Raw genomic sequence first — 71,831 nt, 5'->3', positions numbered from 1 at the left:
CATGTGACAGAGTTCGAGCAGGCAGGGAAAAAATAGAACAGAGAGAGAGATGAGGAACATAAATGTGCCAATCCGTTACTGACCGATGATCCCAGACAAAGGGGCGTTGGATCATATGTGCAGTCTCGTGTCGTGGGTGGATGTGTGGGTGGGGGTGATGGGGGTTGGGTCCGTACATTGAATGGTATACGCTCCATAAACGCCTGCAAACTGTAACGCGTGAGCGCCACGTATGAGTATGGTGTTGTTCGTCTCCCGAAGATCACACGTGTGAGTTGCATTGCGCCGCTGTGCGCGTGGTCCTCTCTGACACCCTCGTTCAACCCGTCCCATTTGACAGCCGGTCGTCATCCCACCCTAACCCTCCGCCGTCTTGCAGCAGCAGCGGCACCAGCAGCAGAGCCTCCCTCTAACAAGGCTGTGAACTGGTTCAACCCCGTCCATATGACACTAAATTATCAATCCTCTCTTTGTGTCAGCTACTGTAATAGATGTTCTCATATCCTTAGGTGGCCTTTGTTAAATTCTGCCCATGTGACTGCAGATCTTTGTAGAGGGAGTGCAGTCTGGGGAAGTTTATAGTCCTCTTGATTAGCATTTTATGGGCTTTTATTTTAAAAAGGGGGGGAATGCTGTATCAGACAGTTGGACGCTTGAATTAATGAAGGTTTTTGCATTCAGAAGGACCCGTTTACTTTGGACAAAAATATCTCTTACGTAAGAAGAGACTATTCCATCTTTTTCCCACATCAGGTTTGTGGTGGATCGCGCAGTGTGGGTGAGACAAGAAAGTTAAGGGTCTACGAGGGTGGAAGAACCGGGATCAGACCCGTGACACACAAGTGCACGGGACCCATATTCTGAACACAAGGAACGATGCATCGAAGTCAAACAGATGGAGGTTTATTAATTGCATGACAGGTGTGGGCTGTCACTCAGTGCTATTCTATACATCGTAAGATCTGAGTCATCCATATCCTCCCCAAAAAATGAAGCTTTCGGTGTCCAAACTGCACAGTCTGCGAGGGAAAATGGTGGTGACAAGAACGAGCTGTACGTTTCTCTTTCAGTGTCCTTTTCTTCTCTCTCCCTCCTTTCAATTTATTCCATTTCTCACTCTTCCATTTCCTCTTTTCTCCGAGCTCATATGCACACACTCATTCCCCCTCCTCCTCCTCCTCATCCTCCATATGTGAGCACTGACAAGCTGTAGGGCGTGCCCCCTCCCCACACACACACACACACACACCCAACACCGTAATGTACGTTTACAGCGAGCCATGCAGCGTACATACATCCACGCCATGTGGAGTTCACACACGGCTGCACACTCAGCTGACACGCCGGCCGTCATACGTGTCGTGGGTTTCCACTGAGAGGCCCCCCACGCAGAGACACACTTCAAAAAAGACGTCGAAGACCCACAATTAAGGCGTCTTCTTATATATTTTGGATAATATGAGGTAAGTGGCACAGCGCGGTTTGTTCGTGTGACGGCTCGAACGCTGCAAAATGACGGCGTAAGCAACAATTACCCTAATTGAAGATTCCAGAACAGTCCTGCAAAATGGCTGCCGAGCCGGCATGTCGTCTGTGATGGCCGACAAGAGTGTGTAGGTTTGAGGCGTGTATAGCTGCGTGTGTGTATTTGTCTGTCTGTATGCCTGATTGTATATAAATGTGTGTGTGTGTGCGATAAGTCTATATGAGAGTAATCCTGCGTTTGCTTTTTTTTTTTTTTTTTCGTTTGCTTTGTGTCAGGGGAAGTCTCCGCTCGCCGGAGAGCTCTGCTAATCCATAATTACCCACCTCAGTATACCTAGACTGTAAGAGCCATTATGTCAAACCATCTTACTGTAACAGTTGATGATTATGTTTCCTGGCTTCGGTAAAAAAGCGCAGACGTTTAGCTTTGAGAAGAAGACTCAACATCTCCGTTTTTTTATTTTTATTTTTTTGGCTTTCGGCTTCACGGCGGCCATCTTCAAAACGTCTGCGTTATCACAAGATCGCCATTAAGGTGCTGAATGTGTTCTGCCGAAAAGCTGACTTTGTTGTTTCTTTACAGCTCTCTGCCTTGGCCAGTCCAGGACCCAAATGCACGGCCAGCACCACGTCCAGCTACCCACCCACCCATCCATCCGCCCAAACAGCCAGCCCAGCCCTGCGCAGAACTGGCAACTCGCAGGAGTCATCAGGGTTAGTGCTCCATTGGCACGCCTCCGTGCCAAAATCATATCGTAAACCTATAGATCTGCACTTAAACCCAAAGGCCAGACAATCAGATAATATGGAGGAAAAGCCGAAGCGGGTGAATGAACAAAGAGCCGCTAATAAAACAAGGCTGCTTCTCGCAGTCACAATCCGAGCGACGAAAAGCGGCGTATCCTTGTCATCTTAAGGGGGGTGGGGGTTTACTGACGGCCATTTTGTTTGTTGACATCCTCGGATCTCTTCATGCGTTTACACAAAGAGCACAGAGTTCATTTTCCTCATCAGTTCTCTTCTGACAGCAGCTCGATACATTATCTAAGAAAGAGCAGCTTCCAGAGGTGGCTGCCTGCTTAAGTACACACGCACACATGTAGTCGCACACGCTTTTGTACAGAGATAAGCAGCATTCTTTCATTTACATACCCACTTTTTTCTGCTCTTATTAGCCTACACACACACACACACACACACACACACACACACAGATTATAAGCATCACTGGATTAAGCTAAAGCTGTGCCGTTTTGCTAATAATTCAAATACTGCAAGTGCTCGCCTTTTCTGCAGTTCATCAGGGAGACGCTCTAAAAAGACAAAGCTGAACTAAATGACTACCAGCGCTCGGGCCTTATCGCGACTGTGTGGGTGTGCGGCTTGTGTGCTCATGTGTAAGAGAGAGCGACGGCGTGTGTGCGCGTGCGCACGCCAAAGGTCGGGCGTACACATATAGATCTCTGCCGCCGCTTCCAGTGCATTTGTCAAGCGATGGCATGGACACAACGTCCTGTCGAATAGCGGTGAGGAAAGACGGAGACGAGTAACGCGCCGCCGTACGTTCACATGAGACGGGCCTGCTGATGGGGTGTGTCTGTGGATGTGTATGTATAGGTGTGTGTGACATAAAGAGAGTATGCGTGTGAACGTGAGATACCTCTGCTATCTGCTATTGATTGAGTGTATAATTGTCTCCCCTACGCTCTCGCTGCCAACTACTGTAATATCAATACAAAGGAGCCATTAGCTTAATGCCTATAAATACAATAGAGGCTCCAGGGGAGAAAAAAAAGGCAGCTTGGCTTTAAAAAAAAAAAAAATAGAAGAATTTAAGAAAACGTCGAATATGATCTCTGAAATTACCTTCTACTCTTAATGGGGACCAGATAACCGTAAACGCACCGTGTTGTTTTCTAAATGAGACAAACGCACATCCTGCGATATTTTATCCGTCATAATATCTGATAATTGTACGTGCTGTTACAGAGCAGTACAAGTAGAGACTCACTTAAAAGAGCTTCTGGTTTTCGGTGCTAACCTAAGGACAATTTAAAAATCGGGCCATACAAGAGGTAAAGTTAAAGAGGCCGAAGTAAAGACATAATCTTGTTTTCTTAAACTGTTTGAATGGAATTATATGGATGCTCACTTTGGACTAAAAGGTAATATGAGGACATGAGTGTGTGTGTGTGTGTACCTGTGTTTGGCAGACGGCCTTTCAGACCTGAGTAAAAAGGAAATGGATGCTTGGCAAATGCTCAGCCAGCATCTTTATCGCTGCTGCTCTCAGAGCTGACCACCACAGCTCCTTAATAACAGACACACAAAACACAGAGTCACGTCTATTTATACTCGCAATAACACCTCGCAGCCTGTCAGTACCTTTCTAGAGATAATATATAAGATGTGCCGCCATACAGCGGACCGCTCGGCTCCATTAACGCAGACAGTTATCATCTGATTTAAAGAGGAAGAGGAAGGAAACGGGAAACTAAAGAAATCATCATTGTGACCATTTTTTTCTTCGTTTTCCCCAGCGTGTGATGATTTGCTAAAAAAAATAAATAAATAAAGAGGAGGAGAGTTTGACAGAAGTGGGTATTGCGGTTAATAATGTGGGTCTAAAATGCAGAGAGGGGAGGATGTTCTCCACAGCAAAGCTTTTTGCCTCCCTGGCTTCCTTCCCAAGACAACAGACATCGTCATTTTCCAACTCAATTTACAGACGCATTAGGAGATGCTGAGACGCGCCCAACTCTCTCAAATGCAATCAGCCCGCCTGTGTGTTTTAAGAGGAAATTGAGGGTGCCTTCTTTATCGACTCCTTTTTGACTTCTCCTCTCGTCTTCTGGAGGCTCGCTGTTTTTCTTTTTCTGCATGCAGACTTTATTCACAGCCAACCTTTCCTAATTCGACTTCCTTTTACATGAAAATCTGAGCACGTGTGTGCTGAAACCATTCTGTCAAAGCTTTAGATGTAGTCATCATTTATGCTGTGGTAGGTTCAAAATATCACTGCTCTTTAGATTTCAAAAAATCAGGTCTGTCTTTAGCTGCTTGGTTAATGTTCATTCATCTGAGCACGTTTTGCAAATTTTTGATTATTTTTAGGTGCCGAAGAACAACAAAGCCCTTTAAGTCCTAAGATTTAAGGCCTCACGTCTCCTGAAAAGAGGTTTTTCAATCAATCTCACAGTTTTATTTCAGTTAATGTTATTTCTAAGCTTCTTTTTTTTTTACAAAGGGCCCATCTAAAATTAAATGCAGGGCTAAATGTTAAATGCAGCCCACCACATACTTACTTAATTACCAAAAATAAGCTAGTTTGACAGTTTTGTTTCTGTTGATCTCAGATCCTGATATAAATAAAGAAGCACTCTTTAAACCTGGCTTCGTGAAACCAGCAGATTCTCTCTGTCTCTGTAATTGATTTCACACGTTTAAGCTTCGCAGTAGTTTTGTGAGTGTGCTTAGTGGAGACACTCAGGACAAAGTCCACTCTATCCACGTAGTTCCAGTTGCAATGCCTACAATCCTGCAACGTGCAACATCCTGTTTGACCCTTAGCTAAACATATGACTAATTGCGAGCTCAAGGTAATAAAAAAAAAAGCAAAAAACTGAAGAGGCAGGAGCAGACAAAGGAGGAGGGCCGGCAGCGGCAGAAATCAGAGGAAGAGATGGAGAAAGCGGCGGTTGAAAGAGAAGAAAGAGACACGTTTGAATAGATCTGCCATTACGCCGCCTTATCTTTCGGTTCCTGCGTTCTCGCACAAATGTCACAGATCATTCAGCCTCTTTTTTCACCCTCCATTTCTCTCAGCATCACCCCATTTCTTGTACCAGCTGTTCACTCATCTGTTTCACTTTTGATCTGCTCATTTTTGCATCACACTCTTTCTCTCTGCCTCCTTAACAATTTTTTTTCCTCCCTCTCTTATAAGCCTTAAACACTCACTTTTCTTCAATAAGCACTTCTCCTGAATCGCCCTCTGAGAACTCGCTCACATGTATAGCGCCAATATTGATTATTTCTCACTCGGCGAGCACACAAAGCGTTATTCGTATATGCTGTTAAATGGCTTTTTTTTTTTTTTTTGTCTGCCGAGCAGCTGTGTAGATCCATAGTGCTCAGGTGGAGGTGGGGAAGTGAGGAGGAGGGGTAGTGGAGGGGGGGTCTCTCTCTCCTAGCTTGTGGACGTTATCTTGAAACGAGGGGCTGGCTGCCATAGCAACCATATGATGAAGCAGGCAGGGCTATTTAAAGGAATTCAGCTGCTGCTCGCGTTCCCGTCAGCTTCAAACCGGTCCAGCGAAAGACAAAGAAATAGATCCCCGTCTTTCCGAGCCCTCCGATCTAATGGCTCGGTGACAAAATGGAGAAAATGTGACAAAGGGAACGTCTAAATGTAGACGTACTCCCCTTAAACAACTTACAATACGTACAATACTGAAATATTCTGTTTTGTTTGGTTTTTTGTTGTTGTCTACAACTCCTCAGGATGTATTCTCCAAGCACCATTTGAAGTGTTTTTAATAAATCAGCTTTAATCGCAGCCTTCCCGGCAAATCTCGCATCCAGCTTCTAACTGCAAAAAAACGAATGCACTTCCTGTTTTCTGTTAAAATATAAAATGTAGTTAAAGCTTGATGTTTGTGGCATTTTCTTTATTTTACATTGATGTGTATATGCTTGAATTATCTGCAGAAGGGGCCACTGTACTGTGTAATGTCTCAAATTATTCATGACAAATAAACCCATACTTTTCCTCCAGAGAGGTATTTCTCAGTGGACAGCAGCAGCACACGAGGAAACAAGTGCGAGACGAAGAACAACTGCTGTGCACACACACACACACACACACACACACACACACACACACACACACACACACACACACACACACACACACACACAGAGGAAAGCAGAGAGCGCGCACAAAGGGAACACACTCCTCGTACACCGCTTTCTCTGTCAGTATAGTCATTTGAAGATGCAGACTTGAAGGAAAGCGTACATATATTTCCTATTGCCCTCTTGAGGAAATTGGATTTTAGCTTAGCCTCCCATGTGTCGCAACATTTAACTGATGAATGAGAGGCAGTGCTTTATTTTTCTTTTACTTCTCCATCTCAGCTTTACACCAAATAAGCCCCCACAGGAAGCTGTTATGAGCACAGTATTCAGGATATAAAAGTTAGTTTTCCCAAGTCAGCAAATTAAGGCAGAGATCAAATAAGCTGCAGCAGCCTGGGCGATCCAGGAGTGAAACAGTGATGTTTATTAATCAAGGGGGAGGAGTCCAGACAGCACTTCATTTTTGACCTTAATTGTAGGTATTTGTGTGACGTTTACACAGTTTCCTAAACTGTTAATGGTTTAATTAAGAAAATAATGGGAAGGTTAATTTATATTAAACATGACAGCTAGTTGCAGACTTACTTTAATGGGTCTGTTCCAGAACAAATTAGCATCAGCTAGAAAAGTGAAAACGTTTAACACTTTGGAGGAATCAGACTCGCTGGTTTGGGATGACTGGGTGGATAGGTGATTCTTCCTCTCTCATTAATGTTCTTTTATCATGCTGATATTCACCACCATTTTAATTTGAAGTGCACAATAACGGATAAAACCACTGGTGTTCTTTATCACTGAGTCGAGCCCAGCGTGCTGTTCCAAAGCCTGTGAGAGCAGTCAGGAAGATTTAAAGTGCTTCATAGAAGCAAAATTATGAGTGACCTCTCTCGTAACACTCCCTCCGCTCGTAATACTCGCTCCGCTCTTCACTCTGCTCTTTATCTCACTCTAATCCCAACTCATTTCATATGCTAAGTAAAAGCTTATATCCCCTCTTCACTGTACGTACACACACGCACTTCATCGCTGTGGCGTGATTATAAAATTTGCATAGAGGATGTTTTCGGAGCTGTGGAGAGCTAAAGCGGGGGTTGTGGGTGGTCTAATGTCTGGCAGGTGTAGAGAGGTGGGACAGAGACTCCCAGAATCTCGCTCACGTCTGGATTTACGATAACCCAACAAGAGGAACCCAGAGAAAGTTCCCTCGTGTCTCGGCGTCTCTCTCTCTGCTCGCCTCAGATGGTTTCCTCGGATTCTAATTTGCATCTTCTTCTTCCTTTTTTTCTTTTTTCACAGCTGCCACAGATGTAGCGAAGATTAGGAGAGAGAAGAAGAGGCATAGCTGACTCTGTGCACCCAGGGAGGATGCAATGAGGTGGAACTGCCTCTCAGTTTCCCACTGGAAAAAAAAACTTTACCCATCAGAGCGCCATCTGCTGACACGGACACGGTGGGGCGGGACAGCTGGTGTTGTGAATCAGGCCGCCACAGTCCAGGGACCGGCTACTTCCCAACACCAGGGTCTCACCATCACCCCTCACATCTCATTCTGCGTGTATTTGTCAGCTAATGTTCTAGTTTGGTTGTTGTTGTAGTCTCTTACATTCGTTCATGTTGTTACTTGTTTGTTTTTTGTAAAAACTACTTCTCACTTGACTGAAAGTAAAATTGCCTGTGTTGTAAATTACACACTATAATACCTGAAAAAATACAGCAAAAAACCCAGTTGAAGTGCCATTGTGAGAGTAAATCTTCCAAAAAATATGGAAAAAATGAGACTATAAATTATCTGTCGTTTTAGTAGGGTAATTAAATAAAGTCGTCAAAATATTTCTGAGAACATTTGTCAGTTTTTTTGTTGTTGTCCCAATTATAATTTGTAATAAAATGTCAGAGTTGCCAATACTCCTCACTAGTTCCATCCATATTAAATAGGAATCAAACAGTAATGGGATCCCACAGGGCTCTATTTTGGGGCCTTTATATTTGACTTTTTGACCTCACGATCTGAAAGTTTCAGTGATGTAAATAAACTTAATTTATGACTGGACATCTGGACATTTATGGTTTTGTGTGATAAGCCCAAGGAAAGGGCTTACTGTGGTGCCAGCGCTCTTGAACTTTAGTGCACACTGACTGAATCACATAAGCCCCAACACATGTGAAACTTAACATTATAAAATGTGATGAATATATGGCACATCAGTTTTACCTCCTTCTTATTAATCTGCATCCATCATTATGCTGCATTCATCTCGTTTCCCCGTTTCAAGAGATGCATGATCTACTTGAAAACTATGCACAAAATACATAGCATACTTTTTTCAGACATCTGCATGAATAGCTGGCACAAGTGTGGTTGATGGAAAGAAGTATATAAAACACCTCTAAAATTAAGCCCCGCTTTCAGGATGCTATAGCCATAATTGGGCATTTTCAGTCAATTCAGAAAAGAACTACGTAGAATGCACTCCACACACACACAGTTTGATGCAGTGCCGGTCTCAGCTTTTTTTAAGCACACCTCTCCCGCCTCACTAAAAAAACGGAAAGAAGACTGTTATCAGTCCAAACGCCACCAGCTGTGTTCTCACCTGCCTCCCCAGCACCGCCCCGTTGAGCCCACTGCACCACTCCACCCCTGCAGCCGAGCCCGGGACCACACCTCCACCACACACTAATATCAAACAATTACAGTTTCGGTTCACTCGCACATCTACACACAGTATTTGCTGCACCACTCTAGTTCATGTCTTAGTTTTAGACCTTGGATAAAAACAGTTTTCTATTTCATCCCATTAATGTATTTATTACACTCACATGAGAATATGCAGCTATATCATCTAAATATGGCCTGAGGGCTGGAATGTGATCCTTGGACTATCTCACTCCAGTCAGTAATATCCTTAAGAGAATTAAAGAACCCTTAAAAATGAAAATGGGAAGGGTTATGCAGGGGAATCTCAAGGTTTATGACTGTTCTAACACTGCACTGCTACTGAACTCTACTCCATCCATCCATCCATCGTCATCTGCTTTGTCCGGGGTCGGGTCGCGGGGGCAGCAGCCTAAGCAAAGAGGCCCAGACCTCCCTCTCCCCAGCCACCTCCTCCAGCTTGTCCGGGGGAATACCAAGGCGTTCCCAGGCCAGCCGAGAGATATAATCTCTCCAGCGTGTCCTGGGTCTGCCCCGGGGCCTCCTCCCGGTGGAACTCTACTCCAGTGACATGTATTTCATCACTCATTCAGGTAGTGGTGCATATCAGACAACCAGCAAAATGCCGGCTAATTTATTTATTATTTACAGTACTGTGCAAAAGTCTCAAGCCACCATTTATTTCTTTATATATTTCTTGGAAATGTGGAAATATGTGAGGTGATTTATTGATATGTGCAAATATAAAAGGAAATACAGTATACAAGGCAAAATCGGAGATTGTACAAATCTAACAAGCTTGAAAGTCAATATTTGGTATGACCACCTTCAACACTACCTGAACTCTCTTAGGCAAGCTTGCTCATAATTTATTTAAAGAGTCAAGGAATAGTTCGAGGCTTCTTAGACAATCAAAGCTCTTTGGATGTTGGCTGCCTTTTCTTCCATTCTCTATTAAGATGATCAAGATGATCCCACACTAATGCTGAGATTCAGGCTCTGGGGAGGCCAGTCCATGACTTATAGTGCTCCATTGTGTGTTTTTATATCCAGGTATGCTTCATTGACAGTCTGTTTGGGATCACTGTCATACTGAAAAATAAATCTGCTGCCAAACCATACATTGCAGATGGTATTGCACAGAGATCAATGTCTGATGGTACTTTTCTCTGTTTATAATTTCATCAGTGATTGAAATTATAAACACATATTATATTTTCAACAAGATCCTCATCGTAACTAGCTCATGTAACCCCAAACCAAGACAAAGTTTCCACCATCTTTTACTGATGACTGTAGAAACTCACTGTTGTGTTTCTCTTCTGTCCTCCTATGTACTTACTGATGACCATCCATTCCATTCAGGGTTGCAGATGTGCTAGGGATAGGGTGAAAAGCAGGGTATAACCTGAACAGCAACCTGTACATTAGTCTGTACATACAGTGATGTGAACCAAAGAATTTTGGGTTCCTTACGTGATCAGAAATGTTGTTCAGTCCACTTCTTTTGTAATTTGGCATACATAAGCCTTTTCTTCCCAGTTCCCTTTATTAGGTACGGCTTCTTTACAGCCAACCTTTCACTTGCAACATTTCTGACGAGGCTTTAGTGAACAGTAGATGGATCATCTGAAGGGCCAGATGCATGTCTCACGTCCTGTGTCAGGTCATTGCTGGGTTTTTTTCCTGTTTCTTACATACATGACTTTCAGTTGCTGTTCGTCTGCTGTGGAGAGTTTTTGGCAGGCTTTTTGGTACCATTTTTCTTAACTCTTCAATGATTCATGGGTCAAGTTTTAGTCATTTAGCACATGAAAATATTCCTCTGAAAATAGTCCAATACAGGGACAAGAATGAAAATGAGTGAAAAAGCAGCCAATGTCCAGAGAAGACTTTGAAAGACCAAAGCCTGGAGAACTAATGCACAATCATTAGAATTAAAATTCTCTTTGAAATAAGTTTGTGTTCACAGCAATTAATATGATTTTATTATATTAACATAGTGCGAGATTCTGTTGGCTTTAGACCAAAATTCCTGGTAGAAGCATACTCAATTGTTACTTTTCCCTTGAGTACATTCCAGAGCCTGTACTTTGTTGCTTTTACTTGAGTGAATAGGTTAAATCATTAACAAGAGTATTACAAGAGTATTTTAATACAAGTATGTGCACTTCTAATTGAGTACAGAATATCTATAGTTGGGCCACCTCTGGTTAAAAGTTAGTATAGTTATAGAAGCTATTTGGCAATGTGCGTAGGACGGCTAAGAAACGCAAAATGATCTGCGCATGCGCAATGATTCGGGCACACCTTAGCTCCCCATGTCAATCTCAAATTAACAGTGAGCGGCAGCAACACGAGTGCGAGGGCCCCGAATAGTAACGTAATGATGGTTTAAGAAGAACAAGTTCCAGCGTTACTCTGAAAAATACTTTTATAGCAGCCTGGTAAATTATTTAATAAGTTTTGGAAGGCACAGTTTTAACTGTTAGCATGTTTCCATCTTCTAGCAGGGTGAAACTCAACAGAGTTGCGCTAAAAGACGTTGTTGGGTTAAAGCTGACCCCGCGGCGGAGACGAGACCCAAAGTTACTGAATAGAATTAAGGCTGAAAGCAAAAAACAAGAGAAAAACTTTGATTCCGTGCAGCTAATTTCAGAGAAAGATATGGTGTCACCTCCGGGCAGCAATGAACCCGACCAAAACTTGACGCACACAATGGGTTCCGAAAAGAAGACACAGCCGCCGAGCACTCACGACGAGGAGGAGCCGGAGGAGAATGGCTCAGGTACGCAGAAAACAAAGAGTAAAGTAGACTCTGAGTCACGAGGCGCTGATAAACAAGACGGGCCGAACACTAGAGGCAAGTATCAACAGAGCAGGGGGGGTCAGAAACACGTGCCTCAGACCGCGGTTTATTTGGTGTGTTTTCAAACGGCTCCACGGTAGGACGAATCCAAGGAGTGAAAGGTCCAAATATCAAATGAAGCTGACAAGCCAGGCGACTCTGGCCAGGAGGAGGAGACAGACCGATTTAACGTCGGGTAGATGTCCTTTCAGACAGTGCGACGTTAATGGTAAAAGTGGTGTGGCACGCCGGGCTAAAAGCGTGAGGGTCGGTGTTAGAGAGGGACGGAGTTCAGTGAAGGCCACGTCCGCCGGGTGTGATCCTCAGCCCGCTGCTGCTTCTGCAAAATCGGGAGGAGTGCGAAGGGAATCCCAAGTAAGGTGCACTTTAGCTGGATTATAAGTTAGAGTTTTTAAGGTTAAAGGTTTTAAGGTTGGTTAAATTGCACTGCCTTTAAATTGATTTTACAATTGGGCGTTTTGTGATAGGTTTATGCTTTTAGCTAACTCTTTGCTAATTTGTGCCAAATTGTGTCAGATGCTAAGCTAACAATGTGGTAAAGTCCTACTGAACACGATCCAGTTTTAGTGGATATCATGCAGTTCATGGTTGAACCTGACATGAAGGATCTTCTTAGCTATTACTTGCCCGGATTGGAGCTGATGGAGTTTAATTATACACTAACTAGCAGCCTGCTAATAGCAGATACATTTCCTGTTCATATAGCTGGCACTCGTCTTACTTGCTGAACATGAGCTAGATTGACTAAATAAATCCCCGGCTGTATATTCCTATTAAGGTTTTTTAATATAATCTATTTATTTTATAAAGTGTATAAAAACAATGTTGTTACAGATTTGTCCCCATATTGGACGTGATAGTACCACCGGTTGCTAGGGAAACATGCCTATTCCCACACTTTTTGGGAGTGGTTCTTATGTTCTTGAACGTTGCTCAAAAAGATGGTGCACTTGCCTGTAGTTTTTCATGTTTGTCTGCAAATACTGCTCTCCCAGCTGAAGTAAAACCTGAAGATGGTCTTGAAAGTAAAAGTTCAGCCTATGCAAGTCATTCGCTATCATTTAAACCAAAATCCCGGTACTATGCCAGTGACCAAAGCAGTCAAAAGTATGTTTCATCCAAATGTTTGGGGAATACACCTTTTTCCCTAGTAGCAGGTGGTTGCCAGGGGGTCTCGCACCGGTTTATCAGCAATCCTTTAGTGAATGCCATTAACCTCTAGCATCCAGTCAAAACTGGCTGGAGTACTCAATTTTCCCTCATTACTGATGGTTGCGGGCCTGTGTGACTGAGGCCTTATTCACTTGCTCGTGATAGTCAAACGTCCAAATGGCAGGCAGTTTAATATCACCTGGTTAGTGCTTCACATATCGACAAAACCTCAGTTGGGTAATTTGGGGATTGTCTCATTCACAGCCTGGGAAGCTGTTCCACATAGCTGCCACTCAAGCTTAGTGAACCTACTCTTTACAGTTCTTTATTAGAAGTGGGAACGTTAACCAAATGTATGTTTTCCAGGCTCAGTCAGTCGTTGTTACTAAATCATAACCAGTTATAAAGTAAGAGCTTTTTTTTTCTTTCTCTAAACCTTAACACACATTTACATTTTTGTATTTCAAGTTCCCTAAAGTCAATCTTTTGAGTGATATTTTGGTTAGATGTCTGAAATAAGATCTCTGGTTAACACAAGCTCTAGACATTTTTTTCCTGCAATATGAAATACTTCAGTAAATAGTGCCCCAATTGTGAATCTTTTTTTTTTTTTTTTTTTACATTTTTTAATGATGTCCATTGTCCCAGAGAAGGTGTTGTCTGGTAAATTATGTGTACAGTGTCATTGCACTGAACACAGAACATTTATGGCCTAACAAAAGTGTTATAATTTAGTGTCTTCATTTATTTCCTATGGAGCTTATTTTCTGACATAATTCAAAACCTCTCTGCCTTTTTGTTGTACCAGTCACAATTATAATCAGTTATGGGTTAGCCTTCAAAAAAAGGTTGTGCCTGGGTAGATTCGGTAAATTAAACTGATATGAAAATCGATTTTTATTTTATTTATTTTCTCAAGGGTGAGACGTTAAGAAGGACAAATCCTAACAAAGTTCTTCAAGAAGCAAGTCTCCGCGACTCAGAAGCCATCTCAGCTGATTTTGAAGCCTATACCTAAATGAACAAAGAGAGCACCTTAACTTTGAGTTGTCATCAGAATTTAAAATTATATGCGGGGGGGAAAAAAAGGTCCCTGCTCATCCTGACAGAACACTGAGCAAATGCCATTCTAGTTCATTTGAATAGACACTGTTGATTTAATTGATCCATGAGTAAATATATCCACCGCGATATATGTGAGGACGTCATCCACGTTCCTCAGTGCAGCAACACGATTGGTTCGTATATCTCCTGGTTTGGCTTTTCAAAATCAGAATCAGAAAGACTTTATTTATCCCCAAGGTGCAATTAAGGTACACCAGAGCAGCATGACGTTGAGGGTAAGGACGGGGCATAAACAGGCAATAAGAGTGAGATAATAAATACACAGAATATACAGTATATACACAGTTTTAAAATTTTGATTGATTTTCTTGATTTCTGTTCAGGTTTTTTTCGTTTGATGCCTCTGTGATTAACTGGTCTGTTTGACTTTCCTGCCTCTAATGAAATCAGTCATTGCTCTAAGCCTTTGTTCAAGATGGTGAATGAGATGATCCCAAATGGTGCCGATATTGATTGGAATCGATGCTGTTTGAAAAGCAGTTATTAAAAAGAAAAAGAAAAAAGGAAAGAAAGCTACGGTGATGTTTCTTTCTGATGCTTAGGTAAATCATTGTTATTTCGTTTTGCACTCTCTGACAAGTGTTTTGTTTCCACTTGCAGATGTTGGTAGACATAAAGAGCCAAACCTCTCCGGTCTTACTGGTTCAGAAGTGTTACTAAGAAGAGCCGTCGGAGCCTCCCACTGTGGTGTCTGTGGGGAATGTAAATACACTTCCCCTCAGCGCAAGGCGCCGGGTAAGCTAAAAAGAGCTAGCCCAGGGTCAGAGCCACCTGCTACTCAGTCAGAAATCGAAAAAGAAAACACAATCACTCAGAGCTCTAAGAAGATTATCGTGTGGATAAACCAGTATCCCAAAGTGATCCTTTGTGACGTTGCCAAAAAATGTGAAGCTTGCGGTCACGATTGTGGGTATGTGTTACCGGATGCTCTCGAGAACAAGGTTGTGCGTTGCTTCCAGCAGGAGATGAGAGCTTCAATACGGTTTTGGCCTACTTGTTTAAGGCATAATGAATCAGAAACTGAGAAAAAGGCTCTGTTTAAAAGTAGCAAGTGTTGTCCAAGTGCTCAGGATGAGAAGACCGTCTGTCAGTCTCAAAGTCTGATCCGCCAGAACCACCTGGATGAAGGCATGCATTCACAGCCATTATCCCATCATACCGTGAGTCCTTTCCACCGGAGTCAGACAGGCGAAGACTCTGCAACTTGTTCTGCTTCTTTTTTACTAGATGAGCATACAAAGACAGGCAACTGCAGAGGTGGCATGCGTGACAGAGATGCTGAAGTGGACCTTGGTCCAGGATCAGATCCAGTAAGCCCAGAGACTTGTAGAGAAAAAGGAAAGGTAGGGGATAGCATTGAGTGCAGCAGCACTTTGGACTTCGCGCCCACCGATAAGTGTAGCGCTTCAGGTGGTCAGAAAGGCGATCCCACAAATGCTGATGGATCACACGTGTTGTCAGATCTCATCGATCATGTTAGTGACGAGGATACAGATGCACCAGAGTCGTACACTTGCCAGAGAGTAAGGGCGTATTTGAGAAAAATACATTTTTCATGTGCACGCACTTACATGGCCTGGCCTTTCTCAAAGACTTGCACAGCAAATGCTTCTACCACAGCAGGGACTATTGATCCATCAGCAAAGGATGGGATTGACTCTGCAACAGCTAATCAAAGTATGCCAGGTTCATCCAGTAACCTGTTCAAGGACATTCCCCCGAAGGCACCTACAGAGAAATGGGAAGAGGATGGAGAAAGCGCTTTTGCTCAGGGAAATGAGAAAAGGCACAGAAAAGACATGGAGACCTCACCGCTGTTTAACCAGCCTGAAGAGTTAGAAACCAGGCCTAATTCAGATACGGCATCATTCCCCCCTCCAGCTCAGTGTGGAAGGGAGCGTGGCACTGATGGAGTCTCAGCCTCGGCTTTGCTAGTTAATGGACCAGAAACTGTCACCTCCATATCGACCCCTTCCCCCTCAGTCCTCGGCCTGAGTGACTGGGACACTGCCACCACTCTGTCTCTTATGTCATCTCCATTCACACAGGGCAGCATGAGCAGCCTCTCAGCCACAACATCTTCTCTCCCACCTTCATCGCTTATTCCCAAGAGAGTCAATGTTGCTGACAAAATATTGTCCTCCTGTGAAGAAGCCCAAACAGCTTCTTCCTCTCCCAATGTTCCTCTGCACAGCCCTGACTCCTTTCATACATGTGAATCCTTTGTCCTTCCTCAAGATGAATATGAAAATGACAAGGAACCATTCCCATGCAGGAGCTCCCCCAGACTGGACCCATATTATTGTGCAAGTTCGTTTAGGGGCAATGCTTCAGTGGGTTCACTATTGTGCAGCATCTCCCAGGAACACTGCGTAGAGTCAGACTTGAATGAATTCATGCTTCCACCTTTGCTCTCCCCTGTCCATTCACCACAACGGCAGTTGTGCCAGAGAAGCTTCTCGTGCTGCAGCTCAAGCAGTACAGATGAGGAAGAAATGAACAAAGATGTGAGCAACTTGCCACAAAATGATAATTGCAAGGATTGTCTTGAGCACCATATTGAAGAGTTGGAAAGAGACTTGTCAGACTTTACAACTCCTGAGACACCAAGGGAACCTCAGTCTTCTCCCAGCAGTGAAGAAGAAAGTGATGACGAGGATGATGTGGAGCAGGGTAACCGAATTTCAGAACAAGTTTCCTTACATCGTAAAATAAAGCCGAGCCTTAGCTCAGGTGTTCTGACAGAGCCCTGCTCTTCTTCCTGCAGCGACGAAAAGAACGGTGCGGCCTTGAGTGATGGAGAATCACACTCAGACACAGAAGAGGGATCAAGCCCGTCTAAAATAGCAAACAGCGAAGAGGATAAAACCCAAGGAGAAGCAGCTGGTGATTCTCAGCCTGGCATTTTGGACGAGTTAACAGCCTACGAACAGGACATCCTGCTTGTTGACGTGATCCAGGACGACCCAGAACTGTTTGACAACCTGCCTGATCAAAGTTTGCTGAAGCTGGGTCCTACCCGAGCTGCCGAGGCTCCGGGAACCAAACCTGCTGCTGTGGTGAATACTCCAAGAAGAGATGGAGCGTCACAGGAGCTGCAAGAGAGGTAAGGTCTTATATTTAACATTAAGTCCTGCAAGTGACAGATTAATTGTTGAATGCTTTATAAATAAAAGTTACTTTTGTTCTAGATTGGCTCCAGTTACTGTGGATTTGCCTTGTGACAGTCCCAATAACACAGGTACGATCAGTGCGCAGAGAAACTGAGCCATGATGACAGTGTCTTCTATATTTTATTGTTTCCTTCGATATGTATAAAGTGAAAATAAGACAAAAGAAGCTAAACATTTTTAAAAAAGGAAAATAAGTAAAAACAGTAGAACGCTCGGTAAAAGTAAAGGCATGTCAGTGTTTGTGACTCAACCTAAAGTTCTGCCACATGGATGGGACGCAGAGTCTGTGATTTTTACCTGTTATGATCTAAAGTAACAGGGTTGCTGTTAGGGCTGTTCGATATAATGATATATATCAGATGACCATATGAAAACATCTATTGTTTCATTTTACGCTATCATTTGTTTCGTGGTGTCACAAAATAAATTGTTTACGGTAATATTTTTTTCATGGTTTTGATGGTCACTGTAGAATTAATTTTAATTAAGTTCTCTCTTTCTCTTATATTTAATATAACCACACTACGGACGGACAAGCGACTGCTTTTATGTGTTGTCATTAGCAACAATGACAGTAAAACTATCGCGTGGCTCCGCCGTCCGCTTAGTTTCCAAATAAACCTTTCACAATAAAGCTGAAGATCCTGTTAAGATTTTTCAAAATAAACCGAATCACATGAAATAGTATGCAGAGTGTTTACGGACAAGAAGCTAAAAAGAGCCGTCAGGTGCTAAAAAATAAACCTTAGAACAGGATTTTGCCTGCAGCGCGCCGTGTAATAAATGCTCACAAATAAAACTGTGGCTGTTTCAACTTGTGCCTTAAAATGTAGTTTAATGCATCGGTGCCCAGCTGAAGCCACTTCACGCAAGTCAAGTTGCCCGAAATTCACAGAAAATGTAAAATTTTTGTGATATTTATCATTGTTGGGATGATAAATGTCTTATATCGGGAAATGAGATTTTGGTCATATCACACAGCCCTAGTTGCTGTGAAAGAAATGGAGAAAGCTGCTTGTTTTTTTTGTTTTTTACAGATATAGATAAACAGCTGGAGTCTGGAGTTTTATGGATTCACTTACTTGCTGGAAAGAGCAGTCCGACTGCAGTTAAAGCAATAAAAATGTCCTGGTTGATTCTTTTATGTGGCTAAAATCCACTTTGGCACCTCTGCAGCAGTACATTACTAAGTTACTTAGTTCTTGCATTGCTCCTAATATCTCAAACTGTTTTTAATTCAAAGATTAGAGAGACATGTAAACTGGTTTTACGGAGCTTACTGAAAATCCCAACAGCTCCTAAATGAGAAACTCACTGCTTTTAAAAGAAAATTAAATTTTTTTGCATTTTATATTTAACTGACTGCTTATGATGTCCCACATGAAAATACCAACATGTCTAAGTTGTTTATCGCCATTAAGCTTTAAAGGATTGATTTTCTGGTTAATATTGTGCAGTAAGTTGATTTTCTTACACGAGTTTCAAAGCTTGTGGTCCTTTTGTGAGAGATGAAATGTGGTAAATGTGATTATATTTTGTCCAGTACAGATGTTTGTTCAAAATTTCAAGTTATTGTCTCAGACGTTTTAGTTAGTAGGTGGAAATTTTAAGATGCCTAACTCAACTAACTTTGATAATGGCCATTATAATGGAGACAATGGCCTGAAATGACCCAAAACTTTGACATACTTTAAAAAAAATTCCCCTCTATGATTGGAACAGACTTCAGTAGACCAGAGATTAACTTGTGATTGTTTTTTTTTCTTCTTCAAATCCTATAGAGGAGAGTAACAGCAGGCCATGGAGACCTCATTCTAGCAGCACCCATACTGGAGCACAGAGCGACACATGCCCTACCTCCACTGAGAAGCAAAGCAAACATGTGGTAAAGTAATGGGTCCTCTGCACAATCAGATAGATAGAGAAAGGAGCAGCGTGCACGTCAGTGGTTTTAACTTCCCTGAGGTTTTGTAGAAAAACATGGCAGGGCTTTTAATAGGGCTTCTTCTGCATAAATGCTCTCTGTGCATTTTACAGAGCACTGAGTCTGATGTATTACAGCGACAATGTTTAAAGATCTGACACATCAAATACTGAATTTAAATAATTTTATTTTCAAAGGAATGGGTGTTTCATACGTTATCCTGCTTCTAAAGTATAATAAATGCACAATAGTGTATCTGTCATGTGTTGTTGTTTTTTTTTTCTCCAATAGGTTCAATCTGATACCAACAGCAATCATGTAAATAGTGGCCCAGAAAGGTACCAGTTTGCTTAGTGCACATGACCTGATCTTTGATTTGTCACATTAATCTTTCAGTCTCGCGATCATCATATTGTTTATGTTCTGTAACAGGAGCCAGCCCATCAAGACGGTGAACTCCTTTCAAAACATCCCCCCACTCATGTCCATGGGAACCGGTGAGGGAGAATGAAAAGGGCTCAGACAATGAACTTTAATTGCTGTTGCGTTTATCTTGTTCTCACTAATAACTCCTCATTTTATAACTTAATTGCCAATGTGAGTGCTCAGCGTTACTTTATTCTTTGGCTCTTCTGGTCTCCAAGCAGGGGCATGGATCACAAACTCCGCAAACATGATGGATTTTAGGCGCCTGAAATCAAGTTCTGTAAGTGTTCCTTTGTATATTACCATGTTGCTACTGAAAAAATGCTCAGTTTAAATACATGTTCGGTGGCGTTAGCATAGATTGGACTTTCCAGTTATTTAATAGAATATAACTGAAATAAATCTGGAAAAGTCAGAACTGGTTTTGGAAGTTCTAGTAGGACAACTAATTTTAAACTTATAAAGAAATTACTGTCATATATACAGTATCTGGAGATATGAGGGTCCTTTCCATAGTCTGTGTATAAAGATGGATGTGGCCTTTTTGAAAATGAATCTTAAATACCTTTAAATCTCTGACCTCAGTAAACAACTCACTGATGAGTTTGTGGTCTCTAAAACTAATGAATCCTTGCTGAATACAGCACGATTTCCATTTTCTAAACCATGAACAGAAATGGCCTCAGTTTCACGGTCTGCTCTGACAATCATTCGGTTTCAGCTTGAGGTTTCCCAAAAGAATTAAACTAATGTCGCCGTGGTTACTGTAGATGTACAGTTCGTTCTTCTGTACAATAAATATGTTTTGCACTGTGGGTGAATTGCATTGCTATAACTTGACTGTGTGATGCTGTCTAAATGCCCAGTACTGCAGGCTGTACTTCAGTGAATCACTGACCTGTGGGTTCAAAATGTGTCGCTTCCAACATCTGCCTATGGAGGGGGATGAAAAGGTACACTCTGTGGTTTTTACTTTATTTATTTATTTATTTATTTATTTTTTCTTGATTTCACCAAAGACAGTAAATTGTTTGTGTATTGTGTACATTTTATGTTTTTAATCTTGAATTTAAAAAATCAAATTGAATTGTTGGAGATTGCAGGGCCAACATCACCCTCTGTTGTGACATCGCTGTAATTGCACACTTTCTTTTTCATTTGCTAGTTTTGTATTGAAAACGTGACAAGATTCATCAAAAATCCAACGTGCCTTCAGAAAGCAGGTGAGTTTCCTTCCTTTCCTTCCCACTTCTCTTTTTCTCCCACAGCCTTTGTGCACGCTGCATGCTAAACTGATTGCCCATCTTTGCTGCGTCATCGGTCTCCTTTCTCCTCTCCTGCTCTACCCCTGTTCTCCTCAGGAGCTGTGTTTACAGGATATTACCAGAAAAACCCGCCAGGAGTGTATTTCTCTTTGCCGATATTTTTCTCCCTCCTCTGGGCTCTGCTGAAAGCTGGCATGTTGTCCGAGGTCTTTTCCGTCCTCAGTGTTGGCTTGGCTCACAACATAGTGGTCAGTGTAGCAGTCCTGACATTAACCACGGAGAAAACTAAACAACTGATTGATGCTGACACGAGATTAGACGTTGATCTTGTTTTCTTTTTAGCCCAGCCACGAGTTCCTCCTCTCCCTTTTTAACTGCGTGAGAGAAAAGGGTGTGATGGGCTTTGTGCCTGAACTCATGCAGCTCACTTTCAAGGTATCAGTTGTTTGCCTTTCATTATGCTCTGAGTTTAGCTCATTTGCTTTATGTGCCTCTGGAAGAATTTAGACTACCTGTCTGTATGTTTACAGATGGCCAACGCTGGACTAGAGCTGAGTTTGGACTGCCTCGACTGTGTAAGGAACACTCCTCTTTTCCAGCAAATGATTCATCCAAACTCGCCTTCGGTGTCCAGCAACAACAAGTGAGTGAGCCACAAAGTTCACAATTGTTTTCATTTGTTAATCATAACTCTTATAATTCTTATTTTCACTCTTAAAGGGTTTCCTCTGGTGCACCGTTTCCAGAGTACCTGAATTTAGCCCATTCCATTGTGGAAATGGAGGTAAGAGCTTCACATCTTTTGACAGCTTTGTCTGTAAAGATGGTGGTGCGTTGTGCTCATGTGTGTATTTGTTGTATTTGTTGTCTGTGTCAGCTTTGTATGAAACAAGAGGACTGGAGGAGGATAGGTGAGGTTTTTAGAGGGATCTGCCAGTCCAACCAGCACCCCAGCCAAGTGGAGCGCATCAGTGGTCGCATTGCTGTCGCGCTCCTGTCTGAGGGCAAAGACAAGCTGTCACTGCCCTTTTCTGTATTTGCTGAGACAGGTAAAAGTAGAGATAAACATCAGTTTTCTTCTCCCAGTGTGGTTCTGTGTACTAGCACCTTCCAGATTCCAATCTGGAGGGGAAAAAAGTAGCTGTTCATTTATTTATTCATTCAAATGTTCTTTAGTGTGTCAGAATGAAAGTGAGGACAGCATGGTGAGGAGTTTCGTAGGCAGAATTGGAGTCTCTCTGATGTTACGGTACCACAAAACGCATCAGTGGGCCAAGGTAATCAGGCCGTGCAGCTCGCATCACACTCTCCTCGTCACATCTGAGCAGCATCTTCGAATTTAGGATGTCATTGTTTGTCTGTGTCATGTTTACTGATGCAGGGTCGCAGGGTGGTCGAGACGCTGTCTGTTTTAAAAGTCGGCTTCTCAACTCTGAAAGGTCTGTTTGGGAACGAGGACGGAGCGTCACGATGCTGCCTGATCACTGTGGCTGCAGAGGTCTTCCTCCTGAGTGGCAGCGTGGAGGGAGCTCTGAACACACTCCGAGGTAGTGACTCGTGAAGCTGATTGATGTTTATTTAGCTAATGTCGTCATGCTTAAAATGTAACCAGCGTTTTATTTTCATGGTTTATAAGTGCAGAGTTTCACAGCTCGAATAAAAATGGGATTTATGCTGCATTGGCAAAGCAAAGTCAACTAAAGGGCCAACTTTTAACTGGTGCTGAGATATGTCAACTTTACGGCTAATAGCTGTTTGTGTCAACAAGCTGAATCCCAAAGATTTTATTTTGCGCCTGTCTAAACTGTGTCATCTTTGGCATAAAGAAATGGGAACAAATTATGTCTGTGTAGTTTCTCATTCATGGTAGTCTTAAGAGCTTGGAAAAAAGGAGACTTCATTACGTTTGTCAAGACATTTGATCCAAGAGGCTTTTTCGGATCAGAACTGAAGTTTTCTTCTTTTTCTGAGCTCTTAAGATGAAAACATGATTTCTTTTGTTTTTGTGACTGGCTGCTAAAAACAAAGTGCCTGAAGAATCAATGTCAGAAATTGTCTGATATGTATGGGCCATTATGAATCATTTTATGCCTGGATGAGTTCTATGTCAGTGTTAAGTAGCTTTGCAAACAAGAAAGTGGTCAGGTGCAAGGACTGCGCTGAAGATGAGGGGAAAAGCAACCAATGTCTAAAAGACAGATTTGAATGACCATCAGAAAGTGCTGAGAGCTGCTGCTCAGGATCAGTTGTGTAACAAAGACAAGTCTGGCTTCTTGCGAGGAAAGTGTAAAAAATGACTCAAGACTTTGCACAATCCTCAATAATAGGTTTCCATTAATGTCTTTTCTTAACACTCACAAACTTAAAGTTCTTTCCCTGTAAATCAGTAAAAGCAAATTTGGTTTTATGTCCTCAGACTTTATGTGGAAACCTTAAAAGTGATAGTCGTCTCGCTGCCCTGAGAAATGCTAGCTTTCATAGTCTTGTAGGTAATGTTGTAGAACTGTGAAACCAGTTATTTGCTGAATTGTTTAAATTTTGTTTATACATCTGTTAATCCAGAAAACAAGTGGTTCCTGAGTTCGTCCTCATGGCCGTGTGAGCCTGCCGATCTGGAGAGTAGGACTCGTGTGCTGATACGTCTGGCTGAAAAAACCTCTCACAGAGACACGCTGGAACTTCTCTGTAATCTTCCTGGAGTTAAAGAGTCAAGTGGTGAGTAACCTACAGAGAGCTGAAATTAAAGTTAAAAAAACAAACAAACAATGATACAGCAGGTTAGTCAGCTTTGCTACTAAACTGGCCAGATCAGTATCCCACAAGTTTAACTGACTCGCTACACTCTGATTAGAAAGTGCTGGTTTAATTTTGTACAGTGTTTGCTAGCGCTAATAGATGCTCAGCTGTGAGAAAAATTTAGTTGATAAAGAGGTTTTTCTTTTTTCTCCAGACTCGATGGATATCTCCAGGTACAGCCCCTTGTTTAACTCTCACCTTCAAGTGTGTGTGGACAGGCAGATACTTCCTGTGGCTTCAGACACGGTGGACTTTATGCTCTCTAAAAACCTGGCTGTTGACCACACAGTGCTTCGGATACTTTTACAGAAACTGGGCAAGCAAAACCTCTGGCTCCGGGCTCGGGAAGTCTTCAAACGTAAGTACCACACTCTGGTTTTTACTGCTACACTTACATCATTGCATCATAAATGTGAGTTGTCGAAGGCAGGAAACAGCTGCAGATTCTATTACGGCACCAGATGTTGAGTCTGATCAGTCTCAGCTAACGTTTACAAATGGTCAAAGATTTGGATTAGATTAGACTCTGAGGTGTGCTCGCTGCGTTCATGTTCATTAGATTCTCTGAGTGTGGGCTACTACCCTGGAGTCTCAGCTCCCCCTGGTTTCATGACACTGATTGTCCCCTGTCGACTGGGGGAGGTGGAGCTGGCTCTCACCTTCGAGATGTTCATCACTGTCAACGCAACAGTCATTCACCACCTATCAGAGCCCATTACTTCTCTCACCATTACTCTCAAAAGGTAAATTGTGTTTTTGTGTATAAGGAGTCTGTTCAGATGGAATCAGTGAAATATTGGCATTGGGGGGGGGGGGGCTGGATTGATGTCAATTAACTTTGATATGTGATAATTTCACCCAGAAATAAAGAACTCTTTGCATTCAAAATTATAAAAAAAAGATTGTCCATGGTTAGTGTGTGTAAAGATTCGACTGCAGTGGTACGTGATGTTCGTGCTTTCTCCTCTTCCAGGACTCAAAGCTGTGAGAGCGAGTACCTCTCTGCTGGCAGCCGCCTCCTCTCTGCAGCTTGTATCCCTCAGCCCAAACTAATAGTCCATTACACAGCAGTCAACTCAGAACAAGAACAAGTGTTCATGCTGGACGTTCCCTCTGCCCGCCGCTGGCTCCGCCACAATCATCTGTGGGCCCATGAGGTGTGGACACACTAAACCACCAGCTGTTTATTTCTTTGCTGTCTACAGAACTCCTTCTCTTTCCTTTAGAAACTGCTTGTGCTCAACAGCCGCTGACTCTCAGGAAAACAACCAATGAAATCAGGAATATGAAAGATTGCATATTTCTTGGTCATGTTTCAATTGACTTGAACTGAGGAGCAGAAAAACACAAAGACCAAAAACTACTATTCTTTTCTTTTTTTCTTTCTATCTTTATTTTTTTTTGGTTCAGAGTAGTTTTAAAATAGGTTAAGAGGTTGTTTCCTGAGTTCTTTTAGCTGATTTGTCAATCTGTTTGTGAGATTGACTCTTTGAAAGCAAAAACTCTGTTTAGGAACAGAGTCCAGCATGTTTGTTGCACGATTGTGTTTACTTCATTGTAAATAACATCTGAGTGTAAATAGGTATATATTTATAATGGTGTTTAGTCTTTGACAGTATTATGTTGTTATATTAATGTCAAAACCTCAATTGTTGCCAGTTAAGGAGCTGTGATTTACCTTTTCTTTGTATGAAGTTTTTATGTATCCATAAAAAAAAGGTTCTACTTAAAAAAAAAAAAAGGCTCTTTTTTTTTTTTCTTCTTCTTCTTCTTTCAAATGAGAAAGGACATTTCTCTAAAAAGTGATTTTTGGATTTGACCACAGTTGCTTCCTTGCAGTCTTTAACATTTCTCCTCCAGCAATGATGTAGCGGGTAAATGCAGCGTTACTGGAATCTCAGATTCTGGCCACTTTACAATACACAACATTACTTATAATTTCTGTTCCAGAGAACTTTCCTATTCAAAATTCTTTCAGGCATGTTTTCCTCTTCTTTTCGCAGCCAGCATCGCTCACTGTACGGGTCTCATTTTATGGTCCCTGTAGTAGAAGACGGGTTCCTCATGAAAGAAAAAAATCAGTTATCTGTGACTGCGACATGTTTGAGGAGCTTGATTACTGGAACATCAGTTGAGGCGTGAAGCATTTGACGCGGTGTCTTGGTTAAAAAGCACAACCCTGGCTGACTGACATGTCTGATCGTGCGTGACAGAAAGGTGGATTTAATATTGTTGCAGAGTCTTTGCAGCATAGGTTGAAATGTCTGTCACAAAAATATCAAAGTGCTGATTGACAATAAAAGTTTTTGCATACTATTTGGTGAGGTTTTTATTTGATTTTTTTACTTTGTGGCAGAACAGCTAAATAATTTAATGTAATTTAGTTGCTTCTATCCAGAACTCACTGACTTGACTTTCCCTTCAGTGCTTGGAATAAAAGCCCTGCTGTGGCCCTTATGTGGTGTTTCTGCTATTCAGCCACTAGATGGCGAACTTTGACATGAGCAGACCATAAAATAAACACATTTGCTGACACATGGTTTGAAAGCCACAGAGACCGGTGTTTAGAGAAGATGTTTCTCAGCTGTTCTGATACTCCTGACACATAAAGGATCACTGAAGGTTTTCGCTCAGGGAGCAGTTGTCCTCCTCTTTTAATATTATACAAAACAAATGTATAATATACATTTGGCCGCCGTTTCTGTGGGGATGGTGTTTGCTCTGTGTTGTAGCATCCTGATGACACTCGGTTTGAGCTCAAGTAGATGATTTTAAATGTCCCCCATTACTGATGGGAGTCTCACAGTCTAAGAAGGCTACCCGTGTCATTTTTCATATCCTTCCCCATGATCTGAATGCGGTGGTCCACCGAGTTACTGTGATCAGTGAACTGTGGTACGTCTTGAAATTTGATTTTCACCCAGGTGTCATCACATACCTGAACCAATGACTTGGTGTTTCAGGGCAGGATAACAGAGCCCTTTTTTCCACTTCTTCACTGTACAAGACAATTTGCCTATAAATGATCAAGAAACTGACCTCACAGCTCATTGTTCATTCAGTGGTGCTTATTTCAGTTATTATGCAAATGTACAGTGGGGCAAAAAAAGTATTTAGTCAGCCACCGATTGTGCAAGTTCCCCCACTTAAAATGATGACAGAGGTCAGTAATTTGCACCAGAGGTACACTTCAACTGTGAGAGACAGAATGTGAAAAAAAAATCCATGAATCCACATGGTAGGATTTGTAAAGAATTTATTCGTAAATCAGGGTGGAAAATAAGTATTTGGTCACCTCAAACAAGGAAAATCTCTGGCTCTCACAGACCTGTAATGTCTTCTGTAAGAAGCTTTTCTGTCCCCCACTCGTTACCTGTATGAATGGCACCTGTTTGAACTCATCATCTGTATAAAAGACACCTGTCCACAGCCTCAAACAGTCAGACTCCAAACTCCGCCATGGCCAAGACCAAAGAGCTTTCGAAGGACACCAGGAAAAGTATTGTAGACCTGCACCAGACTGGGAAGAGTGAATCTACAATAGGCAAGCAGCTTGGTGTGAAAAAATCAACTGTGGGAGCAATCATCAGAAAATGGAAGACATACAAGACCACTGATAATCTCCCTCGATCTGGGGCTCCACGCAAGATCTCATCCCGTGGGGTCAAAATGATCATGAGAACGGTGAGCAAAGATCCCAGAACCACACGGGGGGACCTGGTGAATGACCTGCAGAGAGCTGGGACCAAAGTAACAAAGGTCACCATCAGTAACACACTACAACGGCAGGGAATCAAATCCCGCAGTGCCAGACGTGTTCCGCTGCTGAAGCCAGTGCATGTCCAGGCCCGTCTGAAGTTTGCCAGAGAGCACATGGATGATACAGCAGAGGATTGGGAGAATGTCATGTGGTCAGATGAAACCAAAGTAGAACTTTTTGGTATAAACTCAACTCGTCGTGTTTGGAGGAAGAAGAATACTGAGTTGCATCCCAAGAACACCATACCTACTGTGAAGCATGGGGGTGGAAACATCATGCTATGGGGCTGTTTTTCTGCCAAGGGGACAGGACGACTGATCCGTGTTAAGGACAGAATGAATGGGGCCATGTATCGTGAGATTTTGAGCCAAAACCTCCTTCCATCAGTGAGAACTTTGAAGATGAAACGAGGCTGGGTCTTCCAACATGACAATGATCCAAAACACACCGCCCGGGCAACAAAGGAGTGGCTCCGTAAGAAGCATTTGAAAGTCCTGGAGTGGCCTAGCCAGTCTCCAGACCTCAACCCCATAGAAAATCTGTGGCGGGAGTTGAAAGTCCGTGTTGCTCGGCGACAGCCCCAAAACATCACTGCTCTCGAGAAGATCTACATGGAGGAATGGGCCAAAATACCAGCTACTGTGTGTGCAAACCTGGTAAAGACCTATAGTAAACGTTTGACCTCTGTTATTGCCAACAAAGGTTATGTTACAAAGTATTGAGTTGTATTTTTGTTATTGACCAAATACTTATTTTCCACCCTAATTTACGAATAAATTCTTTACAAATCCTACCATGTGGATTCATGGATTTTTTTTTTTTTCACATTCTGTCTCTCACAGTTGAAGTGTACCTCTGGTGCAAATTACTGACCTCTGTCATCATTTTAGGTGGGGGAACTTGCACAATCGGTGGCTGACTAAATACTTTTTTGCCCCACTGTACTGTTTATAAGGTGGGTAAAACCTGCAGTCAGCTGAGACTGGGAAAGGTTTCTCCCACTGAAAACTCTTCATCCAGATGAACAGAATCAACTTTCTGGGATTTCCTTACCTGGATGGTTGAGCATGCATCAAGACTGTCCAGATGGGTCATTCTTTACATGCATGTGTGTCTACTCTGCACTGATTAAACAGCACTGTGAAGGTGTGGCAGAGCTTCATACCCACCAGGGGGAAGTATTGTGTTAAGGTAGGGTCAGCAATGAGACAAATGCTGCCATTTAAAAAGGCAAGTGGAGTACAATACAGGCTTTAATGGTCCCTTTACTGACCCCTCGGTTTCTTACAATATGTCAGTATGTGATGGTGAAATCACTTTTGAACTCACAAGCTTCACTGCCTTTTAGAGCTTCATTTTGAGAGACGCTCAAGTAATAAGGAGATATGTCTTTAACAATGAGAGTCAAAATATGCCCTCACGTGTCTGTGGACTATGAATATCTGTAGAGACGACACTTTATGTGAACTCTGTCAAGAGATCACGAAGTCAGATGATACAGCGAGCAGGAAAACGGGCGCCTGTGCATGTGTCATTCCAGGATGGCACCCTAACAGAGGGCCGTTTGTCTGACTCATTTTCACTCAGAGCAGTGGTCTTAATGAGCGCCTTCTTCAGTCTCTCAAAACAACCCTTTGCACTTTGGCCCGTGTCATCTGACAAACAGGGAATTCTTCTTCTTCAGCTTTAAAGAATACACTAATTCTGCAGTCAGTGCCACGAGCAATCATCCGCTGTGCCTGCAGTAGCTTATTCGAGGAACAGTGTAACACATCGTGCTTCGTGGACAGTTGAGTGCAATGTTCTCTCACTTTGATCATTTCCACCCATGATTGCGTTGATATGACAAAACTGAGGGAGGATGCCACCGTTTAGCCCACTTTAGCCACACCCCTGTGTTGGTGAACCCTGTGGCATTAGCTTAGCAGAGCATCTACTGTTATTTTAGAGAAAACAGAAAATTCTTTGCTTGATACAATGGATTAAACTTTTTTTAAAAAAAGAGAGTGAGTCTGTAACTACATCTGTAAAACATCCATCCATCATCCACATACAGAGATGCGTCAGGGGAAACTCGGGGTTCAGTATCTTGTAGAGACTGATCAAAATATCGATGGTATTGATGTCGGTTCAACACTAGCATGATATGATTAATGCTGTCCTCCAAGTTCAGTATGTTCAGTACTTAAAAAATCACAGTGATTTACAGGTCTTTAAAATATGACAAACTCCTGTTCCCTACATAAGATGGTTTGTAAATTAAAAGTATCGGTATTGTTTTCACCAATACTGACTGTATTCACTTGGTAACAGATCAATATCAAAATGTGGACTATTGCACAGCGATAATATCTCACCAGAGGACATTTTGAGTTACATTTTGGATCAGGCAGGGTTCGAACCCCAGACCTTACAGTTGTCGTCAGTACACGCGGATCGTGATATTTCGTGCATGTACAAGAACACCATTGAGGTTACTTAGTAAAATTGACATTTTCAGGCCCAGATTCTCGACTTCGGCAGCCATTAGCTAGTCTAAACTAAAAACAACAACTATACTCTTTTATAATAAAATATACGCGCAGTATATTATGAAGGGAAGGTAAATTGATGACAGCGAATCCCTTTAAATTCGCACTCACGCGCACGTGACCACATACCCCCAGCTATCGGGAGCGTGCGTTTGGCTCACACCCTTCTCTCCTCCCCTAGGGCGGAAGTAGCTGGCTCCATTTCTCCTCCTCAGTCCGATAAGAGCAGCTCGAGGAGCTGCAAGCCCAGCAGCACGCGCATGAGAGCGCACAGCTTGTTTTTAATTTGACTTTTTTTTAAAAAAAAAATTCATCCGAGAATAAAAGAAAAACCAGCAGCAGCACATTAAAGGTCCAAACTGTCGCTGTACCGAGTTTCACCTGGTTGTAAGCCACCGTTCCCACCCCCACCCCCATACACCGAGCCGGGGAGAAAACCCTGCGCATTCCTCCACGCAGAACCCGGAGGGAGCGACCAGCAGCGGGGAAAGGTGAGCTGGAAGGGGGCCTCCTCACAAGGTGGGCCGGTGAATTCTCCCACACTGGGGATAGACGCGCTGTCTTGTGGTCTGGCTTTGTTGGAGGCTCGCTGTGGTTGTTGGTGAACCCTCGGTGACCAGAGGCACGCTATGATACCCTTGCTTTGATGAATAATTCAAGCTCTCGCGGTCCAAGGCTCGCGCTGCGACAACCATACGACCGTTGGCCGCCTGAACGGATCCCGACGGTCAGCCACACCGGTCTGAATTTGGAGGCTTAGCGATAACGGAGAACTAAAGGGAAAAAATTTGAGGTAGCTACTCGTCCGGGTGCTGCTTTGTAGCTCTGTCCTGTAGTCATGTTGCCGATCTGGTGGGGGAGGAGAGACCGAGCCCCCCAGCCGACCCAGTATCTTTCCATTTTCGGGTTTATGTTATGAGCTATCCCGAACAGCATCGCACTATTTTTCTCCACGGAAGCACCAGCGTCGTCTGTTGCTGAATGCTGTATTTAAAAGGAGGACTGTCGGTTCTGCTAAAGAGAGAAAAAAACGCCTCACACAACTGATTTAAGTATTCTGATTTTTCATCTGATCTCACAACTGTTTTTGAATAACTTTATGAATAAGTGGCTACCTCCTTGTTTTGTTTTTTGTGGCAAATCTTTCTTCCTTTTTCATTTTTTAAATCGTTGAATCTACCTCAAACACCACATTAACGCGGAGAGATAATTATCTTCTACACACCCCAAACGGGCTGATGTGTCTCCAAATGAATACCTCAGCCTCGTCGTCGTGCATGTTGTAAACTGAGCCCAGTTTTGGTGACGCTGCAGATGGCTTCGTTTCCCGACTCGGACCTGCAGACGTGCCCGCTCTGCAAGGAGCTGTGCGGCTCTTCTGCTCCCATTTCCTCCAGCTCTTCTACCTCATCGTCTTCATCTCACACCTCGTCTTCCTCCAGCCAAACCACCAAGAGGCTCCACGTTCTGCCGTGCCTGCACGCCTTCTGCAGGCAGTGCCTGGAGGGACAGCGCAGTCCCGGGGACCCGCTGAAGCTGCGGTGCCCCACCTGCGACCAGAAGGTGTCCATCTCAGAGGCCGGAGTGGACTCCCTGCCTTCCTCCAATTTCCTCTTCAGCAACCTGCTGGATGTGGTGGTGAGCTCAGAGGAGCAGATCCAGAACAAGAATGGCCACCACCACCACCACCACTCCCGGGGAGGTCTGGGTGGAGGCTCCTCTGGCTTCAGTCATCCGTCACGTGGAAGCCTGTTGCACTCGCACCACCTGGGAGAGCCTCAGTGCAGCTCCTGCGACGAGGAGAACCTGGCCACATCCCACTGCCTTGACTGCCAGGAGTACCTGTGTGATAACTGCGTGCGAGCACACCAGCGGGTGCGACTCACCAAAGACCACTTCATCGAGCGCCTGGGAGAGAACCTCCATCTGAGCAGGGTCAACGCTAACAGCAACGCCAGCCAGCCAGGGATGTCAGTGTCCCTCGCCCAGTCCCTGCAGAACAATTTCGCGCTGCTGTCCCTGTTCCAGGATCGCATGAGCTACTGCCAGCACCACGACAGCGAGGTAAGTCCAGCACTGGGGAGGACAAACACTCATTCATAGTACCAGTATGTTATAGATACTGGCTAGTTTTTAGTCTCAGTATGTAGTATGGAGTCATACTGGGGGGCCATATGGCCTTGGATTCAAAGGGAGCTAACTGGCTCTTCACCTAGTACCCTGGAGATGAACAGGCACGTGTGTTAAGCTGGATTTTCTCTCTCTCTCACACACACACACACACACACACACTCTCTTGCTCTGTGTGTACACAGAGTCTGGTTAATCTGTACCACACCATCCATTCAGGGCAGACAGAGGCCCCTGTAGTAAGTGCACACATGTTTCTCTGACTGTTAGAAGTTCTTGGCTTTGGACATGCTGTGGAGATCTACTTTTGCTCTGGTAATGGGAAAGACAAGTTGGAATTCTCTCCTTGTGCGCTGTGTGATCTGGGCAGAACTACAAAGGCCCGTCAAACAGGAAAACAGCTTTTTCTTGGTAGAGTCATATGGTCAGGAAGAATAACAAATAGCACCAGCAGGAGGTCTTGGAATGTCATTTTTGACCCACTTCTGGTTTCTGTTGAGTTGCTTCCAAATAGTTCTCACCGCATCTTCTAGAAACAAAACGCAGTTTTGCCCGAGCAGGTCAGCAAACCGGTTGATTGAGAGTGGTCAGCAGATGCAGACCAGTGCAGAATATCACCCGGTACATTTACCTGCATTCTAGTAAGTCACTTAATCAAACAGAATAATAGACTGCAAATGTTAAAGCAGAGCTAACTTTTTCACATAACCAATAACAGACGTGGGTTGCACATCAATCTTTTAAGTTGCAGCAGCATGTGTAGCCTTGTCCCAGCAGTTAAACGCTGTAGACGCCGCAGGATGCCATTCATTGTTAACAGAACCTTGCAATGACTTAAGGCTCGCTGTGCACACTGAGAATACAACGCTGAGAAATAAAGGGTTTGACTTTATGAAAATGTGCCCTTTCATGACCAGACGGCTATTTGCTTTGTTCTAAACTGAAGCAAATTGTCATCACCATCAGCCAGAAGGTGATGGTGATGTCTTTTTATCTTTGTTTTTGTCGTCATTTGTTGCTGATTTTTGTTAAATAACAAAAGTAATTGACTTGTTTTATGGTTTGAACTTGCCATGAGACAAGTTTTAACTAATATGGGATTGATGTGATGCAGCTAACATCAGTAAAGGTTATTTGTCAATATCGGTCTATAAGGCCAGTATCGGCCAATAGAGATTGAAAATGTGACGTCATTCAGGGGTAAAACCGCAAAGGATTCTGGGAACTCATGGCAAGAGGTACTAGCGCACGCAGGCTTTCAATTGAAATTGGTTACACAGCGATAAAAAGAAACAAAAAATGGCAAGAAGCTGTTGTATTATTAACTAGCGGTCGCATGTCAGCCACGGGAAGCCGACGGGTAAAGAGATCAATTGTTATCGGATTACGTCGTTGAAGAGAAATTGTTCGAGCCATGTTTCCGAAGTAACAAAGAGCCGAGGGATGGCCTGGATTGCAGCCATTCAACGACCAAATATAACGTCCCATAACACTCCAGCTCACAGGTTAGTCTGCTCCAAGCATTCCCACAAAGGTCAGTGTTTTTTAGCAGTTAATACGTCATTTTTCTTAACATAATTGGTGATATAGGTTACAAGCAAGTCTGGCGCTGAACAGAAATTGTCGCGCTATGCTCCTGTGTTTATTGTGCATAAATAGTAAATTGTCTTGACACAATATTGGGTTTCGCTTCTGTTATTATGGTACATTGACAAAAACATATACTTTTATTCACAGGATAAAACAGGTTTTTTTGTATCACTAATTGCCCAGTACAATTACAGCATACAATATTATTGTCACTGCTACATATCTGTAACGCGTACCAGAAGGTATTTCCACTATTAATTAATTACTGTTTAGCTCAAAGTTCCCATTAATAAACTGTTAACGAATGTGTATTTATGAAGACGATTTGTGAGACTGGTAAACTTATGATACGTACGATGATTGTCCATTGGTAGCATTTAAGCATAAGAAAAAGAATAAGAATATGAAACCTTGGATAACTAAGGGTCTTGCAAATGCGTGTAAAAAGAAAAATAATTTATATAGGGATTATATAACACATAGAACAAAGAATGCGGAAATGAAATATAAAGTTTATAAAAATAAGTTGGTATTAATATTGAGGAAAGCCAAGAAAGACTACTATAAAAAACCTTTTCAGGAAAACAAGAATAATATTAAGGGCATTTGGAATATTTTTAAGGAGGTATTGGGTAACAAGAACACACCCTTAGATCGGCCTAATTATTTTATTAAGAATAATCAAGTTGTCGAAGACAAGACTGAAGTAGTAAACAAATTCAATTCCTTTTTTGTAAATGTTGGACCTACTTTAGCAAATTTAATTAGGAAAAATGACGATCCAGAATATCAGGAAGCCTGGAAAGGAGATAATAGAATGGTTAATTCCATATTCTTGGCTGATATTACCATAAAAGAAATGGTAGCAATTGTAGAAAATTTTAAAAATAAAAAATCTACTGACTGTGATGGTATAGACATGGTTATAATTAAAAAGACTTTAGATTGTATAAGGATTCCTCTTTGCTATATTTTTAATCTTTCGCTACAATCAGGAGTATTTCCTGATCGAATGAAAGTGGCAAAAGTGATACCCTTATATAAATCAGGAGATAAGCATAGTTTTAACAATTATAGGCCAGTGTCTCTTTTGTCACAGTTTTCAAAAGTGCTTGAAAAACTCTTTGCGCAAAGACTTGATAGTTTTATTGAAAAATATCAACTAATAAATGAAAATCAATTTTGATTTCGTAAAAATAGATCAACGGCATTAGCATTGTTGACTTTCATTGACGATATTTCATCTGCAACCCATAATAATAATAAATATACAGTGGGGGTATTTGTTGATTTAAAAAAAAAGCTTTTGATACGTTACAACATTCTATTTTGATTTCTAAATTGTATAACTATGGTGTGAGAGGAGTGGCATTGAATTGGTTAAGGAGTTATTTAGAAAATAGGTTGCAATATGTACATTATCTCAGCAATACCTCTGAAAGATTGAAGATTGTATGTGGCGTTCCTCAAGGTTCAATTTTGGGACCTAAACTTATATATTTATATATTAATGATATCTGTGACGTATCAAAAAGGTTAAATTCTATTTTATTTGCAGATGACACAAATTTTTATTGCTCTGGAGAGAATTTGAAAGATTTGGTTGAAATTATGACTTCTGAGATGTTAAGATTAAAAAATGGTTTGATGTAAATAAATTATCTTTGAATCTGACAAAAACAAAATTCATGATATTTGGCAATCGTCTAAAGGAGGATGAAGTCATTATGTCCATTGATGGAGAATTGATTGAAAGAGTTACTGAATTTCGTTTTTTGGGTGTAATAGTAGATGAAAATTTGACGTGGAAATCACATATTGACTATATTAGAAAGAAGATGGTTAAAAGCATTTATATTTTGGGAAATGTAAGAGATTTATTAGATTATAAAACAATGCGCATTTTATATTTTTCATTGTTTTTCTCATATTTTAGTTACTGTGTTGCAGTTTGGGGGAAAACATATGAGAATACTATAAAACCTCTAAACTTATTACAGAAGAAAGTGATATGAATGATTCATAATGTTAAATATAGAGAACATACAAATAAATTATTTATAAAATCAAAATTATTAAAATTATACAGTTAGCTAGGACTACACAAAGATTAATGAGTCCAACGGTTAGGGGTATACGACTGTGGAACTCTCTTCATTATAATTTAAAGAATTGTATAAGTTTACATTGTTTTAAAAAGTGTTACATGCTTAAAACGATAACTCAATATGAAGAATGCGAATGAAATTGGAGTTCATTGAAAATGGATCCATTATAATTTTTTGTTTTATTTATTTTAATTTTATTTTCTCCTTGTTACTATGTGGAGTGGTATATTCTGATTGTAAATTGGTCATTTGGTTTGGGTTAGGACCGGAGATAAATGTTAATATTAGTTTGTTCCCTGATTTTTGGTGCCCACTTGTAATATAAGTTGGAATGTAGATAGGGGGCAGGGTTTAATAAGAATATTTTCTTCTTCCTGCTCCTTTTCACACATGGTTGTAGTGCTTTATTGATAGAAAGTGTGGTTGGTTTGTTTGATTTGTTGTACCAAGTGTTAAATAAATAAATGAAAATGAAATGAAAATGGTCTTTCGTTCTACACGGTGCATTTCAAGGTCCTGTACCCATCCGTCGGTAAACTGTACCTGGGCTTATTGCAGTGACCTGAAGTTACTAAACTTCATGAGTGTATGCACTCACTCCAAGAACCGTATAATTAGCGTGGTGAAAGTTGGGCAGCACGCTAACGTATTTTGTCCACTCTGTGTGCTCGTAAGGGTCTAACCCTTTCACTCCTTTGATTTTTTTCTTTTTTTTTTTCCTCGTGTCTTTCTTTGACTTTTCATCAAGTCTGTCTTTGTACGGACCGGCATTGTTGCTCTTCTTCATTTTGTACATAACTTTTTTGGGGAGCAAAGAAAAAGCAAGAAGGTATTGGAACCGGAGAATGAACGTTTTGCGGTGCTGCAAATGCTCTCATTTGATGCGGTACTTGGATTGTTTTGCCACGAGTTCCCGGCATGCAATGCGCGAAAGTCACGTGGTCTGTCAATCTCTATAGTTATTGGCCCCTAATTGTGAGTATAAGAACAGAAATATAAGAACAGAAATGCATTGGGGACTGTTGTTTCCATTGTTTCCAAGATGAACCTTTTTATGAGCAAAACACACACAAATCTACCATCATTTCACACACGAAAAACCCAACTGCAGTTCCTTGATTGGCCATTTGAGGCCAGCTCCAAAAATAAGTCTCTCTTCATAGAGTCTCATGTTAAAATGCATTTAAAGCAAATATAAACCTGTTTATAGTCTGGCTTAAAACACATGTTTGGTCTCTATGAGTGGTTTAACCCTTAATAACAAATGTAGGAGGGGGATATTTAGAATTTGCCAAGGCTTAAAGTTAGGGGTGTGGCTGTTTTCCCAGTTCTCGGCTTGCCTAATTTGAGCCAATGACCTGCACGTATCAGCTGTATTTGTGCTGTTGGTGCCTTTGGAGCATTAGGGTGGTTAGCCCAGTTTTATTTGCCGGAGGTGATGAAGGCTCCTGTGCTGTGTGTTAGTGTGTCACAGGAAATAAATCCATGACAAGCAGGGAGAAATGGTGGCTGTCACAGATGATTGAAAAAAACAGCCTGAAAATGCTCACCCTCTACGTGCTGTGCCTGAGGCCCCCCAGATACCTAAGGGGAAAGCCTGTCATTAGTGCTCAAAAACTTCTCAGGGTGTGTTAAGTGCTCAGCCTTAAAGCACCCACAAGGCGGAGGCTTGTGAAGGGTAAAAAAGAGAACAAACAGCCTTAACCCTCTCTGTTTGAAACAGATGTTAGGAAAGTCAAATGTTGCCATTTAATTTTGCCAACAATAATGTAACAACACAGGTAATGTCTCCCAAGTAAAGTATCAGTTTAATGACTTTGCCTCCCCACCATTAGCGCTGTTTAGCTCAGCTTCCTCTTGCTTTACTTTTAGCTGTTTACTGGCGTGAGTGGGGTTCAGTTACCCGGTGTTCGTTAAAATGTGTGAAATTTAAGTAAATGGGGCAGTGTTTAAAAACGTAACCCAACTAATCACTAAAGCCCAGTTCAAATTTCCAATTTAATTTTCCAATTTAAGTTTTTTTTTTTTTTTTTTTTGTTTTTTTTTTATTAGAATAACCCCTACCCCCGCATACCCCCTGTCCATTGCCAGTAAGTAGGTGGGTTCAGTTTTCCAGTAAGGGCTTATTTCCCATTCACTTACTCAGAGCTTCAGCCCTGGGGGAGGGAATGACACAGGAGCAGGCGAGTCTTTCTTTGCCTGCAAGCACTGAGAAAGCTGAGACATTGTCCAGCATCCAGGACTGTGTCTATCATATCTTAAACTTTCATCAACTGCCTAGTCTTTCTGACTGACGGGAGAAACAATTTTAGCTTTTTTATAGTTGGTCGTTTTTCATCAAAATCAGTTTCTTGTGTTATACTAAATCCTGTATACTAGTCTGCCTTATAGTTTACACGAAACCCATTTGAAAGACAATTTCTTAGGTTGTCTGAGGTAGGGGATTGGTTTCTTTGCTCCATATTATCATTGCTGATCTATTAAGAGTTGGAAACCTTTTAAGAGTGACAACATGATTTTAATATCTGGCAACAAAGTATCAATAGGAGATAATTTGATGTAATCGCTGAAGTGATAAATTTCACATCTTTTTTTCTGTCATCCAGTTACTGACATTTACGGCTTCACTTGTGCACAGTGAGTCAGTATAGCTTCTTCATAAACCACATATAGTCTCGTACAGTTCTGGGTATGAGAATGTAAAGGCCTCTCAATACTCTTATACAGCAAAGTTTTAATCAGATGTTTATGTACTGTAATTGTGTGCATCATGGGAGCTAGTTACTGATCACGGGGCTCTATATTTGAATTATCCTTTATAAATAGACATGTACTAGAGCAATAAAGGTTTTCTGCTTGACCGTCTGCAGAATATATTCTGACTAGTTGCTCCCTCTCATGTAAATCCAGATATTCATGTTTGTCTGGCGTTCAGCTGGCCATCAGCTGTAGGCTCTGTGTGTATTCAGGTGTAACTCTTAGCAGAAGTCGAGAGGTGTTATGTGCGGCTTTTGCCTGGGCTAGTTCTTCGAGGCTGGCTTGGTCTGCGAGGGCCCTCAAGAGTTTTTCTAGGAGCTGTTCCATCTGAAGAGTTAAGCAAGCCCACTGAGGTACTGTTTTGAGCTGTTCTGAGATTCAAGATGGCCATTAAGAGGCAAAACTTGACTCCAGAAGGACTTCTGATAATATGTGCTGAACTTCCAAACTCCCCCAGAAAACATTCTGAAGAACACTGGTTCAGGCAGCGGTTTGGTTTGGAGAAACACTAAAAGAAATGATGCAGTGCAGTCTGCAGGCCAGGTTTGGTGTTAATTGTAAGCAGCTGATGCTTCTTATTTCGACTGTTTGTACTGGCAGCTGCTGACGTGCAGTGGGAATCCTGTCTGTTGATACTCTGTGCATGATCAGGTTTTTCAGCCTCTTCAAGCATTGTAAGAAAAGATGTGATGGTGTTGGAGAGACGTGCTGAAACCCTCACTCATGTTTAACCTCATTAGCTGTAATGGAGAAAGCCACCCCTCTCCCCCTTTAAAGAATCCGTATAATGAATCTTAATTTGCTCTGGCTTGAGTTTTCTTGCCGTTTGCATATTTACCCTACTGGTTTAATCTACAGATGACTCGTTTAAGGTATTTTGGCTACAGCTTGGATTTGATTGATTTCCAACTGGTGGAATTGCCAGTGAAGAGTTGTGGATGGGAGACAAAGCTCTGTAGGTCGTAAAGGAAACTGGCCACACAGTATAAGATGTGATAGACCGGTCCATGCATACTCGCTAAGAATTGTTCACAAAAATCAAAACAGCTTTTTTTGAAATCTGGCAACAAGGGAAATGGCTACAAAAACAACACCACAGTGACAAAAAGCCACAGACTGAGCAGCAGATATATCATCGCCTTGATGTCCACCTTTGTTGTCGCGTTCGCGTTACATATTAATTGCATCACAGGACGCTCGGCTGCATTACTATGATGACGACCACGCACATTATGCATGTGGTACTCGATTGTTATGGAAAAAGAGTCGATCTGAGTAGGTTGTAATTTAAAAGGCGCTTTGTGGCGTTCCAAAAGCATGTGTCCAATAAGGAAGTTGAAGAGCACCTTCTGTACAACGTCAACTGTCACAACATTGCTGAAGGGTGTTTCTCTCGACTCTTCTTGACTTCTACCGGCTGTTATAAATGACGATACTGATCAATCGTCAAATGGCTAATGTTAACTGGTTTGCACTGCAGATATTCCACATTTCAAGAAAACATGTGGTAATATTAACATTTTATTTAAATTTAGTTATCATTTAAAATGTAAAAAAAAAAAAAAAGGGAACATCATTTTATTCATGTTTGCAGGCAGCAGCACTTGTGAGTGTGAGCAAATCAAGAGCACTTTCCATCCTCCTTTTCCAGGTAGCTTCAGGTGCTGATGACACACCGTCTAATTTGAGGTGTGAATCTTCTCAAACAGTGCCAACAGCAGTATCACATTGCAATAGTAGTGACTCAGCATTATATCCAGTGACACAGCACTGTCAACTACGCCTGTAGTTGTAGTGTTCTGGCTGAAAACCTCAAATAAAAGTACAACATGGCTGTTCCACAGCTAAAAGAACACAATCTTGTTATCAGTCAGGAATGCACTGATATATGAATATTTTCTGCCTGGGAGGTCATATCTTGGGTGAAGCTTTTTAACCAGCTCTGTTCTTTCACTGTTACTGCATCAGTAATGTCCATCAACTTTTTGCTCGCAAATGCTGCAGCATGCTGATATTGATTGATTTATGAGGAAAAAAAATAAAATGCGAAATGAGGATGTAAAGATTTAAATTTGTGACTTTGTGTATGCTATCCTCTTGTCAAGAAGATGGTGGAGAAACTTGGGTTAATGAACTGTGGTCATCCAGAGTTCTTTTTTTATGGCTGAAGCTTTCTATGACTTTATTCTCTTCCTCTAAAAGAAATCTAACTTTAAAACTTGAGTTTTAAATTGCTCTTAATGCTTCTGGCTGGAGAGCTGGTATTGCTGCACTATAGACGACGGCCAAGTGAATATGTTGGTCTACTTTAGCAGCATAAATGCCCCTGCTCCTAATCTGGACTGTGCAGAGAGTGTCCCACGCTGCGTCTGTGTGTTAGTGTGAAGCAGCAATGGAAAATTGGATTACATCGAAGGAGTGCCCTCTGCTTGCTGTGGTGTCACCCTCCAATACCCAAATACATATGGATCCTGGTCTGAGAGAGGGATAATGGTATGATAATCCCACAGAATGTCACCCTGTGCTTCAAATTAAATTGTTGTCGCCATAGCTACGTGGGTGGTTGTGCACGTGCGTGGTTTTTCAGCAGCACACGCCCAAATAGTCTCGGGGGTTGGTGGAGCAGCCTGAGAGCAGGCACAAAGTGGATGCTGGGCAGTGAGTACCTAAATTGTGCAGCGGTATGAGGATGAGGTGAAGTTGAACTAATTACTTTGACGGTGCTCTCGTATCTGCTCAGGGACCAGTTGGGTCAGGATTTAAAGTCAGTACTGGTGAGGAGCGTTTGTCAGGCTTTTCCACAGTTCATCTTGTTATTTGTTAAACTTTACTGAACCATTGTCATGTTCTGCCAAGGAATGTGGTCACTTAAAACACATGCATGCTCGGCTCTGTGATCCTGAGCGCTACTCCCCCCTCTCCCAGAGCTCGCTAACACAGAATGTTTGTAAGGAAACCTAACCCAACACTGACGCTGATACAAGGCCAGAGGAATTCCTGTAACTTGAGTTTATACCTCCTGGGTTCTCTTTCTCCCCCCTCTCTCTCACTCACACACACACCGGGTATTTCCTCTGTCGACTCCTGTCTTTCTCATCAGCACTCTGTTCTGAGTCAGAGACGATGACCATTATAGATGCAGAAAGTCTCCTCGGCGTGATGTAGCAGCTGTTGCTGTTGAGGAGCGAGTGATTTCTTTTCATCACTCAAAGTATCTGTACGAGTGTGGCAGCAGCATTTTCATCCAAGAGCATCTCCCATCTGTAGGTAGTTATCCTCTGAAGAGGATTTTAGTGTTTCTGTGTGTGTTTCCACACAGCCACCAGAGTTGGATTATATGAAGTTGGACTTCCAGAGTTTTAATGTGCAACATGTGCCTAGTAATTAGAAAGCATTCCTTGTTTCCTGTGTGTTGTGACTGTGTTTCATGTAGGCTAAAGGGAAGTGTGTGTGTGTTGACTTTGAAGTCCATTCGAGGACTTTGGGCCATATAAATTTAATGGATAGAAAGGAAGGCATTTATCACATTCTCTCTGACAACTGGATTTAAAACCCATTCAAAACCTGGAGCCTGCCACTTCCTCCTCCGTGGCTGTGTCCAAATGGGGTTTTAATTGGCCATTATTTGACCTCACTCGGTGGGATTGTGTTGTTAACACATTTGACTTTATTTGGGTAACACTGCACAGCTTCCAGTCATAATTTGTCCACCTCACTTTATTTAGTCTTTAGGCTTTAAGCAGGTGTTTGATGCAGTTGCGGTAGTTTGCATGCTTTGTTGTTACTTTTGGATGTGTTTTCCATGACCTGCTTTTTCTGAAAGATTGCACATTTGTGCAAGTGAAACACTGTGTGATAACGCTGAGTTGTTCAACACAAAAGGCAAACCAATCACATTTGCTACTTACTCTGGCTCACATTCCAACATTAAAGGTTTCCTCTTCCAACAAAAGAGAACGTTTATTAATCATTAAGATGTTAAGTGTCCTCCTCCTCCATGCCTCCAAAACAGAAGCAACGCTAACATGAAGAAGTAATCTTTGTACTGTACCAACTGGATTTGACCAGTGACTAACGTGCTTTCTTTTTCCAATAAGTTAGAAAAAAGCTGATATACACATTAGTTGTAAAAATTAAGAGAACTTAAGAAAAAAACCCCCACAAACATTCAGAATAACCCAAGACTTTCTTTCAGTCATTTGAATGTTTTATATTAAGAATATGTGTAGCAGGGAAGCTGTAGCTTTAAAAGAAAATAGAAAAATAAGTCTTAATCCTTCCTTCATAATATTAGTTTTGGGCTAGTCTGTATTAGTATCTTAGCCTTTCATACGTAAGAGTAGCTAATTGCCTGATTTGTGGTGATTGCTAGGGCTTCTTCAGTTTTTGAGTGATGGCTCTGTGCTTGAGGAACACGTGCACCAGTTTTTGATGCAACTCACACTTCAGGTCTTACTGCCACTTCACTTTGTGACATTATTTGCAGCCTCACTCACAATGAATCTCTCAGCTTTCAGGGCTGATGTTGTGGTGTGTGACAAATCAGATGATGGACGTGAGACCAAAGAAGGGTGACTGCAAAGAAAGGTGGCAACATCAGAGCATAAGTAATGTGCAGAGAACTGGCTACAAAAGTACAGAAAGTAAATGCTGAATAACAGCTAGGATGGCGGGCTGACTGTGAACATTGTGTTTTTGTAACCAGTGTCAGAGTTTATTAAATACGTTGTGAATATTTTCCAGCAAATGAGCTTTCAAGATAACAGTTGAAGCCTTATGTTAAGAAAAAGAGGGGAAGAGGTGGCTGTGACGAGCTGAGGCTCATGGAGCATGTGGGTTGTTTATTAGGCAGAACGCTGCTGCACATTACATCCTATTCATTTAATTCCTCTTTTCTGCCGGCTTGCGTTTCATAATTGTATTGTTGCGATTATTCCTTTTATCTGCCCCGTCTCTGTGTCATTACTTCAGTTTATTTATTTATTTATTTTTAAACTTCACTGCTCCAGTGAGCGCATCACAATCACTCACATGCTGTCCATGCAAAGGAGGCCAGCTGACTGTGGGTTTTTCCTTCAGCGGGGCTGTCCAATCAGATCGTTGTATTACAGCCACCGCCCTCCGCGTGTTGTAGCTGGCTAAGTTTCAAAACATCGGCAGGAGTGTCCGTGTGCATGTTGTGTTCGTGGCAGCGAGCCAACGGGGGTTGCCACAAGAGGGCGGAGCAGCGGCCGGTGGGGGTGGGGGCGAGGTGTTGAGAATGAGGAGAGAGAGAGAGAGAGAGAGCAATGGTGGGAACAAAGAGGGGAGGGAGAAACTTTGTGAACAAGATATGCAGAGCGTTTTCTCAAAAGATAAGAGTAGGTGTCTGTGATTTGCATCGAAGGACCTTTGTCTGCCAGATGGCTTTCCAAGGATTGCTGGGAATGTTAGGATCAGTTATTCCTCAGATTATCCAGCCCGAACATACCAAAGTGGCTTAGTGCTGATGCTGGCTGGTTAGGCTTTCATAAGTGGAGTAACTCTGCTGATCTTCCTCTAGTTTTCTAATTTAACTCCAGCACATGCTGAAGTTAGTTTGCTCACTGAAGGATGACTGATGCATAAAATCTGCCTGGTGTAACAGCCTGTTTGAAGAAAAAGGACCTCTGCTGTAGCTGAGACAGCTTTTTTTTTTGCACTTCACATTGTGGCCTCTAAGTCATGTCTTAGTAAAGGAAGGTTTCGTGTGTGTACGTGCACATGCTTAACCTTATGTCCTGACGTCTGCTCCTGCCTGAAGTGTTGCAATGGGGTGTGCTGCAATTCTGGACTGGTAATCAAGTGTTTGGAAGTTTAAAACCGACACACTTTCTAAAAATGATAACAACAGTATTTATTTAGCTTTTTTTGCCTCTTTGTGATTGTGTGAAATATATTTATTGCTGAACTTTGTTTTACATAAAAACATCTTTCAAGTGAAGTCCAGTATAACTATCTTTAAAAGCAGTGTTTGAAGTTTTGTTGTTGTCTTCAAAAAAGAGATGAGCAGTCTGAGTATAGTAATTACATAAAGTGAGTTACTTAATCACTTGGTTACTTGAAGCTTTATTTTTTCCACTGGTGAATAAAACTGCCTTTCACAAATTCACACTGACATGTGACATCAGCTTCTAGGAATTTTCCTTTTCGCTCTGACCTTTTCTGTCTTTGTGTTGACAGGCAGTTAAAGAAAAGAGCACAGAGACCTGAGGCGATGACACAGATTAACAGAAGGTCTCTATTTAAATGATTCAAGCAAGTCCTGTTGTACTCATGCGTCACTTTTTGAACTTTGGAAACCATTTCCATTTAAAAGATGTTTTAAATGAATTCAACTTTAAACAGATTCATTCTGGGTTAAAATGTTCATGAGTTTTCTCACAGAGCTCTTACACACTGTTGGTGGAAAAATAAAATACAGGAGGAAACGCGTTTGGATCACAGCTGTTTTTTAAAATTATGAAATTAAAGTGTAAACTTGCTAAATCTTGCTGGCTTCAGCTTACTTCAATTTACTTCAGTTGAGTTTAAAATGATAGTATTTGTACAAATTAGAGGAGGCTGCACATGCGGACATGCAGTTGCTAGCAGGGCTGTGAGTCGGCCTTCTAGATGCTGGAGCTGCTTACTGTCAACAACACTGGAGACAACAATCTTCTGCTTGTGCTGCTGTTGATCATTGAGTCGGCTTTGGAGGAGACGAGGTTCTGATATACAAAGTGTCTACATAGACAGTCACCCTTTGTAGACAAATACCTACAAATTTCAGCTGTCAAACATAAGTGCTTTGTAGGGGCTGACAGAAATATGGTTGCCAGGTCTGAAAATTGCTTGGTTTTTTGTGCAATTTAATAAATTCTTACAATTTTTTCCTTTTCAAATCTCAATCTAGTTTAAAGGTCGTGTTAACAAGAGTCTCTTAACTGGTAACAAGCTGAATTAAGCCGTAAGTTTACAGATATCCAAGTGTCTCTGCCCGGCAATCTTGGCAGCAGGAAAAACTCAGGTTTTTTTTTTTTTTTTCTTGTGTTGGTTTGTGGATAAAGCGTGTTGCGGGCTGGTCAAATGATGTGATGGTAAACTGCTTTATTGACACTACTATGCTTTGTAAAAGTAATCCAGCAGGTTAACGTCTATTCATTGTCTGGTACCAGTGGGCAGCTGTAGAAATTCACTGCTGCAATGCGTGCGCGATTAGTTTTTTGTTTTGTTTTTTGAGCAAACTTGTTTTCAGTTTCCCAAGCAGCCCTGTTTCTGTGGCACCACTGTGTGACATTACATGGCCCTCGTCCCTTCCCCCCACTCGGCTGTGCACGCAGGGAGCGCATGCATGCTGCATGCAGTGATTTTTTTTTTTTTTTTTTTTTTTTTTTTTTAAATTGGCTATTGAAGTTTGTGCCCCCCCCCCCTTCCCAGTGCATTGCATGGTGGGAAAGGGGAAACGGGATTGATCCTGCTGCTGTGTGAATACAAATACGGGGAACTTGCAGCCATTGTGCATCGCTGTTATTTCCCTCAGGAGTTAACCTTTTTGCTTTGTGACGGTGCTGCGGCGTGAAACTATTGGCATTTATTTAAAAAGACAAAAATGCAACACAACGTCAGATTCGGGTGAAAATGCACACCCTAACTCATCAGTGTATTAATCAATTCATGATTTTGAGGTTACAAAGATCAACACTAAATTTTTTTTATGTATTTATTTTTGTCATTGAATCAGTTTCTGTTTACTCCTCTTCCTCTCCAACTTCTCCTCTTTGTTTTTAGTTTTATAATTTTAAGATTTAGGATGCCTACATTTCATACAGTAGTAATAATAATAATAATAATAATAATAATAATAATAATGGATTGCATTTATATAGCGCTTTGAGGGTCTCGAAAAGCGCTTTACAATGCCACTATTCATTCACTCTCACATTCACACACTGGTGGAGGCAAGCTACAGGTGTAGCCACAGCTGCCCTGGGGCAGACTGACAGAGGCGAGGCTGCCATATTGCGCCATCGGCCCCTCTGGCCAACACCAGTAGGCGGCAGGTGAAGTGTCTTGCCCAAGGACACAACGACCGAGACTGTCCGAGCTCGAACCGGCAACCTTCCGGTTACAAGACGAACTGCCAACTCTTTGAGCCACGATTGCCTCTGTTGCTGTTAGCAATACTAACAGCTAAAATTGAAGTTCACAACACTGAACAATGATTTTGGGGCAAATTTCAGGGGTCAGACCTCCTGTTTGAACAACATTAAAGTGGTAAACATAGGTTATCATAAATGTTAAAAAGTTAAAGTTGTTTAATGATTAAATGGCTAATATTAACGCGTATTGATGTTAGTCCTTTTGCTATTATGAATTACCCAATAATAGTATTTATGATGTGTTAGCTAAGGTGTTTACCATTTTCATGAAATCGTCATTTCATTTAACATTCTCATTACAGCACAAGGCTTTTGTGAACTGTGGAGCCGAATGCAGAAGAACCAAGAAGGTATAGGAGCAAAATAACATTCAAGCAATAAAAGTGTGCAAAGATCCAGCAGTCTGGACGTGATTGGTACTTGACCCTCTGTGTCACCATGCCTTTTGGATGTAGACGAGCAGAATGTCCCTCTGCCTGAAGCCTTTGCTCGTGCCACGCATTAGTGTGTAATAAATAATGTTGGTGAGTCTGCTCTGCCTCGAGGCCTCCCCTCCAGGCTGTTCTCTGTGGAATTTACAACTTTGATGGCATTACCCACATTTCACATCTTTTCATGTTGTTCTCATTTCTTCATGGCAAGCACATGGTGCTGCCTGATGTGACATCTACAATATTTTGGACATGTCAGAATTGTCTCTAGGGCTGCCACAAACGATTATTTTGATAGTCGACTAGTCATTGATTATTTTTGCGATTAGTCGACTAATCAGATCGTGCATCCATTGGACGTAAAACGTACAGCTTATTGCGCCAGCAGCATCTGCTCTTATATAACTATCATTAGCTTACAGCTTTAAGTGTTTAAGGTATGTGCTAACTAAAAATAAAGACAAGATGGTAGTTTATTAAATTTTAATGACATTTGCAGATTGTTTCGGTGGAATTTAATAAACTCAGCCGTGTGCTCCTTGCTATCTAAAATATAACAGGACACCGGAGTATATTCTCGAGCATCTCACACTTCTGATAATCAGTTGCCTGCTTGACGTTTATTCAGCTGTGTAAAAACTATAACTTTAATCTCAGACAAACCGCTTTACTCAGGAACAAATAAAATACTGAAAAAAGCCAAACAATAACATTTTTAAGTTATCTAAGTAACTTTTATCATGTTTAACCTGAGTAGCGAAAGACGGAGGTGGGTTTGAAAATTATTTGCCGGGAGTCCGGTGTTCTCACCGGCTCTAGTGAGCCGGAAAATGAAGGGCGCATTTGTCGGAGTCTTCAAATTTGGACAGTCTTCGTCGTGTCGCTGTAACGTAATCGGCCTACAAAAGTGGGCACAGGAGGATGCGGTTCCTGAATTTGGACACAGCTACGATACCGGACACTGCTTCTTCTTTTTCGGGGTTTAACGGCAGCTGGCATCCTTGTACATGCAGTGCTGCCATCTTCTGTTTCAGTCCGTTATTACACGCTTAATTCCTACTACTTATTCCTGCATGTTTTGGGATCTTACAAAGCTTCAAACGACGCGTCAACTATTAACAATTTTCAACACCAGTGCACATGTTAAGTTTGAAAAGTGAATGTTACAGTTGGGTCTTTCAAAGTCTGCAGACTGTTAAAGCTTTGCTATCTCTTTGATAGCTTTGTTTTTTGTTTTCCATCCTAGTGATGGCCTCTCTCTTAGCCTGGCTCTACCAGAGGTTTCTTCCCGTTAAAAGCATGTTTTTTCCTTCCCACTGTTGCCAAGTGTTTGCTGATAGGGGGGTGTCTGCTATTTGGAGGTTGCTGTATTATTGTAGAACCTTTATCTTACAGTTATAAAGCGCCTCGAGGCAAATGTTATTTTGATTTGGCAATTGAAGTTCTAGTCAGACGCTTTCAAATACAAGTCCAACACCTGTAGTCATCTCAGAATATTTATGTAATTTGTAATGGGGTGACCAGGGAACAGGCTTCACCTGACCATGACACTGCTCATCAATAAATTGGCCAGTTACTTTTGAGCCTCTGAAATTGGGGCACTGTTTACTTAAAAATGACCATAAGTCCTAAACAGGTAATGCAAAGTTGTGGTGGTACATAAACACAATTACAGAGTGTCTCACTGTCCAAAAGCCTGTGGGCTGCATCTGTAAATATTTTTTTTTTTTAACTAAACTCCTTTTTAAAAAGAAAGTAAATAGTCTTTTACAAAAACTGGTTTCCTCCATAACAGCTCCAGGGGACGAATTTTGAACCTTTATTAATATAGGGTATTAGAGAGAAGACATGAAAAATGTGAGACAGCAGGGGGAAGACAAGCAGTAAAAGGACTCGGGCAGATTCAATTTTTGACATTTTTTTTTTCCCCCTTTAAATTTTAAAATCAGTGACTGTGTAATACCCCCGTCCTTTGCAAATAACTTGACACATCACTGTTTCATTAAATGTTAGCATTTAACCTCTGGGCAACAACAGGATGGCAGTGTCTCTCTTTCATGTACAATCTGTGGTCCTAACTTAAAGCCACAACTCTCAGGCATGATTCTCCTATTTCTAATAAAAACACAGTCCTTATACAGTTTAAAACTTGCAAATCCACTTCAACCGATCTCCTAGAAAGAACCTGCCTCAGACTGAAAGAGGTACTGAAGACAGAGGCAGGCTGAGAGAGAGCACTGCCTTAAAGAGACTGTATTCTGTGCAAGTCAATAATATCGATCCTTGCTCCTAGAGGCCTGGTGTTGTTATGTAATCTCCAACACTGTGTGTATGAGAGAGTATGATTCACCTCAAGGACCGTTGATGACATGTGTGGAGCAGATAGGATTAAAAATGTGTGAAGGGCCTTGCAGCGAAGATCTGCTACCGTGAAAGAAGACTCCTGTTGTTTTTCTCTTGGCCATGTTACAGCATGCACAAATGGCAGCCTGAAATAACACAGCTTTGAGGTATTGGTTTCTGAATGACCCATATTAAACTTTAGTGATGATAGAGGTGTTCAGTGGAATTGATTCCCTCTATTTGTCACCCTAAATGATTATAAGAAGAGTCTTCATCTAAAATTATTTTCCCACCCGCCTTAAACATGGATTTCATTAAATAACTGGTCATGCAGTAGTCACTTGGAGGAGTTGCGTTTGATCCCTGTACTGCTGATTTGCAGCTATTCGTCAATCGCTCAACCCCACCCCACCCCACATCACCTTCCTCATCCTCCTCACCCCCTCCTCTCCAAACCAGCTGCATTCCTCGCTGTTGTGTGTCCTGTGCTCCTGGAATTTGTGAGAAGTCATCGGGGGAGGGATGGGACAGGAAAGCCGGGAAGAGGAAGGCACTGAGTGACAAAGTGGTGCCGAGATCGAAGTGAAGCACTGACGTTAACAGAAGGAGAGATTGTAAGAAAAGCACAAGAAGAAAAGGATACAACAGCCAGAGGCAGAAAGAGGAGGAAGTCTGATAAAGGGGGAGGTGTGCGTCCTATTAGATTATCCTGCTCCCCAGGGGAACAGCCAATATTGATGAATTGATTGCAGGCCCCTCCCCATCCACTCAGGTCTCCTGCTATTGGGTGCCACTGATCTGGTGTCTCTTTGGGATATGACGCCCTGTGCATATTTAATTAGCCCTCCATTACAAGCGATCGGTATTCAAGCAGGAGGGTTTAAAGCAAAGCTCAGCGTTTAGCAGCAAAGGTTAAATGACATCTTCCATTTCTGTCCTGAGGGACATTTTTGTCCACGATGATCAGTGCAGCTTTTACCTCATCTCCTGTATGTGGTGCATCCTGATAAACATGGGAGCATATTAGCAATATTTGTGTTAAAATCTCAACAAGCCCAAGACTTCTTTCCAGATTGAGTATTGATTGAGTTTTGGTGGCCTCTTGGCCGCCATGTTTAAGAAGAGAAGTGCGCTCAGGGGTTTTGAGCTCTGTTTGAGCCTCCCTGCTAGGACATGCATATGGATAACTTCTTTATCATTCAAAGCCTTTTCTCTTAAATTAGGTGTGTGTGTGTGTGTGTGACTAACTCTTATTGTGGTGCTTAATTTATTCATGCTGCTTGTCTCATTTTACCGTCGACCTTTTGTTGACTCACAGCAGCAAAACACAACGCCGACGCTGCATCCAGATTATAGTTGAGATGAGGAGTCGGGCACCGTTTCAGAAATAACATCCATCAGTAACAGGCGTGAAAACGCATATCACCTGAACTAGGGCTGGGCGATATGACCCAAAATTCATATCTCGATATTTTTTAGCTGGATGGCGATATAAGATATATATCTCGATTTTTTTTTTTTTAAGCCATAAAGTAAGAACAAAAAGAGAGTTCTTAGTCAAAGCTGTGTCCCAGATGTCACACAGGCACTTTTATTAACATACAGCACAGATGTACATGAAAAATTACTCAAAATTAAATTATGAGAATTCATTAAATAATAATGCTCCATAAATAAAAGAAAACAAGGTTGTTTTTGTGCTAAACAAAGAGCTCACAATTGTGCAGTCAAAATGTAAACTAAAAGACGCTGAGCGTAATAACAAAGACAGACAGATTTCACAGCTGCTCTGTTCCCAAGTTTTACTGCGTGACTGACAGCCTGGAGTTTGAAATCCGCTTCATAACCACGTCTCTTACAGGTGCCATTTATGGTCCTTATACACACACAATACGGTAATATTACGTTGATGCACAGTACGTATCACTCCGCGAAGCTCCTCGGTAGCCGTAATGCGCCGACAATCTATCAAGCGGTGCAGCTCCGTAGCTTACCAAAGTCGTACTCAAACATTTTTGACAGATTGCTGTATAAAATCGGTTCGCGGCCATCAAGCACAACCAGAATTCATACATAAGGCGCGCTATCAACTTTTGAGAGAATGAAAGGATTTTAGGGTTAGCGCTGTTAGCTCGTTAGCATGTTTAGCTCGTTAGCAGGTTGACGCCGTCCAGCCCCATGCATGGGGCGATGCGCAGTAACTCGTTAACGGAGATTTGCCGTGTCCGTCTTGTCGCTGCCTGCACGTGAAGCGATGGGGGAGGAGGGGGAGTTGTCTTCAGTGAAGGCGAGGCGGAGTAACGTTGCGTAGAGACAAAAGTGGACGAAAGAGAGGCAAACTTGCGGCTCCACAACTATAATTATAACGTAACATAGACTATATCGATATAAAGGATATTGTCACATCTTATATCTCGTATAAAAATATATCGATATGTTTTAAAAACTCGATATATCGCCCAGCTCTAACCTGAACATTTGCTGCTCGTGCTAGTAGCGATTTAAAATGCAAAAAAACAAAATACAGCATAGATGGAAGTCATCCAGTCAAACCAGACTCGTTTATCTTACGCTGGACCTCAGTGCATCGCCCTCATTGTATCCACTCTCTAAAACGAGCTGCTTTAGGTCCCGCCCTCCCTTTAAGCCAGCTTTCTTCTGTTTGGTTGCTCCACATAAACCGACGGTTCGAGAAGCAGATGGGTGGGGCTTTCTTTGCCAGACACAACCATATTAGCAGTATCCGAAAGAGAAGACTTGATTTTATTATTTGGAGATGAGGTTCATGTGTCAGCATGTGTGTAGCATTAAGCCCTATGTTAAACTGTTCTTATATAGCACTTTTCTACTCTACCCAAGTACTCAAAGCGCTTTGTACAATATGCCTCACTCACCCATTCATATAAGCACTTTTTTTTTTCCTTTTTTATGTAAGTGCTATATAGCTATCTAACATTCACACACATTCAAACTCTGATGCATGCCTCTGAGACTGGAGTTGCTGTGGTCAGCACCCAGACTTTGGCCCCTTTGAGCTTGATGTTGATGTCTGAACGCACAGCTGAAACGATGCGTGTGCTACCTGTTTTCTCAGGTGTTTCTGTTCTTCTGTGAAACCTGCACGGTGCCTATCTGCAGAGAGTGCAGCATGGGCCGTCACATGGGCCACACTTTCGTTTACCTGCAAGACGCCGTTCAGGACTGCCGGGCCATCACCATCCAGCTGCTGGCAGATGCACAGCAGGGACGACAGGCGGTGCAGGTAGGACCGCAACCTCACTGATGATAAATTCTGTTGTTTGTATGTTGGTGCTGGTGAGGTGACTCAACACACTGTGTTGGAGAAGAATCAGAAGAACGTGATTTGAGTGCTAACTCAACAAACCCAAACAATTCAAGGACTTACAGGTAAGGTTGTCCTACTTCTGACAAAAACAAGGTTCTTGCCAAGATTAAAATATCCAAATGAACCTTTATCACTGCCTAATGAGGCTGAGTGGAAACTAGAGAGCAGCTGTGCGTGCCCCCCCCTCCCCCTTCAGGACAGAGTGACCACCTATGGGAGACAATCAGCTTCAATATGTTTGAGAGTGACCAGTCCCTGGTGCTGGGAAGCCTTAGGGGTTAGAGGTCTCCAGCTGGCCCTAAAAGAAGGGGGGGGTGGGGCTGTATGGAATGAGTTCTTTTGAGTGGGGGTGAGGGTGGGGGGGATAAGGCTGAAGGTCAAAGGGGAGGAGGAGTGGAAAGGAGTATGGGGGAGGGTAGATGAGGTATTTAAAGGATTTCAGAGAAAGGAAAACTCCCCTCTTCTTTCACAGAAGTGCAGCACTTTGCCCCCCTGTATTCACTCGCTCCCCCTCCACCTCTTTCTCCCACTCCCACACAAACACACAACACCTCTCTTCATTTACATAATTATAGATTGGGTGGCAGCTTCCTAAGCCCCCCCACCCCCAACCGAAATTCCTGCTTATACAGTGACACATGAATAAGTTGGAGGAAAAAATGTGAGTTTTATTAACACTTTAGTCTGCCTGGTCATGTTTTGGGTTTTTGTGTTCTTTGTTTTTTTTGTTTTGTTTTGTTTTTTTGTCACATTAAAAATTCCAAACAATGAGCAGAAGGATTTTCTGTGAGTAATAGTGGAATCTTCAGTTATTCACATGTCAGTCTAAATTTTGATTAAGGTAGGGGGAAGAATGGATAAATTGCAATGAGCAGTTTAAAAAAAAAAGAAAAAAAAAGAAAGTTTATAAATTCCTTTTTGAATGCCTTGTGGTCAAACACTCAGCCAATCGTAAAGTCGGGTAATGGATTAGTTGTTAGTTTGAAATGGTAACTGGCTCACAGGGATACGTCAGACACACGAGTGTTATCTAAGTTGCCTCAAAGGCGGGGTGGTGGTTGTGACTTTGGTAAACACTCACCCAAAACATGAAACACTAGCTCATTGCGCTGAGGTCACACGACTTGCTGGCACGTACTATCTATTCAGTAGAGCATGTGCCTCGCCTATCCATTTCCCAGCTTAACCTCTGTGTGACCGCGCCTTGCTTTGTACCTTAATGGATGGGTAGTTGTAGGGATGCACTGATTGTGAAATTCTCAGCCGATACCAGTGTTTAAAATAGCAAGTTAACAAATGTGGCTTTTTCGTGTGTTCGTTTTGTTGTTTGTTTTAACCCTTGGCCTTTGTCACACTCTCTGTATCTTTGTGCTGCTTGGCTGATTTATTGGTGCGTGAGCAGCGCTTATGTCAACAAATTCAGAAATGTCACCACATAGATTGCCAAACTCCTGGCCAGAAATAAAAGTCATGTCCCACAGCACACACTGGGATCATCATTATCATCAACAACAACAAACACCACACACTTGGTTTCATGAGAAGCACTGGGGTACGAGTAGCTGAGTCATAAGATACACCACCTGTCGTCTGGCAGCACCTTGGGCTTTGTGTGTGTGTTTGTGTGTCTGTCCACTTTTGTCCAGGTCACCGCGGGAGTAAATACTGACGCCAGATAATGTGCAAACAGAAACGTAGGCATAGGCAACACACACGCACACACTCTGCTGTCCCCTGAGGTAGGAAATTTCCGCCCACTCTATACCCATTATCTTCGTTGACCCCTAACCCTGGACTTGTGACCTCCTGGTTGGCCGGAGCTCTATGCCTCAGAAGGTTTGATTGGTTAGTTTGACTCTCTTTGTGCTGCAAGCTGTGCTCCTCTGGGAATGTGAAGAGAAATGCGGAAGATGATGGCGACACAGAGACTGCGAGGGAGAGAGAGAGAGAGATGGAGGGGTGGAAGCAGGAGATGCAAAAAAAAAAATCACAGGGAGGGAAACAGAGATGGTTAAGAGAGGAGAGGGTGAAAGAAATCGTTAAATAGATTTCCTATCAGTATCAAAAAATCAATCTTGTAGAAATGTACAGATGGTGAGAAAAAGGTGGTAGCATTTTAATTTCAACGTGGCTCCTTATTAACTTTGACAACAGTCGGCCCCTCTGATTCCTTCAGAATTCCCGTCCTGCTGTTTCTTCTCTGGGGGCCTGATTTAGTTGTCCCTTTAGCTGGCTGTTTCAAATAGCCAGGCCAAAGAGAAAAGAGCCCTGCTGCCAGGCTTTATTGCTGCAGGGATGCATTGGGGGTGTTATGTGTCTTAAGACCGGGGCTGCAGAGCGCGAGCGGTGGTTTAGCTGACCTTTGATCCTTGCGGCCGATATCACAAAGGAAGACTTAAACCCTCCTCCCCTTCGTCCCTGTGAGGTCCTGATCACCCTCTGACCCCCCAGAAACTGCCAGAGGAAAGGCCAGATAAAACTGAGAGGCGGGGGGAGGCAAAGGGAAACTCAGTGTTGTAAAAGCTAAGACCTTTTGTTTGGTGCTATTGCTTTTCAGTGCTTGTATTGATCCAGGTTATAAACGTGCTCTTTCTGTTGAGCCCGACTGTAAAATGAGACTGCTTTTAAGTTCACAGAGATTCACATTGTAAATACTTTAGTCTAATCTAACCAGTCTAACCATGCAATGGCATCTTCCAATACTTTTCAGTATCCATTCTGTGGACTTTAAATCCTCAGTGTCTCAACAAATGGAGAAATCCACGTCAAACATGATCTTCATGTGATTTTTTTTTTTTTTTTTTTTCTTCCCCAAAGTCTGTCCCTTCTAGTAGGAAGTTGCATCATTTTTGGGCAGTGTGAAGTGACTTCCTATTCCTGGCTCATGTTTCCTCTTCCCTTCTAAAAGTACCACCAAATGTGACAAAAGAATAGATCACAAAATCTCTGCAGGTGCTCGTGCACTGATTTGGATGTCACATACAGTGTCCTTTTATGTTTCCTGATCCTCTGCGTCCTGTTTCTGGGTCCCATATGGCTAATAAAACAGGCCAGTCTTTATACGTTCCCGCCCTTTGTCACACTACAGAGTGACAGCTACATTTGCACATTATAGTCCTCTCTTTGTGCCTTTCCATTGCTAGTGGTATTTTTTTATTTTTTTTATTTTATTTTTTAATTTTTAATTTTTAAATAGCAGCCTGGGTTTTCTTTTCTGTTCTGATTGTCTCCAAAGTTGACAGCATTTCTATGTCACATCTTACAATTTTGTGTTGTGTGTCTCTAGCTAAGCATGGACAAGGTCCAGGCCATGTCCGAGCAGGTGGAGATCAAGGCTAAAGTGGTGCAAACAGAAGTGAAGGCTCTTGTCCTGAGACACAAGAAAGCGCTGGAGGAGAGGGAGTGTGAGCTTCTATGGAAGGTGAGCTGCTACTTTGTGTATTTATCAGCCTTTAGTGAAACATTTTTACACCTGACTTTGAACTCATTTTATTCAAAAGGGACATATTAGTGTCAATGTGCCAGAGTTAGCCAAACGGCTACCTTTTTATCTGTAGTCCTTTAAAGTCCTTTAAAAACACACACCATCAAAGATAACAAATCAGTCCAAAATGAATGCTCACGGATCTGATTCCTCTTTAGCCATTGAGTTTTAAATGGATTGGCGGTAGTGCATTGTCTTATTATAGCTGAAATATTAGTCCAAATGTCACTACGTTTGACTGATAACACTTCTTTACTAAATATTGGATGTCTAAAAGGTATACTACTGGTCACTGTTCATGGTCAGCATGGTGGTGTGGTGGGTTAGCACTAGTGGGGCAACGGATCACGGTTGATCCGTAATCCAAACCGATCCCACTCCACGGTTTGGCACGTGATCCGAAGATTTAAAAACGAGGGGAGAAAAAAAAAAGTGTGTGTATGGTGCGTGTGGTGGGTCTGTCAAGCGATAGTTATGGCCAGCGATAGTTATGGCCAGCGCTAGCGGTCCAAGTGGAGGAGCAGAGGAGTTTACAGTATTTAAGCAGCCCTTTGCTGCCCAGTCCGACCGGACTAAAGCTATTACAAAAGCTGCTAGGGTGTTTAGCTGCAGACGGGAGGCCGTATTCTGTTGTGCAAAACAAGGGGTTTAAACTATGATGAACGTGCTTGAGCCACGCTATGATATCCCGTTCGCGTCCACTTTAGTGGCAAGATCGTTCCAAGCATGTATGAGCAGGAAAAGATTTAAGTTGTGGCTGAACTGTCCCAGGCATCTTCTGTTGCCCTAACTACTACAAATGGGTGGACCTCCAGGGCAACGTAAAGCTACGTGACCGTGACAGCTCATTATATCACAGCAGAGTGTGATATAATGAGCGATATGTATTATTCTAGGGTCTACCTTACAATATAAAGCGCCTTGAGGCGACTGTTGTTGTGATTTGGCACTTTATAAATAAAATTGAATTGAGTGGTAGATACAAAGACTGTACTGAACTATATTGTACCATATTGGGGGTTTTTTTAATTGCGTGGAATGAGTCTAGAGTTAAATGTTTTTAACAGGCAAAAAATACCTCAAGAAGTAAATGTTAAATTTTTGTCTTTTTTTGCTGATCCGAAAATTGATCCCATCCGTGACTTAAAACCGTGATCCGATCCGAACCGTGAGATTTTTGATCTGTTGCACCACTAGTTAGCACTGTCCTCACATTAAGAACATCCTGGGTTTTAATCTACTGACCGGCTTGGGTCTTTCTGTGTGGAGTGTATGTTTTTTGTTTTTTTTTTTCCTGTGAAAGTGGGACTTAAACAAAGCAAACTAGACTCAGATGTTGCCTCCAGTGTCGCAGAGTTACACCTTCCTATAGGAAAAGCAACTACAGGTCATGTTGTAGCAACAACACCACAGCAACAAGGATAAAGGACATTACACACAGAAGAAAAACACCCCACACTTCAGGATTTTTTTGGATTCAAACTTGTTGTAACGTATAAACAAAACGTATAAAAAAAATTTCCTCAAAAATGCACTGAAGTCAGCATCAAGTGACGATGAGCTGGTCCTGACGTTTCTAAACAGAAACAGAGATTCTGGATTAATCCATTTTCAAGTTGAAGCTGTATCATGACCGCTTACATATTTCAGGTTGTTACCATTTCTATATCATTATATATCCAGCATCTGTGCATGTCTTGAGCTGTGAGTGCATTTGTTGGGAAATGCAGTAATGTGATTGGCTGGACCTGTTTATTTGCATGTGAAAAATGGAGCTTGGTTCAAAAATAGTCCAGAAATATTTTAACGCAGGACATATTCACAATCACTTTAGACATCCAGTCTTTAAAGGACTTCAGGATGGAGGTTTTTTTTTTTTTTTTTTGGTTTTTTTTTTTTTTAAATCTGGTTTGCTCCATCCATTTCTTTCTCCTTTCCTTTTACCTTTCAGTAAAATAACTGTTATTTAAGTGGTTCATATCCAATGTAATCATCTCAGCTTTAGCGTTCACGCACACCAGTGCAGGAGTGAAAATGCAAATGATAGCACCCATTGGGGCGGAGTCTCCGTGGGGATTAAACACGGGGCTGTAAATCATAGTTAAGGGGAATACGCAGTGCTTGAAAGCATACATGTCGAGATTGGTTAATTAACCAAAATCAGCTGTTACGCTGACAGTTTGGCCTAAAGCCTACAGAAGACGCAGGGCCACCCAGGTTTACAGGAAGATCCATCACCCTGGGATAACTCTGCTTCCAATTCTCCAACATGCGTATCATTATTTGAATCACATGAAAATAGTCCGTATGTCGCGAGTTTAGGAAATATGACTAAGTCTGATATTTTGACCTGATGGAGCGTGACACAGTGCTCCTCCAAACTCTTCTGTTGTTTTAGTCATTCTTGTGGTTTTTCATTTTTCTCTTTTTGAATCCTCACCACAGTAATAGCAGCCTTTCATCCTCACAACACTTTGGAAGTCCTTAGCATAATATTGATGTGCTATGAGTTTTGCAAGCTAGTTTTGTTCCATTATGTGTCTGTTAATTTAAACAAAATGGTATTTGGGTTATTTGTAACTATTTTTCAGTAAAAACACAATTTAAAGAGGTTTTTATAATGGCTAATTGGAGTAAAACACGATGAGCATCAACCTAAATGCAGTGTAACAATGTAACCAGTGTTATCTATGAGGACTGTTTCCGGACTTTGCTCTCATACTATGGGGAACTTGCTGGGTGCACTGAGCAGCTCCTCATGTTTGACTTACTGCATTTTAAACCAATGCAAACGGGCTCCTGTGCTGTCTTCCAATATACCAGTTGCACATCTCTCCAAATGCTCCGACAACCAACTTGAGCATAAGGATGATTCGCCAACAGACCGGTCGTACCACACGTAAAACAGGACAGGGATGCTGTCTTCTGCTGGCCACTGTGAGGGTTACTGGTGGGTGCGGCCCAGTGGTGCTAGAATAAAGGAAACAGTCTCCAGTCAGGTGCTCTTCAGTCACCCAGCACTGTATATCTGAAAGTGGACAGTTTCATGATTCTGAGTTGAGGGTAAACATGCTGCATACGTGACTGAGTCGGTGTGCGCTTGAATAACTAGGACAGGAGCTGGTCCTGCTTTGCTCTGTCTCGTTGAAATGCACACCACCTCAGCCATTCCTCTCTTCACCACATTCAGCCGAGGGACTAAAACTAGTTGTCTGTTCATCAGAAAGCCCAACTTGAGTCTTTGTCCTCGGCGACTCTTAAGTGTAACTCTAGTCTCACAGATGCAAATTACAGTTTCACCTATGCCACGGGTTAACAAAGAATCCCTCTCTTCTGGAGTCTTTGTTTCTTTTGGGTCCCTCCCTGCTATCAGAAGTCCTTCTAACCACAGAGGCAGTCGGGCTATTGTGTTTTACTTCTTTTTTTTTTTTTCTTTTTTGTTGGGTTGCAGTAAGTAAGAGCCCAGTCGGTGCTTCTCAGGTTATACCCTCCTCTTTAATGCTTTATACTCTCTGACTCTAATGGAACCTAATATGACTTCTAACAGGAGCAGTGTTACAGTTAAACGAGAGTCAAAGTACTTAAAAAGAGGTGGAAAAAACCACACCATTTTTTTTTTAACTAATAAATCATTTTGGTTCTTCCCCTCTCAGCTTTTCATCTCCAGTCCTGGTGTCTTTGATACAGTGTTACGCACTTTATTGTGTTCTGTTGTTCAACAAAGGAAAAAGGTCTCTGGACATTGGTTAGGAAATCTTGACTAGAGTCGTCTTTTTGCATAGATGATGATGTTTTGTGAATGTTGTATTTAAAATATAACAGAAATATATAAGCAACTATTTAGAACATTTAAACAAATCTTTATCAGTGTTTTTCACTTGCAAAGGTCTTCTAAAAAGGTATTAAGAATATGTGCTACATCATGATTTTATTACTTGGATAAAGAAAATGTTTTTCAGTTCATAAAAGAGGAGACGGTTTTCTCTTTGCTTGACAGTTCAGAATAATCATCTTGTATGTTATGCTGGGGCCCAGTTCATGCTCTTGAAACGAGCTGTTTAGCTGCTCTGACTTAAGGCCAACTTTCTTTGGATTGACTGGCCTTCACAAATGGAAAATTTAAAAGGCAGATGACTGTTCTTTGGTCACAGCTGATGATGCGTACCTGAGACGGTTATATATCCTATCTGACATACAGGGCTAACAGTAGAAAAAACTGTCTGAAACGGCACATTTAGAGCATTTGATGACTGAGCTTTTTGGTTCAGGGTAAAACGTACACTGACCTGATATTTTCACTGCGTATGTATATGATAGAAAATAAGAAGGTGCGTAATCTGTTTCCTTCTAGTCGTAGTTTTAGCAGTTTGATAAAATTATTGAAAGTAACTAATAACAGTAACATTACTAGCCTTCATTAAACTTAGTGGTTTAGTATTTATAGACATTATTGGTGTGTGACCTGATCCACATGGCAGAAACTATTCACCGGCCACTTCATTAGGCACATCATTAGGCTCGCTAACTGCTTGTTAAAACACACATCTAATCAATCAATCACATGGCAGTTATGCAGTGCTATTTAGTAGACATGGTCAGGATGATCTGCTGCAGATCAAATGGCATAGGAATGGGGAAGGAAGGTGATTTAAGTGACTTAACGTGGCATGGTTGATGGTCTTTGGAGTATTTCAGAAGCTGCTGATGTTCTGGGAATTTCCCACGGAAACATCTCTGGAGTTCACAGGGAACGGTCTGAAAAAGAGGAAAATATCGAGTGAGCGGCAGGACTTTGGGTGAAAATGAAAATTTCTCTTAATGATCTTTTTCATTTTCAGCCTTTAAGTTCTTTTGAACAAGAGGGGGTGACACCATGAAACAAAATAAGTCTGCTAACTGTGTGTGTTGATGGGCGCATTTATTTTTGCAAGACTCTACTTTGCTATTGTGAGTCAAAGTGCATTTCTAATGAGTTGAATCTTGTCGAACAGGATGCTCTTGAATGTGGGTAAACATTCGCTGTAGCTGTCTTCCTAATCACCCGTACCAACTCCTTGCAGGTGGAGAAGATCCGCCAGGTGAAGGCCAAGTCTCTGTACCTGCAGGTGGAGAAACTCCACCAGAGTCTCACCAAGCTGGACAGCACCATTGCTGCTGTAAGCCAGGTGTTGGATGAGGGCCACCACCTGGATGTGTTGCTGGCGAGGGAGCGAATGCTCACTCAGATCCATGAACTCAAGGCCCTCAGAGGCTTGCTGCAGCCACAAGAGGACGACCGCTTCATGTTCACTCCTCCAGACCAGGTCAGCATTAGAACGATCGCAAGCCAGTCTTAGCTTACCTCATTTCACTGTTCAGTATTTTCACATTTACAAATAAATGTTATAACACAGAAGCTCAATTAACTGCATCAATGGTCCCTGCAGGCTCTCTACATTGCCATCCAGTCCATGGGCCTGATTAGCAGTGGGGCTTTTGCCCCCGTGACCAAAGCCCACGGTGAGGGTCTGAAAAGTGCCCTTCGCAGTAAGCCTACCTCCTTCACTGTGGTTGGATACGATCACGATGGCGAGCCACGTCTTTCAGGTGGGGACGCGCTGTCTGCAATAGTCATGTCGGTTACAGATGGTAACGTGTCCACAGCTGATGTAACGGATCACCAGAACGGCTCGTACACCGTCGGCTACCTGCCAAAATGTGAGGGGGAGCATCTCCTGTCCGTGCTGGTGTGCAACCAGCACATCCAGGGCAGCCCCTTCAAGGTGATTGTGAAGTCTGGGCGGAGCTATGGGTCACTCGGCACCCAAGTGTCATCCTTTGGCTGTGAGGGCGAGGGAGACGGTCAACTTTGTCGACCCTGGGGCATCTGTGTGGACAAGGAGGGATACGTGGTGGTGGCTGATCGCAGCAACAACCGTATTCAGGTAGGTTTGTTATTGTGATGTCATCACTAACGGAAAGACTTAGAAATAGCACTTTATTGAATTAAAGAGTGAGCATGAATTTTAGATATAAAATACAAGGAACAGCTTGGTTTGAGGTGTTTGAGTGATGCTTAGCATGAAAGCATTAGCTGTGTTTACATTAGCGTGAGTGCATGAATGAGTCTTGCAGTATGGAGCGCTGTGAAACTTTTAAAGAGTAATAAAGCGGTGTTTTCTCTCCAGATATTCAAGCCTTGCGGTGCCTTCCACCATAAGTTTGGCTCTCTGGGTTCTCGACCTGGTCAGTTTGATCGTCCGGCTGGGGTTGCATGTGACTCTCAGAGGCGAATTGTTGTGGCTGATAAGGACAATCACCGTGTGCAGGTATGAAAGCCCCGTTAGAGATGATCAACACAGCTGGAATTGCCTTTGACTTTCCATTATTCACAGAAAAATTAGGTGGGAGGGTAAAGCCCTTTAAAAAGTCAGCTTTTGATAAAACATAGCTCCTCACGCTTACTTTCTGTCTACTCCTCATGTAAACATAAGAGGCTCTAAAATGTTTGCTCTCTCTGACAGGTGTTTACTTTCGAAGGCCAGTTCCTGCTGAAGTTTGGGGAAAAGGGTACCAAGAATGGGCAGTTTAATTATCCCTGGGATGTGGCTGTCAACTCTGAGGGTAAGATCCTGGTCTCAGACACCCGAAACCATCGTGTGCAGCTCTTTGCCCCTGACGGTTCTTTCCTCAACAAGTACGGGTTTGAAGGGGCCCTGTGGAAACACTTCGACTCTCCCAGAGGTGTAGCCTTTAACCACGAAGACCACCTGGTGGTGACCGACTTCAACAACCACCGCCTCTTGGTTATTCGACCAGATTGCCAGTCTGCTCGCTTCCTGGGCTCCGAGGGCACCGGGAACGGACAGTTTCTGCGTCCCCAGGGCGTCGCCGTGGACCAAGAGAACCGCATCATCGTGGCCGACTCCCGCAACCACCGAATCCAAATATTCGAGCCCAACGGAAACTTCTTATGCAAATTCGGATCGCAGGGGAGCAGCTTCGGACAGATGGATCGCCCCTCCGGTGTGGCCGTGTCGCCTGATGGAGCCATTGTGGTCGTTGACTTTGGAAATAATCGCATCCTCAAGTTCTAAAAGGAAAAAAACGACCTTTTTTTGTATTCTCTCCCTACCTTTGCCTTTTTTTTTTTTTTTGTTTTTTTTTTGCAGTTTTTCCGATGAAGGAAACGGTGGAGAGAGAATGGATCGGCAGAAAGGAGGAGAGCTCAAAGATGATTGGGAGCATGCTGAAAAGAAGGGAAATTGAAACTATAGATTATTTTTGTCATTTTCATTTCTATTCTTTAAAAAAAATCTGATACCTGTGATATATACATCAAAGGGGGACCTCTAAAAATTGATAATCAATAGAAAAAGAGCCATATTTCCCTTCCTCTGCCTCAGCTGTTCCGAATTCTCTGTCGGCTCTCCTTAAGGAAACATCTCAGGGAATTTCTCACTTGTTCAAATCTTGTACTCTCTGCTCCGTACCTACCTCATTTACCTTATGAATGTACACAGTCTCCAAGCAGAGGTTTTTGTCCGTGAAGTTTTACAAAGAAGAAAAGTCTACCTCTATACTTTGTTATTTAAGAGAGACAAAAAAACAATAGACTCTACATTTAATATTTGCACAGGATTAATAGAATTCTTTCTGTGCATTTGGAAATTTGAGTAAACCTCCTGAATGTTGTTGCTGAGACAATACTCAGACCGCTGTAGAGGTTGCATGATTCGCCCTAATTAGAAGGCTTGGCTGAGAGGAAACTCGTAGAATAGCGTCTTTTGATGTTTGTAGTTTTGCTTTTTTTTTGTTTTGTTTTTGTTTCTTTTCTTTTTTTTGCTCTCGCATTTAACGTTGTCTTTGTGTGGCTCTGTGGTGGTGTTAGTGTCATGATAGCCTAAGAAGTCTGTGTGAAGCAATGCCAAACTTGATAGACTTAAAATGAGCTCAGGTCATTAATTAACTGTAACCTCAGGCTCTCCCTCTAGCTTTACTGGCTAAGGCTTTTATGATGAATTTACTGATGTGTAGAAATATAAAGTTCAGGAGGTCAGATTTTACATAGCCCCTCTAATGATATGAATTCTTTGAATAATACCCCATAAACCCCGGCCTCACCTCTAACCCACTGACTGGATTAGTAATTACTACCCAGTCAGTTAAAGAGAGAGTAATATGCAAGGAAAGCAGCATCCTTTGTGTGGTCTCCCAATAGGAGGACTAGATAAAGGATTTTAGAATTGAATCTTCCAAGATCTGTACCTAATAGATTTGTCTGAACGTTTAATTAAGAAAATAAATTAAAATGGTTATTTAAGTAATCGAATGACACCCTTATGATGAGGCGTGCTGTGTGACGAAAGCCTCGGAAATGGACACCTCATTTGGCCATTCAGATGACATTAATGACATCAGATTAAAGGCCTAACATTACAATCCTCTGCATTCACATTGTGGTTCAAAGCCACTTTCTTTGGCTCCAGGGGCCAAGTATTCAGTCCTGTCCAATGAGAGAGGACGACCTCCAAAGCCCGGCCCTACTTATTGATGCTTGGAGTTGAGACGCCTCCAGACTGAACGCTAGTAGATCAATTCCTCTAAAGATGGAGGTCTACAGAATAACTACTAGAGTCAACCAAAGTTAGAAATCCTGCACAATGGCCAACGGAAGATTTGGCGATTTTAAAGCAAATCAGAATCTCAATTGTAACACATTTCTCAAATAATCATTGTTGTTGAGAAGTCTAAAAGTTGATAACACTCATTGAAATGAGTTGTGGGTTTTGAAGAAGAACACGTGCTTGGGTGCACAAGTACTTCCACTTCCCACTAAGACACAGGCACTGCCTGTGTGAGTGCATTTTTAAATTAGATCCTTGTCATAGAGTACAGGAGATACTTGCACCAAAGAGAAATTCTCCCTCCCCCCTCACATTTATCACCCCCAGCTCATCGAGCAGTGCCACAGTTTTACCATAGGCTCAAAGTAGCGTCTTTGGTCATCCTCGCACATATCCAGATTCCCATAAAGTGATGGAGACTCATTTGTGGTGAAAGCACTATGGGAATCCCCTTGTCCTTCAATCTACCTCTCACCACAAACACCAGACTATTGCAGTTTTGTTAACCACTTCCTTAGCCTTGCAAAGTTCTTGAACTATTAAATATTGGCTGACTGGCTCTCACCTCTGAGGTGAGGTCTGTCTGCACGTGATCAGGATTTCCATCCTCTCATCTCACATTTCCTTTACCTCAGAACTGTTTCATATACCTCAACTCTTAAAAAATACCTCAAGTTTGTCACTCGTTGCTACTGTGCATGTAAACCTTCAAATACCTCTACTTTTGTTATTCATTCTGAATAGATCATGTTTACTCTTTTATTTATGCATACCTCCTAGGATATTTATACCTCATTCACATACCGCACAATACAGTACATGCCCCATAGTTCTAGGACCAAAGATCCACGGTACTGTTCAAAGTTTGAATGAAATGCGCTTTATGGTCATCGCTCCATGCTCGTAAACCTGAACAGCCCTTGGTTTGTTGCATCTACTGTAAATGTCGGGGTATGTTTATGCTTTTTCTCACCAAGAAACCAAATGATTCAGACGAAAGCATTGTGCCAAAATGATTTGTGATAGTTCTGTGCCAAGCAGAGTTAAAATTTTTTGGACCATGCCTTTGTAGGCGACTAATGTCACTGGACTATTATCAAAGATACAAATGTTAAATCAGAGCACCTGAGGATAAATCCTCTTCCTCTGACTGGATGCACTTGAGAGGGCTGGGCCCCGTTTACCTTTACCTCATGATGATAATGGACATGTCCATTCCACTTGTAAGTTGTTCTAGTGAGCCGGGGGTGAGGGCAAGAGGAAATGTCCTCTTTTAAAGCGTTACCATCACATGTCCGCCTTTTTTGACTGCACATGAATTACCTCTTATTTCAGCACAATATTGCCGCGTGGATTTTCAGGATGCTTGGTGCTGGCTCTTCCAGAGAAGTAGCCTCTGGGAGTATCCTTTCAGACTGGTGGTTTAAAGCAGTGATTCCCAACTGAGCAAAACCTGTTCCCCAATAAAGATCGAGTGAAGATGAAGAAATGTGAGGTGTAAAGTTAACAAAAAATAAATCCGGAAAAAGCTGCAAAATGATTAACTAGTATCAAAGTGAGAAAATGGTTGGAAAGCTTGATGGTAGGCCAATGGCATGCAATGTAGTTACAACTTTAATCTGTTGTTTCTACACAAATTTAAATGAATACTTATAATTTAAATGTTATATGATGTCCCTGAAAATCACATTTAAACTGTTCACTACCCTTGTACTAATTTTTGTATGAAATAGATTTTTTTTTTTTTCCCCACTTTTTAAAAGGTGGTGGTGGTGGTGGTGATGGGGGGGGGGGGTAAAATATCTGAGGATATTCTGAGGAATCAATGGTGGAGACAGTCTTGCATTTCAGATTTTCAACATCATTTGTATCATTTCAAGATGGGATTTCATTTAATTTGGGTTACAATATCACAGTTGTCACCTCCTTTTTAAATCTTTGTTTTCTTGGTTTCCATGGTGACACGTACCCACTTTCTCTGGATAAAATCGTAGACTGTATACAAAAGACAGACTTGGCTAACATGATGGCATCCACTGTTATGTGAATCTCGCAAAAACCACATTTTTGATGAGGGGCAGGTCAGATTGTGAATCTTACTATTTGGCTAACGAGTAGTTAATCATAAATCATTAGCCAATGAGCGTACCACGGATAGGCCTCCATTTAAAAACATGGTATGTACAAGATTTATAAAATGGACTTTAGTATGACTTGAGACAGGTGGCTGAGCACAAACTTAGGAGGAAAGACAAGACAGCCATTTCCTCACATATTTCTGAAGGACCAGAAGCCTTTTTTAGAACTATAGCTATCGCCATCTAGTGGCCTTTGGATAGAATGCAGGTTTAAGGCACTGACGTATCTGCTTCGTTTTTCCATTCAAAAGCTACGTCCATGTTTCATTATACTCTGTGGTGAAAATTCTGCTTCTGACAAATGACTCACAAATTTGCGCTCGGTCACAATTCATGTCTATGAATAAAAATGTAAAAAACACAATCGATCAAGAAGACAAAAATTAGCCGCTATGTTTTTTGGGATTTTTCTTTGACAGTTTCTGGTTTGGTGCGAGACCAGGCTGTAGTACATGATGGATGAACTGTTAAATTGTTTGCCAAAACCATAGCCAAACAGTTGAATGGCAGTATGGATAAACAAATAAAACTGAATGGGTAAACAAAGGATGTAAAGGACACCTTAAACTGCTAGCTAAAATTATTTTTCCAATTTTTATAAAACATCTGTTATTTGACTAAAAGTACAGGTAGCAGATAAATTGTTAGCTAATAGCTTGGATTGAATAGTTAAAATAGCCAGATGGAATGTCAAAAAAATTAAAATGTAGTAGTAGTAATAGTAGTAGTAATAGCTACAGGTAGCGAATGAATGGCGGGAACATCGTGAAATAGGTTGGAATCACTGGTTTAAACAAATGCATGACAGGATTGTGGATGTAGCTATTAGCACATTTAACCACTGCTGCTTTGACTACAACACCCAGTTTCAACCAGTAAAGTAGAACATTTTTTTTCCTCTTCTTCTCAGTATTACTCTTTGACATGTTTGTTCATGTTGCATCGGGTTTTATTTTTTAATTAAGATTACAGAATTCTATCTTTAAGATCCTTAGGTCTTCACTCTTAAAGAGGAAAAAAATGTATTTTAAACCTTTTTTTTTTTTTAATTTTGTTGCATGCTTTAAAAAGTCTATGTATTATACTGATGTCTCTTTAGATAGATGATAAAATGAGATGGAGTGGGTAGCTGATTATTGGGGTGGTGTTTCCAAAATGGATACCCAAAAATGCGTGTGTGTTTGAGCGCGCGAGTGTGTGTTAGGATTGCGTTGGATGGAATTAACCGTTGACTTTTGTGATTGTATTTCCTGTTCTCTAGAGGCTCTGCAAAGCACCCACTGTTTGGGTAGCCATACTTTGAATCCACAGAAACAACCGGCAGAGTTTTGACTAGCGTGACCCTCGACCGTTAGTAATGAATTTTCCTCAACTCCCTCTAAAATGCTTTATATGAGCGGGCATATAGGAATGCTGTCCTTTCATGCTGAAGTGATGTAAAAACCTTCCCTGCTCAAATTTAAGATGAGAAATCCTTTTAGTAGGTGTGAGGAACAGCACAAACTAAAAAAAATCGCCTCCCCTTCTTGAATTCGAACCCGACAGCGTGCAGGGATGGCCGCTGAGCACATGATCAGTCGACTGTGGCCCTGCTCTGCGTTGCTTTTTGTTTTGTTTTTTTGTTTCTTTGTGCTACCATTTTATTTCTGGCCTCCCACAATTTAACAGGAGAGAACAAAGCAAAGCCAGGTGTGCGAGGTCATAGACCTGCTTTTAAATGATTGTATACGCTTAAGAAAAGAACGAGGGGGAAAAAAGGGGTTGGGATGTGTTTAGAAAGGAAAAAGACAAAACTCAGGTAGTTCTCAGCAGCGCTGTGCTGCAGGTGTCTCATTGAATCGTGTAGTGATAATGTAGTGACTTTTTTCTCCCCACCCCCCACTGTTATGATCTCTGTACTAGTCTGATTCTTTTTGTGTGTCCACTTGCATATATAAAACAAATAATTTCTCAATTTGAAAATAATGCTTTCAATTTGTACCCTGATTTTATTTTTCTTTCCCCTCTGGTTCAAGTTTTGGTTTGTTTATTTTTATCTTTAACAAAAAGTACAACTATTCACACCACTTGATGCTCATTGGCCCTTTTAGAATGTATTTTGTGAAGAAAAGGCTTAAATGGCATCTTGCTGCTCACTCGCCGGCGCCATCTGCTGGTGGCAGATACACGACACGGCAGAGACCACAGAAAATCTGTGTTACCACCGGCCGAGGTGGGAGCCGTCTCGTCCTGTCAGCTGTATCCTGTTCTTCCAGCAGCTGGTTGTTGCGTGTCAAGTGGGCGCCATGTGCGTGTGTCTGCGTGTTTGCGCTGCATCTGTGTCGTCTGTGCAGAAATCCACTGAATGTATCCTCCTCGCAGTCCAAGAGCTGGGGTGAGCCAGCGTGGCCAGCTGAGTTTAGATGGGTGCTGCTGGTGCTTTCTCATCCACGCTGCAGTGTGTGTTGTTATCAGTTCAATCTCAGTGTGTGTGTTTTTACACATGTGTGCACACACATGCACGTTGTAATGGATGGAAGTGCAAATGTCAGGTCTTCAGTCTAAATAAGGCATCGGAGACTATAAGATAACGGCCACGTGCTGCTCTCTCTGCACTCTGTGGACTTTAAACATTTCCTATGCAGTTTTTTTTGGGGGGTTTTCTTTGTTTACACTTAAATAAAGTTGTGTTTCTTTGACTTAAATCTCCTGTGAGTGGTTTTTTTTGTTTTTTTGCTCTTAGGCCACGCTAAAACACTTGAGGATTGCTTCACACAGCCCTGTTTCATCACATGTGGGCCGGCCCAGTGAAATTCTTTTAAAATAATTTTTTTTCCTTTTGAGATTTTTGGTTTTTGTTTAGTGAGCCACCCATTTTCAAAGCTTGACACTACACATTCAATAATCAGTGAAACCTTGACACAACCACTGTTAGTACTGCAACCGAGACCTCACTCTGATAACACTACAGCTAACAACTGCTTCCTAATGAAAAAACACAATATTCATGCCCAGTTCTGTGCAGTTCTCAAACGGTGTGGCTCAGACGTCCACTGAGCCTTTTGTCGACCAATCCTGGCTTACTTCCCCAGACAGTATATTGGTATTTACAGTGTATGCAGTCCAGTGGAAAAACTAAGCACACCCAACAATTCAGTAGCTTGTAGCACCACTTTATCAGCAATAACATCAACTAATCTTCTGCATGACTTTATCTGTCCATCACATTGTTGTGGATGAGTTTTGGCCCTCTCTTCTTTACAGTGTTGATATTTGTGGTTTATCAGTCAGATTGAGGTCTGGACTTTGAACCACTGTTGCACCTTGATTTGTTTGGGGTCGCTGTCCCGAGCTGGGTCATGAAACTGGAAAATCTTTAGCTGGTAAACAACATAATACTGTGTATTAAAGCAGACATTTAGAGCCTAAATAACTGAATGTAAGGGTCTGTGTTAAGTTTCTTAAGTTTCAGTTAAAGATTCCAGGAATAACTGAGTAAACGGGTAAACCTGCCCTAGGCTGGATTCCCCCCCCGGCCCCACCCAAGCTAACTGGATTGGACAGACACTGGTTTCACTGGGGGAGGGAAGCAAGCACTTCATCCTATTAGGCAATCATCCTTTCTTTGCTAACAGCTTTACAGTCCCCACTGTAAGGAAACAATGAGAAGTTTAAAAATATGTGAAGAAATGGAGCAGTATTGTTTGATTAAAATTGTGCATTAAGTTATAAAAGTCTCATGGAACTCATGTTGATGGTCCTTGATTAGCGCATTCTGGGCTGTCATCGCCATCTAGTGGACACGATGGGTAAAAATCTTTGTTCAAAGTTACAAGATCACGAGACAAGCGCACATGCAGGACTGAACTCCAGACCGGCGATGATCGTGTCAGCACTTCACAGACTATTTGTGCACTGCAAAGTTTTTAACCTGTTCGACTATATCCTTTGTTACAACCTGGCCTACTGCTGGGGTAGGTTGTAAACATTTAAACCTTCTTAGTAACCACATCTTAGTAATTTTGTCGTGCACAGACCAACACTCCCAACATGTTTCTGGATTTTATACAGCAAAAAGCACTCGCCTCTGACTTTTAAATCAGTCAGCTATAGCTACAAAACATGTGCAATAGGCTAAAAGAAGAAGAGTCTAGGGAAAACTCATAATGAACTTTTTAAGGTGTTGTGGAATTTTGAAAACTGCATCTACTGAGACCGCAGCCCCATCTACACACAATGATTATTTTTATTTTGTAAAAGACCTCACAGCTGAAGTGTCAGAATAGCAACAAGATATGGTACTAAAATCACCATCTCCTTGAGATACATCATTTAAACTAATGCAAAATTGCATAATGTAGAGCGAAAACCTCATTCACCCCACTGGAAGTTTACATTAAACATCAGTAATGCAAAAAGCTTCTCTCTAATGTTGCTTTTCAGTGAAACGTCTCGCTACATCATTACTTCTTACAGAGCTCCTATGTGCATCAAGTGGGTGTCTCATTTAGTTTTCTTTATCACATAGCAAGAAAAATGAAATTAATAATTTAGAAAGCTGGTATAAGCTGGTTAAGCATATTCTCCAGGGTGCTGATGGTCTATATTTGTGTTTAAGGGCTCTCAGGGGAAACCTAAAGATGACTACATTTTAGAGTCTATTTGAATTAAAGACCTTAAAGCAGATTTAGATTAGTCTTTAATGTAATAGTCCACACCTTCACATCCTCTCTGCTGG

At 41.9% G+C, this 71,831-nt stretch overlaps 2 protein-coding genes across 3 annotated transcripts; both read left to right on the top strand.

Annotated features, from left to right (window-relative positions):
* The first annotated feature begins 11,316 nt into the window (after positions 1-11,316).
* On the top strand, positions 11,317-26,188 carry topaz1 (testis and ovary specific TOPAZ 1). 2 transcript variants are annotated; one of them, XM_026156211.2, is made up of 20 exons: positions 11,317-11,789; positions 14,748-17,253; positions 17,339-17,388; positions 19,102-19,205; positions 19,536-19,582; positions 19,677-19,741; positions 19,892-19,950; positions 20,537-20,623; positions 20,836-20,893; positions 21,032-21,183; positions 21,278-21,370; positions 21,466-21,578; positions 21,656-21,719; positions 21,813-21,984; positions 22,112-22,212; positions 22,317-22,482; positions 23,498-23,650; positions 23,886-24,089; positions 24,291-24,474; positions 24,705-26,188. In XM_026156211.2, exons 1-20 carry the CDS (start codon positions 11,495-11,497, stop codon positions 24,901-24,903), a joined length of 4,872 nt encoding a protein of 1,623 aa, XP_026011996.2. In that variant the 5' UTR covers positions 11,317-11,494; the 3' UTR covers positions 24,904-26,188. The 2 variants fall into 2 exon arrangements, with proteins under 2 accessions (XP_026011996.2, XP_026011995.2); XM_026156210.2 differs by having other exon boundaries at positions 19,889-19,950.
* A 3,583-nt stretch (positions 26,189-29,771) lies between these two features.
* trim71 (tripartite motif containing 71, E3 ubiquitin protein ligase) lies at positions 29,772-69,798 on the top strand. The gene is made up of 7 exons (XM_026156227.2): positions 29,772-32,086; positions 52,635-52,802; positions 56,173-56,307; positions 61,431-61,673; positions 61,797-62,294; positions 62,538-62,678; positions 62,874-69,798. Exons 1-7 carry the CDS (start codon positions 31,337-31,339, stop codon positions 63,444-63,446), a joined length of 2,508 nt encoding a protein of 835 aa, XP_026012012.1. The 5' UTR covers positions 29,772-31,336; the 3' UTR covers positions 63,447-69,798.
* The last annotated feature ends 2,033 nt before the right edge of the window (positions 69,799-71,831 follow it).

The sequence above is a fragment of the Astatotilapia calliptera genome, chromosome 22 (assembly GCF_964374335.1).
Source record: "Astatotilapia calliptera chromosome 22, fAstCal68.1, whole genome shotgun sequence".
NCBI lineage: Eukaryota > Metazoa > Chordata > Actinopteri > Cichliformes > Cichlidae > Astatotilapia > Astatotilapia calliptera.
Note: the sequence above shows the minus strand (reverse complement) of the source record. Positions and strands in the feature narration are given on the sequence as shown.

Excerpts from the sequence above, each read along its gene's own strand:
- topaz1 (XM_026156210.2), top strand. The coding sequence starts at position 11,495 with ATGTTTCCATCTTCTAGCAGGGTGAAACTCAACAGAGTTGCGCTAAAA. Across the intron at positions 17,389-19,101 it reads TGACAGTCCCAATAACACAG|AGGAGAGTAACAGCAGGCCA; the intron begins GTACGATCAGTG and ends CAAATCCTATAG. Across the intron at positions 23,651-23,885 it reads TGGAGTTAAAGAGTCAAGTG|ACTCGATGGATATCTCCAGG; the intron begins GTGAGTAACCTA and ends TTTTTTCTCCAG.
- trim71 (XM_026156227.2), top strand. The coding sequence starts at position 31,337 with ATGGCTTCGTTTCCCGACTCGGACCTGCAGACGTGCCCGCTCTGCAAG. Across the intron at positions 56,308-61,430 it reads AGTGTGAGCTTCTATGGAAG|GTGGAGAAGATCCGCCAGGT; the intron begins GTGAGCTGCTAC and ends AACTCCTTGCAG. Across the intron at positions 61,674-61,796 it reads TGTTCACTCCTCCAGACCAG|GCTCTCTACATTGCCATCCA; the intron begins GTCAGCATTAGA and ends TGGTCCCTGCAG.